A 72,089-nucleotide genomic window follows, 5' to 3' on the forward strand; every position below is an offset into this window, starting at 1 on the left:
ATAATTAATTTATTAATTACAATTTAATCAGATTTTACAAAGAATCTCATAATCTATTTTTTTTTTAAAAAAAAAACCAAAACTTTCTAGTAGATCCCAACACATTCTGCTATATATAAGTTCAAACACTCAAAAAACTTATAAATTCTTTTTTTTTTTTTTTAAAGAATCAAACGCAATTCAATTCCTTTTTCGTCTGCTTTTACCGAATTCAGTTAGTTGAAAACCATTTTCAGCAATACTCATGTACTGGCCAAATTATACAAGGTGGATAAGATACGGCCTTGCTAAGAAATACATGGCAACAAATGGAATTTGTAAATGAATTATCAAATATACAGGTAAACAAGATGTACAGTTCTTGGAAAAAAGAAAAGGGAAAAAAAACCAACAGAAAAACTTACGGCAAAATAGGAACATATTTAATCACCAATCGTTTGGAATTAGGAAGCATTAATTACAATTGACTATGCTACATGTACACCAAAATCAGCCACCAAAGTCAGCTACCAGTATAAAATACATATTAAAATATAAATACACATTAAAAATAAATTAAACCACATATGCATTTATACACAAATACTAATTTTAGTAGCTGATTTTGGTGTACAAATAGCATTTTTAAATTACAATTTACCTTCAAACTTTTATGCCATGGCACTTTAGTTTCTCGTTTACCAAGATAAAGATCAAAGTGAATATTACTTTGCAATATCTTGTAATGCATAACAACGCCTAGTCTTTTATCTTCTGGACTCCAGCCCATCGAGCAAAATCCACCCACCTACTTACACGTGTGTAAAAAGGCAATGAGAAGGGAAGGGAATGCATTTATGGCAGCATAATAACAATAACAATAGTAAATCAATTGACGTAAATGAATAATCTTACAGAAGAGAACCCCAGTAAGTGTTGGCAGTTCTAACAGCAAAGTAAGCTGCACTTAGCATAAGCTTGTTTTGCCTTAGCAGCGGTTCTAGAATCCGTTGCTCAATAATTCCTGCAAGTATTTGGTACCTGATCACAAACACAAACACAAATCCTTATTAGACCTTAATTTTATATATCATATAGTTAATATTCAGAGAATACATCACTGTTTACTTCATTTTCGCAAGAGAAGACTTTTCAACCATCCATATTTCCTTTTTTACTTTAATATGATGTTAAAACAATATATGCATACATTAGTAACGTTCTTTAAATCTCAATATATAAGGAATAGATCACTATGCATAAGCTCTTTAAATCATCTTTTGTAATGTAGTCTGATATATATCTATCATAAAGGTAAAAAAAAGAAGCCGGTTGTACAAGCATTCTACGTTAACAGAGTTTGGAGAAGGGCCGCACCCAAAGGATGTAATATACGCAGTCTAATACGATAGTTACATCAGTGATTATTTCCATGGCTTAAACCCAAGATCTTGAGGTCACATGGAGACATCTCAACCGTTGCTCTAGGACTTTCCCTCATCAAAGGTAATGGCAGGAAATCTTTTACCCAGTAATTGATTAGATCATAGTCACACTGATATAATAGGAGAATGGATCCTCTCAATTGTTAAAAAAAATTGAGGGAGTAAAATGTGATATCTAACCCTTCATTATTCTTTCTCTCATATTTTTTTTTAATCTCATTTATAAAATTAATAGAGAAATATCACACTTTACTCCCTCAATTGTTAAAAAAATTTAAGAGGATCCATTCTCATAATCGCTCTTTTAAAATGCTGCATAGTTACTATAGTTACTTGTTTTTATTTTTTGAGTGGTTAGTTGTTTCTAGACAGCTAATATTTCTACAGTAACTCCGTTATATTGATATAACTGAAGATACTACTATAAAAAGGATTCACTATAACAAGTGAGAAATCCCAATGTCAGCACTCAGCATTAGAAATAGGTTCATTTTATCATATAGTCTGTTTAACTTCTTGTTCCAGTGTTTTGTTGATAAATCCCTTGCTTTCCCCATAATTAAGATATATCTACTATATATAGAGATTCACCAAGGTATATGAGGTTAGATGGAAAGGGTTGTCCTTTTCATTACAGGTTTAACCTGAATCACTGACAAAGTCACAAGACTAAATAATCCTCGTTCAACAAGAGAGAGCAGGAATTATGTCATTTCCTGGAACTGCTTTCCTAGAGAAGGGAGTTCCAAAAGAGAGAATTAGACATTTTGTAGGGACAGCTGGCAGCATGTGATTGGGAGGTAGAAATTCAGGAAATGCATATGCAGGTTGGTTGAGGTGAGTTGGGTATCGACTGTGATTTCAGGAGACGAATCAGAAGTGCATTCTGATTTGTTTCTATATGTTCTCTCAGATTTCTGTTTTGGCTTGCATAAACTATTATGTTATTCTGCTACTTAAATCAGAAAACAGCCAGTTATAAATTATGATATAGAAATCATAAAATGCCATCAATGGTGTTTTGTGTAAGGCAGCATATTCTATTTGTGTAGCACTGCTGATATGGGATTTCAGACGGCGTGACAAGAAACTTGTATGAAACGTTTTCTCATTATATTCGGATATTTATTTAATTCATACACGACAATAATGCATTCATCCATTCACTATTTCATGTAGTTTCTTGATTATGATATCCAAATCCATCAAAGACATATTGAAAGCAAAAACGAAATTAACAGAAAACAGGGCTAAAGGACATTTATAATACATGGTTCGGCTAGAATGAATACCTGATGTTGCTAACCACCACCATGTAAACTCCGTATGCGACACTGGTTGATATTACAGGTAAGTTCTCAATCTCAGCAGGCAATTTTTTTTTAACAACCTTCTGTGCATTGATCAATGCATTTGTAATGCTTATACCAATCTGAAAAGGCACATCCACCAGTTATATCACCAGGGTATAGCTACTATTATTCCATTTCATTAATTAACTAACTTCTGGTAATTGGCATGTTCAATAGAAGATAAAACACATTTCTATAGGATATCTGTTTGGCTCGGTCCCTCTTACAAATAACATGGACCAAGGAAGAGGCAACCTCAAAGGCAATGTGTTCAGAATAAATTTTGATATCTCATGTACGTTCTCCATTAAATATGATACATATCTGAAATATTTCCTATATATTCTTTTCGGTTCTTCTTTTTCCATGTTGCCTAGGTGGTCTATATACTATATCATGTGATTCAAGCACTCCATAAATTCTTTTGTTAATGAATGGAAGTGAAGTAGGAAGCAAGTCAATTTGGAAATAAAATGGCTTTGCCTGATTAGCAAGCAAGGCAATGAAAATGGTGCAGGAAATACAAAATCAAGGTCACGGGTTCAAGCCTTTGAATCAGCCACTCATGCAAATTATTAGGTTAGGCTGCCTATATTACACCCTTTGGGTGCATCCCTTCCCCGAATCTTGCGTTAATGCAGAATGCTTATGCACCTACTGCCCTTTTATTATCTTTTTTCTTAGTTCGGTATTTTGAAGAGTGATCTAATTGAATTAGAGCAATTTCTGCTGATGTACCCCAAAAACAGAACAAGCTAAAATGGAACTTTTGTGAAGAATGTAAGGTGCTAATTTACCAGTGATGCACCAGTCCCGACAACAAATAGTTTTGCCCCATTCCGCTGCATAAGAGATGGAAATGATCATCACTTTCAAAAAAATAACTATTTTGCTAGCTTTAAATGATCCAACACATACCACTATAGCGCCTATTCGTTGTATAAGTGTATATGATGTTCCAGCCAAAGCCACCTGTTGAGAAACTGAAATATAATCAACATTTAATTGTACCACAACTACTATAGTTATCATGGTTGTATCACAGCTAAAACAAAAACATGCAAAAAAAAAAAAGTACAATGAAAAGCATTTTCAGGATGCTTACCTGAAAAGCATTCTCAGGACAGCCATAGAAGAATTTAGCAATAGGTCCAGCACTAACTGCTGGAGGGCGTTTGAGAGGAACTGCAGGAGCAGGAAACCATACAAGCACGAAACCTGTTACAATGCCTGTTACCTAAGATTAATTTAAAAAGTGAATTAGACAATGTTGAATTCTCACTAAGCTGAGCTAACTAATTCTTCAGACTGCAAGAAATTTAGCATTAATTCATCAAAATTTTATATGACCAGTACAAAAGGGAACATGTGAATGCAAGCAACTTCTAGCAATGAAGGGGATAAACAATATACATTGATTTTGAATGTAGCAGGCTTCCATATATATTCTCAACGAAACTGGAACTTCAAACAAGTTATTCTTTTCAATAATATATCGGTCCATATATGTTTAAGCATGTATAAATTTAAGTTCAATACTGATTTCATTTTAGAGGCAAGAAGGAGAAGAAGCGATCAGATGGCATGTTAAACTGTTGTTGAGGTATATGACTCATTTCAATGGTTAAACTACCAGGCATTAAGTACTTGAACTAAGATATCATATCATACAACTTATAATTTACCAAACTTCTATATCTAACCCTGTTCTTTGTCTTAGACTTCACCAGTTAGCCCAAATTCACCTGGATAGTGTAAGACTATGTAGCACAGCATCATTTGCAGCACCAGAACAGATGTTAATGTATTGTAAAATATAAACACAAGTTTGTGCGAATTACATAGTCTTTGTCCTTCTGAATTATTGTCAAAAGTCAGATTAAAGATGGAATATATATATATATATATATATATATATATATATATATATATATATATATATAGACCATAGCATTTCAAACCCAAAGTTAGGTGAGTGGCTGTAAATTTCTAAAATTCCTTTGTTAGGTAAATAGGTAATAACCATGAGTGAAAAGATAAAGCTAAAGAAAGAAGACTATATTTTTCACAAGCATACCACATTGGCAACAACAAAATCCAGCTCCTTAGTAAATTTTTCTTTACGCCGCTCCAGTTCTGCAGCAGCCTGAAAACGCACACAAGATATCAGAGATAGATGCATCTGATTCAGAAAAACCCCAAATGGAAAGACATGAACGATAAAATTTTATGAAAAAAATAATATGAACAAGATATAAGCACTCCCAATTAGCTTTCAAATACATTAATTCTATTGAAATTATGCAATAATCAACATGGTGACAACTGACAGTTAGTCTTTACTAAATCAACACAAGAACAAATTAGTCCCTAATAAAAGATTAATATACAAGCAAATTAATCCGTAAGAAATATTTTGTTAACACTAGTTAAGCAGCTTATTAACAACACCACGTTCATTATTCGAGCACCACTGACTAGTAAAAAATATCTTTTTGAGGTTAATTTGCCAACTATCTAACTTTTAAGGGATCAAATTGGTGGTTCCTCAAGAGGGGAAATACTAATAGCGAAGGTGTTATGGAAAAAAAAAAAAAGTTCAGAGTTTGTTTGAAATGTTAGGAATTAGAATTTACTTAAGAATTGAATTTTTTTTGTATTTTAAAACAACTAAAAATAAATTTTTTAAATTTTTTTATTTATAAATCAAATCAAAAGGCTTACACTTTTTTAAAATTTAAATTTTATTTTATTAAAATATTATAATCATGTCAAATAATAAAATTTAATTTTAAATAAAAATAAATTCTTTTTTTAATAAAATAAAATTCTTTTATGATGTTAAATAATTTTTAAACAAGCTCTAAACTAAATGAAGGAAGAGGACTAATGCCAAGCAAAGTACTAGAGGGATACTATAAATTTTTAATTCTATCACATATTGACATATTCCTAAAATTATTTATCCCTGAGCTCCGTTGCTGTTGAAGAAAATTACAGTGAACCACCATTCTCTATCCCACAAAAGTGACCATTTCTCTAAAAAAAAAAAAAAATACGAATGTGGCCCCAAACACCAATAATACTTGACAAAATATCCCGAAAATGCTTTTACTTACACTTTAAGTTTGAGGTGAATAATATTAAGTGTTTTAAAATTTTTTACTAATACTTACTGAGTTCTAAACACTAAAAAGAACTAAATTTTAAATACTAAATTTAAATTCTAATAGCATAAAACTAACATATTAGTTTAAAATGTTAACTAATATTAATCAAATATTGATTCCCTAATATTTTTCTTTCAATTATTTCGTCAAAAATTAAATTGTTAGCATTACACTCTTTTGGTGGATAGATTGGCATTTTACAAAAGAAAATTAAAAAAATATATATTCTATGCATATTAAAAAGTAATTATTAAATTAATTATTATATAATTGTATATTTATATATGTATATAGTTTTAAATTAAATAATCGAATTTTATAATAAAATAATCAAATTTAAAATAAAAAATTATTCAAAATATCAAATATATATTTCTATAATTTATAATTGGTGGCTCATTTTGTTTTTGAGATTGTTTGGTGTGAACAGGCTTCGGTTCATAACGTTATCTTATTTTAGCAATCATCATCACATTCATAAAATAAGAATGCAAAAGATAAAAAACCTTTGTAAAGATGACAACAACACACTCCATGACAAGCTTGGCTAAGAACAAATCATCCGCTAGCAACCTCTCCTTAAATCCTCCGAACTTCAGCAACCACCGCATCCCGGCCGACTTCTCAAACTCGAAGTACCTCTGCAGTATCAATCCCGGCACCCGCCCCGCCGCCACAGCTGCTGCCAAATCCGCCGGCAGACTCTCCGGCGACCTTCCGGCCTCCGCCAGCACTAGCATGGCCTCTTCCCTGTTCATGTCCCGTTCTTCCTCATCTTCACCACTACCGCCGCTGCCGCCCCCTCCGCCGCCGTTCCCGGGGGGTCCGCCGCCATTTCCAGTTGAGAAAACGACGGTAGCTGGAGAATGGAGAAAATTGGTGTGCGTGAGGATGGGTTCACATGAGCGATTGAGCTTGGACTTGAAGAGGATGAAGGTCCTATGGTAGGTTATGATGGTGAAGCTCTGTAGAGAAGAGTGGCCGCAATGGTAGAAGTTGGCTTGGGTGTGAGGGCGAAGAGAGAAAGTGCGCGCGGAGATATGGGAGAAGGAAGCCATGGCCATTTTAGAGAGAGGAGTTGATGGCAGTCAAAAATGGAGGGATTATGGAGGGAGAGACACAATTTGATAAGCTACTTGTTCATTTGGTCTATTGTCGCGCGACCCATTCGGACAACACGAACTAAATTATTGGTAACAAATAACAATGGATAAAATTATGAGAGAAAAGGGGAAATAAGTTTTTAACTTTTTTATTCATAAATATTTAAGTTTTGTAAATTTAAAAATATATTTAAATTTTTAATTTTTTTAAAATTTAGATCTATCGATTTTTTATATTTATTTGAGTCTGTTAGATCTAATGGAAAAATTAAACATAACTGCCATTATACTGATTTGGTTGATACGAATGTATATGTGGGAAAATTTTTAAAATTGGACAAATTAGACATAAAGATCGATGTATCCAAATTTTGAAGAAGTAAAAATCTTAAATGTATTTTTAAATTTTAAAAGATATAAATGTTTGCTTACCAAAAAATTAAGGATCAATTTTTCATTTTTTCAAATTATTATTCTATTGGTATTTTTGTCTCTAATAAAAGTAATAATATTATAAAATTATAATTTTTTTAAAAATAAACAGTATGTAATTATTTAATTTTTGTTATGAAATAAAAAAAATTTAATAATATTAATATTTTAGTAATAATATTAAAGAGTTTATCAAATTAGAAAAAAGAAAAGAAAGATATATAATGTTTATATAATTTTGTAATAATAAATATTTTTGAAACTTGATTATTAGTATATTAAATTATAAATTTTAATAATGATAAAAAATTAACTCTTTTTACTTATATCTTAATCATTATCTTGTAAACACTAATTTATATAATATTTTTAAAAACTATAAATATTAACCACACAATAAAAATTAGATTCGAGGACTTAATTAAAATTCTATTGACAAAAAAAAAGTTCATCTAAAAACACAAAGTATATTTAAACTCAATGACAAATAAATTATTCAAAAAAATTAACAAGCACACCAGTATATTGAAATGTAATGATTATGTATATCATAAATCTCAATGTTGTTAGATCCGTCTCTAAATATAAAATTCGGTGTCTTTTGTGTCTTTACGCGACTTGTATTCTACCCACCTGTAATACTATGAGTTGTCAAAAATTACACATCCTTACGTAGTACCTTAAAGAACAATCAAACAAGTAAAAAAAAAATACAAAAATACTTCTCGACCAAAGGAAATTTCTACTCCTGATGATATGCCTAAGAAAAAAGTAAACTCCCGCATTTGATCCATCCAAAGTTCTGTTGCTTGTAATTTGTAGTTCGACATATTTGTTGGTGCAAAAAGAATATCACAATTAAATCTCAAACTAGATTACCACACCATTCTAGATTCTCCAAAAGTGACAATTATCTCATGTGAACTCCGCAATCAGACACGTCCAAAAAATAGAATACTGCAATAATTTGCATAACATATCCTTGGATGTACTGTATAAGCCGCTCATCCATCTGATGGTTCTCTTCCAAATCTTGACATACTCCAATAATCTGTATAACATATCCTCACTTGTTCTGACCCTATCTGTTAGTGCGTCTTAGTATGACTCCCAACAACTGTTGACATATGTCTACCATGGTCCGTCCTTGATAAAAAAAAAACTCCCAACTAATCATGGAGCCACTAACAAGATTTTCATTTATCGAAAGTCCCAACTGATTAGCCACAACCTATAAGATAATAGTAATCTCTCCACAAGGCATGTGAAACGTGTGTGACTCTAGTCGCCATCTTTCAACTGAAGCAGACACCAACGTTCAATCAGGATCCCACTCAACCATATATGCCACATGTTCAAAATCTGCTCATATGAGGTATGATCTGACAAGTTTGTTGGGTCATGTTAGTATATTCCATCGAGTCTGCAGGACCTAACAATAAAAAATATTAATTTTATATGCATGATTTAGATTTTATACTAGTTATCCAAACTTTCTAATAGTATGGTCAACCATGTCTAATCTTTTTTTTTTTTCAAAGACAGTCAATTACTTTTATTCACCAATAAAAGGAAAAGAAGACATTGTCCAAAGTGTAGGACATAATCGTAAAAGCAAAAGAACGGGGTTCTCTCAAAGACTTCACATGCAGGTGAGTAAATCAACGTTAAATTACAAAATTGAAGAGGGAAAGTAAAGGGAAAAAACTTATCTATTCTTAAGGGCGCAGTGGACGGGCAATAATTTCTTGGTGAGCTCTATTGACGCTAGCAGTGATCTCCTTCAGAGGGGTAGCACCAGCACCTTGCTCAAACACTCTTCGGTTCCGGTTTTTCCATATATGTCACAGTAAAATTGCCGCAAGAAGAACCTTACTACTTCCATTTGGTTGCCGATCCAAGAGGCTCGTCGTTGAGCTCCACCAGTCAAAGAAGGTGGTTAAGCTAGAAAAAGGTACCCAACTTCCATTTCTGTCCTCCTCCACGTTAATTTTGCATTTTGACATAGGAATAGGCAATGAATTACTGTTTCGCTCTCTTCTTTACATAGTGGGCATGTTGGTGGCGTATTGGAGAACCTTTGATGGATGAGTTGCATGACTGAGATTTTTCCGTGGAGACATTTCCAAAGAAAAATTATAATCTTCTAGGGTGTGAGCAATTTCCATAGTTGTGACCAAACTCCTCTTTGTTGCATATATGCTGCGCATAAATCAATTGATTCATGATAGAACAGGTAAGAAATTCAGTACCCAGATGCAATGTCATAGTATTTGGAGTTATTTAGTAGCCATTGAACCTTGTCTGGTCCTTCTCCTAGGGTTATTGTTAAAATTTGCTGTGTTAACTCATGGGCAAACACCTCTGAGACAAGCCATTGGTTCCATTGTTTATTTTCAGAGAAAAGGTCTTTGAATAACATCATTCGATTTGATGCTTGGCTGGAATTGTTGTTGCAGAAAACTCTATATGGGAAGGTTGAAGGAAGCCAAGGGTCTCTGAAGATCCGAATGGACTCGCCGTCCCCCACTTTTCAGACTGTGCCTTTTTCTGCCACACTTCGCCCCTGGAGAAGACTCTGCCACCCCCAGGAAGGTAATATTCCTTTAATTGCACTTAGCGAATCCCCATACCTATAATATCTGCCCTTTAAAATTTTAGCTAGGAGAGAATTAGATTGGGTCATGAGTCTCCAGCATTGCTTGCCAAGCAAAGCTAGATTATGTGCTCGCAGGTTTTTCACACCCAGTCCTCCCTCGTTTTTCGGCCTTATCATCTTATCCCAACTAATCCAGACCATGCATCTTTCCTCTCCGTGCTATCCCCACCAAAATTGGGTCAAAATATTATGAATATCCTTCCGTAAAGTATCTGGAAGCCTGAAACAAGATAAGGTATAGATAGGTACTGCTTCCTCTACTACCCGGATCAAAATCTGACGACCTCCATTTGACAGTAAACTCTTTTTCCAACCTTGCACCTTCTTGAATACCTGGTCTTTAATGGAATTGAAAGTGGCTTTTTTTTTATCTATTGATTATTGAAGGAAGCCTCAAATACTTGTCTTGTGCTCCAATATTAGTAATGTTCATCCTTACTGCCAGAATTTTCCAAGTAGCGTCGGGAGTATTCTTACTAAAGAAAATTGCTGACTTAGATAGGTTAATCTTTTGTCCGCTAAAACTTTCGTATGACTCCAAAAGCTCTAGGATTCTATCACAAATTTTCTCATAGGCCTACAAAATAAAATAGAGTCGTCAGCAAATAACAAGTGATTAACTGTAGGGCACCTTCGTGTTACCTGAATACCGTGAACTAAACCGTTTTGCTCTGCCTTGTGTAGTAGGAAGGATAAACCTTTCGCACAAAAGAGAAAAAGATATGGTGATAGATGGTCTCTTTGTCAGATCTCTCTATTTGGTTTAAAAAAACGAAAAGGTTGGCCTTCCACAACAATAGAATAAGAAATTACAGTAACTAACTCGCAGATCCAGCTAATCCATCTCGTGCCAAATCCCAGTTTTTCCATTATGTACCAAAGAAACTTTCATTAGACCCTATCATATGCTTTACTCATATCAAGCTTAATAGTCATTTCATGCTCCAAACCCCGTTTCTTAGTTTTAAGATAGTGCATGCACTCATGGAAAATCAATATATTATCAGAGATCAACCGTCCCTTCAGAAAAATGCTCTGATTAGAACCTATTAACTTATTCATACAGCTGTGTAATCTATGCACCAAAACTTTAGAGATAATTTTGTACATTGTCATGGATAAGCTAATAGGTCTAACCTAGGGGACATGTTGCTAGCATTAGGAACTTTCGGAATTAGGCAATATTTGTGTGATTAAAGCTTTTTAATATTCTCCCGCCTCCAAAGAAGCTTTTAATTGCTCGTGTTACATCCTCCTTTACAATATTTCAATAGAACTAAAAGAATTTTGTTGTCATTCCGTCATCTCCTAAGGTGCTTTGAGGATGAACACTGAAGGCAGCCCTCTTAGTTTCCCCGTCTGACACTGGTTTTTGTAGCCTACGATCATGAAAGCTGTAACCTTAGGCTCAAAATCAGCAAGAAAAGGCTCTGGATCCGCCTGATTGATAGACAAAAAAATGCCTGTAAAGTATTCATCAGCCACTCTTGCTATGTTAGCTTGAGATGATACTACTTCCCCATTTTCCCCCACTAGTCGCTAGATTTTATTCCCCATTCCTCCCTAGGCTTCCCTAACAATATTCCTTATCTCCTCCATACCACACCATCTCTCTTGGAACTTAAATCTTTTTTTTTTATTTTTCCATCCAAGGATTAGTGTCCAACAGTAAAGGGGCATGATCTGAACCGTTTTCGGCAAGCCTGAGGACGATTGGATGACAATAAGATTGCAATAGTTTTTCGTTTACTAGTACTCTATCCAAACGTTCCTGGATCAATTCATTCCCTGCCCTCCTATTGCTCCAAGTGTATTGTCTTCTTATCATACCTAGATCCACCAAATCATTATCCCTAATAAAGAGATTGAAGGTTGTCATAGATGATAAGGACGTGTCACCACCCCCAGTTTTTTCCTCTGGTGTAGTGATTGAATTCAAATCACCCAAGATAGCTACTCTTCCTTGATTCTACCCCACCATCACTGAGATCTCTTGAAATTGGGATATCCTTACGTGTTCACTATAGCTGAGATGAACTCCAATTATACTCTATTCCTCATTGTTTGCCACATCCTTCACTATAGCTTGTATATGGAAACTGGAGCTGCTGGTAACTTTAATATCACACCCTTCTTTCCACACCATGGCACGAAGAATATAAAGCCAAAAATAAAGCCAAATGTTTGTTATTGCACGAAGATGCTTCGTCGGAAGGTATTAACGAGTTTCAAAGCCCACCACATGTTAGAACAAGAGAACATTTCAAAAATAGATAGGGATCGAATATTGAAAAATAGATTGCAAATGCTTCAAAAAAAAATAAAAAGAAAGCTCTAAGTGAGATAAAATTCATGTGCTTTAATTAGATAAAATACTCTTTGTGGATGTTAATAGTTATGCTAATATATGATTTACTTTTTGCAGTTGAACCTTTTAGATGGTGGATCAATCCAGCTTTATCATAGATAATTATGAATTATTAGTTTGGTGTTTAGTTGATTTAAATTCGGTGTTTGCTTGTAAGCATTTCGGTTCAATTCATTCATCTATTCAAATTACCAGGATTTCAATACAGTAAAGACAGGTCCATAGAATTATTTCAAAAGCTTTGTAATTAATACTTACAAAGATTCAAAGAATGTGTTTGTTTTAAATATACAGTACACAGACAATTCAATACTTAACCAGTATAAAAAGTCTTAACAATTTACAACATTCATCCTATTCACTTTCTATATCTGCTAACGAAAATTTACAAAAAAAATTGTAAGCATTCTCGGTGTTTAATTGAATAATTTTTGGTGTTCCATTTTAAGCATTTTCGGTGTAATTCTAATAATGTTTTCTACAATTGTTTGAACCAGGAATGATTCAAATTAACAGGATTTCAAAATAGTACAAACAGTTCCATAGAAGTTTAATATGGCAAAGAAATTTACCAAAAGCCTGGATTGAATATTTACAAGGATTCAAAGTATGTATTTATTTTAACTATATAGTACACAGACAATTCAGTACTCAACCATTGTAGAAATATTCAAACTATCTATTATCAATATCTTGATAAAAATTTACAAAAAGAACTTGACAAGGCCGCAGAAGGCTTCGAGAGTCTTATAGCTTCAGATTCAGCAATTACTTTATCTCTCAATTGATTTATTTCGTCAAAAAGAACAATTAAAGCATATTCCCGCCTAAAACCATAAACTTCTTCCTACAATTGAAACAAATTTATTAGTCCGTGTTAATTTAGAGGTAGACAAACTAACTACGTTTATTGTTACTTACCTATTTCCAATTTTCCATACATATTTCCCCTTTTTGGATCAATTATCTCCAATTATTTCATCACATATATTCCACAATCCCAACTGATAAACAAAAATTAAACAACCCAGTAAAACAAGTTCAATACGACATTAACATAAATAACACTATAATAGGAAAGAATAACAGGAAGATCAATACCTTGTTCGCTGACCACTAATGGTAATATATGGCGCTTCAATTCCCTTTGGATTGTCCACCAAAGGTTTACCTCTAGAATAAACCACCATTTCTAATATCTTCAAGCTCTGAAAACCACAGAAAGCGAATTATAGGAAGTAGTACAGTCAGTTTTGGATTAAAAAAAGTGATTAAAATAAGTGCACATTATTTGACAAAGAATTACACTGAAATCAATTAATGATAACAATGCACAAGCTAAGTTCAAAACAAATACACAAACAAGAGAATTGATAAAAGAAAATAGTGAACAACTTACAATAAATTTATTTATTTTTGTTCTATCTTTGGGAGATTTTTTGTAAATGGGATCAAGCACATGAAATCTTTTCTTTTTCACATTTGCAATCCACAACCACCAATGTCCACTATGACAAATTGGGACAAATATCTGAAGTTTGGGCAAATATGATAATTTTTTAGTCTAAATAAAACTGAATGAAAAAATTATTTAAAAAGTTTTAGAAATAAAAACTTACAAATGAATGTGATGCTAGCTTTTTTTATTTAGAAAAGGGAGATATTCCTTATATACGTTGACATTGTAGGCCTTTTTAGTTGCTGGATCAATGTACTTGTCCCTAAACTTCATCAACATGCTATTTTCACCAAAATAATCACTTTTAGCATACTATATATTTACAAAATGCACCGACATTGAGGTTAAAGCTTAATGGTAGTAGAGATTACCACAATATATATGAGTTTTTCAAATTTTTTACATTTTTTCTTGTTGAGAATTTGGCACACTACGGTGATCATCAATAAAAAAACAAATGACCCAAATTTATTACATATATGGCACGATAACTCATAAGAAAAATCACTAATGGTATAGAAGAAGAAATTACCACATTTTTTATACCTTCTTATGGTCTTAAGGTTGCAAAGTGAAATCTATTTCCCACCAATTCAGCTTCATAGTTGTACTTGAATATAACTTCCCATTCATTGCTGGTGTCATCCTTATAAGTCTTGATAGTTGTTGGCCATTGATAGCATTTTTTCCTCATCTCTTCTGTAATTTTCTTTTTCTTGATTGGAGTCTTAAACTTTTCAAGGAAGCTCAGACTTGGCTGCACGTACAACTGGTTATGGACTTATCTCTTTAGCATATTTCAACATTGTTGCAACCCCAACATCCATAACATCAACAAACTCTTCCAACTCTTCAACGAACAGTAAGTTCTCTTGGCTTCCAATTTCTTAAAGTGTAGCTTCGTTGCTTGATTGACTAATGCCAAGGTCAAAGAATGGTGCACCAAAGTTATCATCCAACGTAGCATTAGCAACCATCAATAAGTTAGCTTTTAGATTTTGAGATGGTGGAGGATTGCAGGATGAGTGGATGACACATCAAATAGTTTAAGAATGCACCAAACTATTAGAGAAATGTATTAATTAGAACTTACGCATTAACAGAAACTTCATGCAGCGTTTTTTTTGGTAGAGCTTTCTTAGGACCTTCTTGATGTGGTTCTGGAGGATTGCAGAATGAAATATAAAATTATTTAAGAAAGCATATAAAAAGAATTATGCAACAAAAGGAATTTAACTAGAACTTACGCATTAATGGGTTCTTATGGTAGAGATTCTTACATTGGAGACTGTGCAGCAGTTTCTTGTTCGGTATGTAGAGGGCTGGAGATAAGAGTTTCTGTTGAAGGAGCAATTGCTCGTAGTAGCACTTTAATGAAGGCAAATAATAAAGAAATTAATCTGCAGTAAACATTAATTATTTTCGGTGCAAATCATTAACTCAATGATTGAAATAGGAAACTAAATTAGAAACTCACATATTCAGTGATTTAGATTGAGAATGTGTTTGTTTTTGCAGCACAAGCAATTGATCTTCGAGGTCAGTCCCAAGATTAATAGTTGCACTACTCATACTAAATAGAACCTAGTGGTGTAACGAGATAAAGCACGGAACGATGTGGTCGTATCATGTTTATACATGTGGTGTGTAATGGCCTTATCTCGTTTACAGTGTAAACAAGATACGTATACTCTTATTTCGTTTACACTGTAAATGAGATAAGAGTGGAGGAGGCATATATATATATATATATATATATATATATATATATATATATGTGTGTGTGTGTGTGTGTGTGTGTATTTCGTCCAAAGCGCCTCTTTAATCTTTGTCACATATATTTCTTCAACTCTTTTCTCATTTTTATTCTTTTCTAATCAAATTTTCGAGTTACTACGAGATTATGACGCACGCCGATGCACATGATGCAAACATCAGCTGACTGAACGTGACATGACACATCGCAGGAGCAATCGACTTTGAGGTTAGTGTTGTTTTTTGTTTTATGTATTATGTTAAAGCATACATGTGTAGCCATACTTAGGGTACTTTTATAGACGTTTATTAATTTTGTTATTTATTATTTACGTAAATATTTTTATTTAAATTAATTTAAAAAGTAAATGTTTATCGTTATTTGTTAAAATAGTTTACTTATAATTCAAATTAATTTTTAACTGTAAAAGTTTTATAGATTGATAGGTTTACACATTTCTGATTCAGCTTTTTTATTGTTCTCCAAAGGCCTTGTCTACTTCATCTTAGGAGAGTAAGTCACATACTCCCACTACCGGACACCATTGTCCCCTACCTGAGGGTGGCTGGTTTCAGTGACGCCGTGCCACTTTGCAGTGCTTGCAGCAACCTTGGCATCTTATTGTATGACTCCTCCCAATCACCGTATATCTGGACAATTGCCTTTTGCTTTGCTATCCAGAACTTTCTGTACAAGGGTTTGAAGTGATAGCTTTGCCTAACTGAATCTTGTAGGACAGAAATGCTGATGGATGGCGAAGATTATATCAATAGAAAGATGACAAGGCAGATGAGACTGTTGTCCAACTGTCGGTGGTCCTAAGACATGGTGGGTGCTAAACACATATGCGCTCCTCCAACCTTACATACCTACCTAAAGAAATAGAACAACCGTGGTTGAGATGTACAATAAGCATAACAATGATAAATGAGAATATAAAACACAGTTAAACTTGAACGTTACCAATATCTGAGATTCTATTGGAGAGCAACACGGAGGCGCTAAGAACAGCCTACTTCAGATTGCCGGTAATGCACATGGTACTTTAATTAATCCGACTCCACAACTCGGTACTCAACACTTCTGCAAATGCTGTAATTCTTCACACCCTGTATTACTGCATCTCTGCTTTTGAATCTATGGCCAATCCAAAATTTCACACCATCATCTAAGTTGTAATCGTCTTCACCTGTGTTGGAAAATAGATGTTTTTCTTACATCGCGTCCAGATCCAATGTATGATAGTGACTGGGTACAAATTGACAAGGCCAGAATTGGGTGTAGGACAGGAAAAAGATACCAACGTGATACCTCGACCGGAGTCTCTGGTACAAACTCCTCATTATCATCTTCAAAAGAATCGCCCTTGTTGCTATCCGCAACATACTCCTCGTCAGAGTCCTCACCGTCAACGTCTATGTCTTCCATTGGACAAGCAATAGTGCTCAAAGTCCGATTGGCTAGATTCACCGCCACTAACATCACCAACCTCTACAGAAAGCTCCATCACTTGTTCCGCCATGATTCTCCCATGGATGTCAAACATCAGGCACATATGCTCGTCGCCATGGAGTCAACACTGACGAAACTGAAAAACTCTATTTTTCATTGGTGCTAGCAACCTATACCCCACCCTTCCAATCTCTTTTCTCCAGCTACCACTGACGCTATTCAATATCAAACTCTTCAGCTTTGACAAAAGAATTTAGTTGCCATATACGCAATATAATGGGATTTTCACACTCAAATATCACCCCAGTATCACTATTTCTCATATGGCAATTGAGATACACACTTACAACCAGATAACCACTACTACTAGATATTTTGACTTATTTTTCGAAAGAAAAATGGTATAGAAGAAGAAGTGAAATGTTTGTGGAGAATACAAAAGGTTGCACATCCTTTTATAGCTGTTGAAAATTTGTCGTAATGTATCTCATTTACAGTGTAAATAAAATCAGAGTACATGTATCTCATTTACACTGTAAACAAAATATACATGTATCTCATTCTATATCCTATCTCGTTTACAGTGTAAATGAGATATATGCACTCTTATTTCGTTTACACTGTAAACGAGATAAGAGATAATGTGCATTTTGGTAAAAATATTAGAAATGACATATTTTAGTAAATAAAATATTTATTTTAATTATTTAAAAAAATCTTATGGCCAAGTGGTTTTTAAACTCCATTGTCTTCTTCTTAAACTTCGTCGTCCTATTCTTCTCTTATTTGATTTCTTTTCTTCCTTCTTTTTTCTTCTCATCTTCCTTTATTATCATTGTCGTTTGTCGTTATCATGTTTAACAAAACTACTAGCATAGAAATTTTGATGCACAACACAAATTTTTAAAGAGCCACATGTCCAAAACATTGACACTCAACTAACAAAACACACGGCACAAAACATTTAGTGCACAACTAACATAAATTTTTGAAGTACACATGCCTAGAATATTGATACCCAATAAATAAAATACGCACAACATATTAATTTTGGTGCACATCATAGAAATATTGGTACCTAGCATTGAAATTTTTGAAGGATCACATACCCAGAACATTGACACCCCAACCAACAAAAATTGCACATCATAGAAACTTTAAAGGACCACATGCCTAGAATATTGACTCACCCAACCAACAAAATATATTTGCAGAAAAAATCTATTTGTTATGTGTAAAAATTTGTGTTATATCGATAAATTTACGTGTTATGTGCAAAAATTTTTAGCTATATTAATAAGTTTATGTACTATGTACAAAAGTTTATGTACTATATTAATAAGTTTCTCTACTCTCTAACAAAAACTTATGTACCGAAGAAGTGCGGAGAAAAAGAAACCCCACGTACATTAGTTTTTGCTAGACTTGTGCCTACTTGATTGGACTTGAATACCAAAAAGACTTGTACGGTAACATTACCTTAATTTTAAATAATAAGAACTCTTTTAAAATTAAAGTTGTTCAAATAAATTAAAAATATTATAACTAAAGTAATTTTACTCTTAAAATATGAATTCGTTAAATTACTAATAAATATTTTTTTTTTCAATTTTACCATTTTTTCTCTCATTTTTTTTCTTCCAATTTATCTTCTTCTCCTTTTTGGTTGTTGATATTTAACTTCGTGAGACAGGTTAACCCTCTATCAATGATCTAATTGATCTCTTTTCAAAACATACTTATGTGACACGTTAATCACTAATATATTCTCTATTTAATTTTTATAAGTAAAAATAATTTAAAAATTACTAATATTTCTTAGTTTTACATAGTAAATTTAGCTAATGTATTTAAAAAAGTAATAAAAAAATAAAAAAACTAAAGGACTTTACAATCAACCTTAAAAAACAAGACTCCTAACAAAAAAGAATTTGTCAATCCTAGTTGTTTCTTAATAGATAAATCAACAATTTAACATGCCATGTAAGTTAAGAATGTACATGGTCTAGCCTGTCCGAAGACCCGACATGGACCCGAACATTTTATGGGCTAATTTGATGTGATTTCACCGGGTCTAGGATCGAGTAAGGATCTCAAAAATAGACCCGATCATTATTTAGGACCGAGTTTGGGTCAAAGCGAACCCGGCTTTATCCTGACCCATGTTACCTAAGGGAACTAAAAAAAGTATGTATGTTTTAAATTAATTTTAATATTATGTTATATTAATTATAAGCTTATTGTTTTATTCTTAATCATACTTGTTGAATTATAAATTAGTTCAAAGAAGTATCAAATTAGAATTTATGGACAAATTCAAATTCAAATATAAATATCAACTTCTCGATAACAAGTTTCTTCTTTATAAATAAGTGCATCATAAATAAGTTTTTTTTATAAATTATTGTTAAAGCTTTAAAGGCTCCAGTTTTCACTCGATTTAAATCCGGTATAATTGTGGCCCAAAAATATTTAGGTTTTATCGAGTTTAGGATCAGATAAGAGTCTAAAAAATAGACCCGATATATATTTAGGAATGGATCTAAGTTAGGACAAATTCGATTTCACCCAACCCATATACACCTCTAATGTAAGTTTATTCTATTAATACAAAACAAAAATATTAACAAAAAAACTAATCAATATTATAAAAATAAAAATAAAAAAATAAAAATAAAATATTATGGACTTCGTTATTGAAGATAACAGCTTTTTTCGGCTGATTAATTTGGTTATGGAACCTTTAAGCGTGTTATGCTATGTTATGGGGAAGGGCGGTACTACACCACAATGTGGGGCAGTTTTTTTCTGCTCTTGTAAGATACAATTCGGATGGTCCGAATTGTTTGTGTGGTATAGTGTTAGTTGCAAATCGGACGGTCCGATTTGCAAGGAGAAAAAATTTAAATTTTTGAGGCAGCAAATCGGACCGTCCGTGTTCTATTTTTTTTTTAAATTATACAAAAATCAAATCGAAGGGTCCGATTTGATTAGTATAAAATATTTTTGAATTGAAATATAATGTGAACGGTCCGATTTGTTCAATGCTTTTCAGACCATTCGATTTGTTGTTAGCTGACACTACAACCTAATAATGCTCACACACGCTCCATAACCCCGTCTTACCCCAATCCCACCTCCATAACAAAAATAAAAAGCGACTTTTTTCTCTTATTATTATCTTATCATTCTCTTCCATTTGTCGCCATCCACATACCACCGCAAGTCCGCAACCACAAAACATTACTGCCCACCAAAACCACTGCGTCGTACCACACCATGACGACAAACTACAACAATAGATTGAAATACACAATTTATTTCTTCTTCCATAATTCATTTCAAACTCTTAAATCCCCAAAGGCCCACCTAAATCAAATGTTGGTTCTAAACGGTTCAAGTCATAGAAAGAGAAGACCAAGACCGAAAAAAGAAAATAAGAGAAAAATAAAAAAAATAAAACATATAGATTAGAGAGGAAGATTTGAAACAAATAGAGAGGATAAAAATAAAAAGGATTAAATATGATTTTTGTTCTTAAAGTATAAGTTAAAAAAAATTTCATCCTTAATTTTTTTCATACAAAATCGTCTTTAAATTTTACTTAAATTTTAAGTTTTATTATCAAATTATCTTTAATTAAAAAATTATAAAATTAAAAAATAAAAGAAAGAGAGGAGAGAAAGAGAAAAAGAACGAGGAAGATCAAGAGGAATTGCGAAAGGGAAGAAAAAGGGGGAAGGGAAGGGAAGAACGCGAGAAGAACGGCAGGGCGTAAAGAGAAGGTCCTTGAGTGCCTCACCAAGCTCTCCGACTGTGATACTCACTCCATCGCCGCTGCCGAGCTTGAGTCCATCTCCTTCAGCCTCGACCGAACCACCATGTCATCGTTCCTCTCCTCCGTCTTCGCCACCGACTCCTCCGACAAAACCCTCGTCCGCAGGCAATGTGTGCAGCTCCTCGGGTTTCTAGCCAAGACACACGATAACGCTCTCTCCCCTACCTTTCCACACCTCTTGCATTTTTTACTTGAAAAGTTGGTCAAAGGCTGGAAGCACAAAGCAAAATGTCAGAAGTTGCTTCGACCGCTTGCTCAACAAATAGTATACAAACATATATCCTATTCAAAATATTCAGAACTTAACACAGTCAGAGTAATTCCCTTGTAATAGGGTTAGGCATTTCCCTTTATTTGGTTTGATGCATGTGATTTTTTTTTGAGGAATTTATCTCTTAGCTATGTTGAGAAGAGATTGGAAATGCTTAGTATTATATCTTAAATCTCTTAGCTTTATCTCAGCAAAATTCCATTTACCTACCCCTCCCCCATCCGAAACTCCCTCACACAATAAATACCAATGGATCAATCTATGTCACCATTAGTCTATAACATGTACGAGTCCAATTAACCGAAATAGTAGATTCGGCTTAGTTATAGGAGAAAATAGTATAAATAGGAGTACAAGAGGTAAGTTATGTGAATTGCGAAGTGGATTTTTTTGTCTTCTCCCTAGTTATTCCTCTCAAAATTTTCCCTTGGATTGTATAATTCCAAACCTGAAGTTTAGTGTTAGTGGCGGTTTCTGGATACTGAAGAATGCTCATTGTTGTTGGAAGGTTCTGGAATCTTTAATTATTTTGGTTTCGTCTTTGTTTTCTTTATGATTCTTTGACAAAAAGAGAAAGAAAGAGGGGAAAGGGAGAGGAGAAGCAGAGCAGGATCAAGAGGGAGAGGATGAATTTAGGTGAGTGAGATGGTGATAGGGTGAGGTGAAGGTGTAATTGTCCGAAGGACGATCGACTTTATATGCAAAAAAAGTTGGGGATGTAAAAATTTGTAGCTTTAGAGACTAAAATCGTACTTAACCCAAATGAAAATTATAATGAGAGCGAGGCGAACATCCGCTTTTTAATTTGCATATGGATGCATGCTAGGTGTTGGACTCTGATATGGAGGAGGGGTGTGCTTCACAAATTTGTGGTGTCAGTGGAGATGCAACTCGGACCCTGCGAGTTTCATTCACCACACGGACCGTCCAAGTTGCATTTCACCAAACGCACGGTCCGATTTGATGCAGCCTTGCGTCGCGCAGCAGCCTCTCTCCGAACGGTGCCCTGAAACCAAACAAAGACCCAAGCAACCCACTCCCACCATCTGAATATTATCACTTTCAGATTTCACTTTCAACTTCACTTCCACCTTCTTCTTCCTTTCTCCGCTTCTGAAAATTGCATGTTGGAAGAAAAAAAATCATGCCAAAAAAATATAAAATTAAAGATGTTGATCGATTTGAGTTTCATATTATTCATTATCTCAGTCATCCTAATTATGTAAGTTTTATTTTTGAATTTTTTAAATTTTTTATGTTTATAATTATTATTTTTAGAAATTTAATTATTATGATTGTTGTTAGAAATGCAATTTAGAAATATAAATAGAATGATTATTAGTATTTTTCAATATTTGTTAGATTTTTTTGAAATTTTTTTTACTAACTTTTAATTATAAATATTATTATTAGAAAGTTAATTATTATTATGCTTGTTAATTTTTGAATTTAAAAATGTAACAGAATGATAGGGATTTTTTATACTGTAATATTTTTTTAATTTTTAATTTTTTTATTATAATTATATTTGAAAAGAACGTTACTTTTTTTTAAATCCTTTTAAAATTGTTAACTATAACTGTTATGGATGAAGTTAAATGTTATTGTTGTGAGAAGTTGTTAGTATTGAATGATTAGTAGGTAGGATTATTTTTATTAAAGTACGTTAGGTTTTATTATGAGAATATTTAAATTTTTTTAATTGTAATCATCATTATTAGCAAGTTAATTGTTGTTACTGTTGTTAGAGAATGAAGGATGGCATATACTGATTAGTAATATTTTTTGATAGTTAAGGAAAAATGTTTAAATGATAGTAAATCAGTAATTAATATTAGATACTATTCTAGATGTTGTAAGTTGAGAATTTTGATTAGGAATATATGAATTAGTAATTATTTTTATTAGTAGTTAGTTATGAATAATTTTAAAGATTAATAATTAATTTTAAAAGTTAGAATAATTACTTTTATAAGGATTCAGTAAAATGATTTATGATAGTAAGTTAGTAATTGTTAATGAGTTGACTAATTTGTTATGGTTTTTGTAGAAATTACGAATGTTGACATGTAACCACCCATTTCTTCTGGATCGGTACAACGATAGGGTGGAGGAGCATTTACGACTTACCGGTTTTTATCATGTATCTCAGATTGGGGTAGTGCAGTGTCAGAAAGCATTGATGAATGCTCTAATCGAATGTTGGCTCCGAGACACACATACGTTTCACCTTCCCATTGGTGAATGTGCCGTGATTCTTGAAGATGTGGCTCTAATGCTTGGTCTTCCGACGGATGGTCTTCGAGTCACAGGGATGACAATGAGTAGTTTTGAAGCCTTGGAAGTGGAGTGTTTGCTTCAATTTGGAATTGCACCGCATAAGTCAGACTGTAGAGGTAGCTGCATAAAACTGACCTGGCTGTGGGATCTAAAAGAAAATTTAGAGTTGACTGATGAAATCAGTATACAGAGGTATGTGAGGTGCCACATTATGTTGCTGATCGGGACAATCTTGTTTGGGGATAAGTCTGGGGCAGGTGTACACTAGAAATTTCTACCCTTGCTTCGTGATTTTGTCAGTATTAGACAGTATAGTTGGGGAGCAGCATGCCTAGCACACCTCTACAGGGTGTTATGCAGGGCATCTCGTTTTAAATGTAAGGAAATAGATGGTCCACTAACACTTCTACTCGGTTGGGCTTGGATCCGACTGTCATATCTATCGCCGCTTTCTAGGGAACCCCGCAGTTTTCCGCTAGCAAACAAATAATATTATGTTACAATGTACCCGTATCTTGATATTTAAGATTCAGTTGAGTTAATTGAATATATCATATTAGGTGGCGTAACTGGGAGCGTGGTGACCGACGATATAAATATCTGAATCTAGCTCACTTTAGGAAGGCATTTGATGAACTTCAGGAAGGGCAGGTGTGTTTTAATTAAAGAAGTATTAGTTTCGGGTTTAGGGTCTGGGACATAATTATGAAGCATTGTTATTGTTATTGGTATTATGGGTTGTAATCATGACTTTCCTTTATTTTTCCCAGTTTGTTCGGGTTGCTTATGCTGTGGATCGCGTGGATCCGAATATAATTCCTGCTGAAATCTACATGCAGTCAGTTGTCTGGAGCACTACAGTTCCGTTGGTGTCATTTGAATGTATCGAGTGGTATGCTACCGATAGGTTTAGGCGACAGTTCGGTTTCGTTCAGGAGTACCTAGTCAGGAGCGGAATCTGGACAAGGCGCATGGAGAAGTCCTGACTAGTCCTAAGAATTTTAACTGGGCCATAGCACCGAGTCATTCAATTTGGGTGATGCATTGGACAAACAGGTATAACTACATTCTATCTGAGCTTCCCATGCCTTCACAGCATCCATTGGATAGTTACATGTACTGGTACCGATCAAAATTTGGGGACCACTTGAACTTGTCGAATCTTGTGGGTCAAGAGAATGATGAAGGTAATCAGGATATGGATGAGGGTAATTAGGATACCGATGAGGGTAGTCAGGATATGGATGATGACAATGAAGAACAGGAGCCACATTCGCCGCATATATCACCTCCAAATCCGCTTCCACAAGAACAACCTCAGTCCTCAAGCTAGTATGTATGATTCACCCCATCATTTCCAATACATCAACAATATTGGGGTACGTCACAGTTTGAAACAGGAGAAGGAGGTTCTTTTAGCCAGTTGCTTGGGTTCATGGCTGCAGATGCAGGACAATCACAATATGGCCATCAGCCTGAGTTCATGGCAGGTAGGTATTCGTTGGATGCGAGGTATCCGGGCCATACCTCATCGGTTGCTTCTGGAGGGTTCGTATCTGTTGACTCTAGTAAGAGTGACGGTGGACGCGGAGTTCTTAATAGTCAAAATCCTAACCGCGTTTCTATAGGACTCATTGAGGAAAATGCTAACACACTCGAGCAAGAGACCGATGTGTATCTAGTAGATGACCCAAATGACGAGGACAATGATGAGAAGGATGATATAGAGGAGTTCGATGAGGATGAAGAATCTCATAATGATGGTATTATGTTGTGTATTTTGCTTTACACGTTCGATTAGTTATTTATTTTGTGTTCATAAATGGTATCTCTGTTTGGTTTTTCCTGAATGATATGTGGTATCTATGTTGGTTTGATTACCTAATGTGCTACATTTAATCGTATTTTTTAAATTGTATACAGGTTAGGCACGCACTCCGGATGACAAATTCAAAGGTTACAATCTGAGGATTGATCCACCACGCCGTATCGCTAATCACTACACTCCATCTGTCTTCAAAAAGGCGGCTAAGAAATGCAAGAACTTTGTGAAGGATGTAAAGTGGACAATCAGAAAGTAGTTGTGGTGTAATGTATTTATTTAGGTATTACTGATGTGGACTATGTTTAGAGTACTTTGTATCTATTGGACATTATGTATTAATGACTTGGACTATGGTAAGATTACTTTGTATGTTTAGAGTATTTATGCATTAATGAACTTATTCAGGTATTAACGATATAGACTATGTATTAATGCTTCATAAAATCTTAATATATTGCTACAGATATCATATCAATATACCTCATTTGGACAATTGAGATCATATTATATAATGCTACAGATATCTTATAATACTAGAGATTCATACTTTATAATGCTACATATATCAGGTCATGTTAACTTAAATGGACAACTCATGCCATACTATATAATGCTACATATATAATATCATCTTAGACTGTGAACCTATTGAGCAGCTCTGTCAGCATTTGCACCAGCTGACTGACGGCATCTGCTACGACTGTGTCCCTCAGCCCCACATAGCCTACATCGCCTAGGATGACGTAATATTCGCGTGTCCATCTCATTCAAGAAGCGCGTTATCCTGGGGCGACCTTTCGTGACGCGTCTCAGGTACGGATTCGGTACGAACCGAGGTCCATTGTAGGCAGGCCATGTAGTAGGATTACCTAGTGGCCTAAACCTTGCTCGGTACACCCGCCAAACTTAGTCCATCTTATAGACATCATGCACATATAGTTACCAATCCAGTCGCTAGTTGGCACAACATGCGAACACATGTCTGTAGGGGATCCGGTCCACCTGGAACTCACCACAGTCACATCGAAGGCCACGTAGATCGACTGCAAACTCCAGTCCACTTGGCATCTCACGCACCTCAAAGACCTCATTCTGCTGTTCAAAGCAACTAACCTGAATGTTTCCTGATGCAAGTTGGTTTGCATGCAACTTCGAGGTCACGACATCAGAAAACACATGGCCAGTATTAATCTGCGCTTCTGCCTCCGCTCTTTTTCTGGTGAACAACTCGTTTAGCCTGTAGAATGTTGCCTTCACAAGAGCAGTAATGGGAAGATTGCGTGCACCCTTCAATACTGAATTGATGCATTCCACTAGATTCGTCGTCATGTGACCCCATCGGTATCCACCATCAAATGCCAATGCGTACTGTTCGCGAGAAATTCGGTTTAACCAGTTTGTATACGCCTCGCCCCATTCCCGTAATCGCTGGTAACGCGCCTCGTACTCCCGCACCATCCTCAAATATCCTGGAGGATAACAACATAAAAAAAAAGAAAAATAATAGAGGTCAAAACAAATGACGACGGTAACTCTGTTAATAACTTACTTAAATTTACTAAATGATTACCAATGTTGACGACCAATTTTTGGAGGTACGGTGCCTTGAACTTTCACAGAAAATTTGACTCTATATGCCTGATGCAAAACATATGAAAAGTTCTAGGAGGTGACCAAGCTCCGTTACTGCGTTCCACAGCTGCATTGATGGATTTGTGTCGGTCGGATATTAGACCCACACCATCCCGAGTGACAACATGTTGACAGAGGTTACTAAGGAAAAAGTGCCATGCATCAGAAGTCTCTCCCTCCACAATAGCAAACGCAATTGGGACTATATTGTTGTTGCCATCCTGTGAAACTGCCACTAGTAGACAACCCTTATACTTTCCGTACAAGTGAGTCCCATCCACCTGGACAACTGGCTTACAATGTCTGAATGCCCTAATACAGGGGTAATAACTCCAAAATACTCGATGCAGTACTCGAATATCACCCACCAAGTCATCGCCTTGATATGCAGGCATAGTCTCAAAATGGACAACAGCTGATGGCTCCTTATGACACATGGCCTCAAACCATATAGGCAACGCTTCAAACGATGCTTCCCAACATCCAAATATTTTTTCTACTGCCCTTTGCTTAGCCAACCATGCTTTTCGATAACTAACGGTGTAGTTGAACTTCGATTGCACTTCTGCTATAACCGATTTCACCTTTAAGGAGGGGTCAGCCTCAACCAATGGCTTTATTGCTTCTGCAATTATGATAGAATCCAGCTTTGAATGATCCTGTGAAATGGTGGCTCTGGTACAAGTGTGACTACCATTATACCTCCTTATAATCCAACAGTACTTCCTGCTGATCATGCTAACCTTGATAAGCGAATCACACCCTGACCCATACTGTGTACACTTGGCATAAAATGTCAACGGCTCAGACTCATACACCAGGTAGTCTACGCTTCGTTGTATGGTATACTCTTTTATCGCCTTAATAACAGCTTCCTTAAAACTGAACTCCATACCAATGGAAAATTCACCATCTGTGATAATAGGAATTTCTGCTGGGACAACCACCATAGGAAAAATTAAATTAATACACAGATATTTCAAAACCGATAATAAGGGTAAATCAACATTCACTGCATCTAGTATGATATAAATCTAAACCAGACATCATGTTATTATGTCACTCTAAACAAAATAAGAACATCAGCATCAGATATAAAAACTGGACCGGACCGGCTGGTTCGACCGTCAAACCCAATGAACCGGATCCTAACCGGTCCGGTTCATTGGGTTTGAACCGTACAAGGCATCGATCCAGTGCGAATAATAATTACAAACTCACGTAATTTTTAATAATCATATTGTAGAGAATTTTATTATTATTTTCTAATAAGTACTTGTAGTATATATATAACAGTACAAAAAATAAAATATTTATTGTTCCTGTTCCATATTGGTTTAAAATAACTTAATTTTTTTAAAATGTTAGCAAACACAGACATTTTCAAGTTTCTTATTTAACATTCTTGCTATTTTTTATTTTTTATTTACATAGGACCGGATCAACCGGTTCAACCACTTACCCAGCGGTTGAACCAGTGACCCAGTCACCTGAACCGTTCGAGCATCGGTTCGATCCTGAGAACTATGACATCTATTTGAGTAAATAATGGTAAATAAATACTAATTTATTCATAACTAAATCAATAACTAACTAAAAAAAAACTAATACGACGAATTACGTACCTGCAGTCATATATTTCGAAAACTCCAGAACATGCATGGCTTCCAAGTCCAAAACTCGCATGAATGATGGCTCCTCAAACGGCACTTCATTTGCGAGTGCATTTGCCACCTCTGTCACATCTGGAGCCATAGTTCCGTCACCTTGATCTTCATCTCCATCTGGAGTAACAAATTCGTAGTTACTTTCGAACTCTTCTTCACTGTCACTATTATAATCTTCTCGTAGAATATTCCGGTCAGCCTCAGATTGTTCAAACTCAACATACAACTCGATGAACGAGATCTGAGCCCGGTTTTCAATATACATTGAAAATATCTCTTGCATGCTTGCTTCGTCCGTCACATATTTGGTTTGAAACTGGACGAATCCACCAAACACCGGTATGGGATATCTGTATAGGAATAACAACACCAATCTTTTTACAGATCACACTTTTGAGCTCTTCAAATGAGATGATAAAAGGAATAACAACATCTAGTGGATTTTCACAAATAAATTTTACTCCTTCAGACGTTTGTAACAAAATCTGACCAAAATAATACACTTTTAGTAACACTCTGTCACTCATTTCTCTTAATCACCAAAAAAAGGCATAACTTTAGCTACTAGATTTTCAGGTTCAAAACAAGCAATGAAGAAACGAGAAAGAAGAAACAGAAGAAGCAGCCGTTCAAGAAGTGGAAGAAGACGCGAGTAAGCTACCACCAGTTCACTTCACACTTTTATATAGGACTCTTTAACGAACTCGCACCTTTCGACTAGGTTAACCTGATTCAAAAAAATATTAAAAAATGAAATCAGACTATGCGATTTCATCTAGCAGTTTAGCCAAGCTCACGCAAAACGGAGGGTCCGAGTTCAATTCAACTTCTCAGCATGGAACTCGGACCATGCGATTTGTCGTCCCATTTCATATTAAAAAACCAAGCTAAAGCAACAAGGAGGGTCCGATTTCAACCTTCCGAAATTTAAATTCTCTTACCATACAAATTGGACCGTGCAATTTGTTATGCAGAAGTTTATCACCAAAGAACTCGCACGGTCCGAGTTCTTCTACCTTACACTGCGAAAAACCTGTCCCACATATATGTCTAGCCCCCATGAATCCATATCGAAGAATAGCACACATATGCCTTCCATTTCCATAAAATTGAGTCGCAAACATCTGTGTCTGAGACATGAGAGGATACGGGGATAGTGACACTGGGAATTGTGGAGAATAGGGATGGGACACTAGGATCTGTGGAAGGCTTGGAGACTAGGTGTGTGTTTGGATTGTGGTTTGTCAAACTGAAATTTGAATAAAATTGATTTTATAGAATTGATTTTGGATAGAAGTAAGTTTGTGCCAACATAATTTATGTTTGGCAACTCTATATCAAAATTGATTTTGATAAAATAAATATTGTTTTGATAATATTAGTTAAAATCACTTTTAGATAGATAATTACTAAAAAGGACAAGACATTAAATTATGATGTTATTTTTTTATACATGTTTAATTTTTTTATAATTTTTTTATATATTTTTATATAGTATATTTTTAGTACTCTTAATACTTTTTTTTAGTACTCTATAATTATTATTATTATTATTATTATTATTATTATTATTATTATTATTATTATTATTATTATTATTATTTATGGTTAAGTTTTTTGTTTAATTTATTTTACCTAATGGGATTAATAAATTATATTATAAAAAGATAATAATAAATATAATGTACAAAAATTATAATTATAAAAATATATTAATGTGAAACAAAAAATTAATAAAAAATCTAAATAATAAATAATAGAAAAAAACTCATATAAAGATAAATAATAAGAATTCTATAAATAATACAATAATATGTATAAAGGATAAACTTGGTAAAAGAAAAATAAATATTAAATGTCAATTTAAAGCTGGTTAGTGCAATGCAGAAGCTAAAAATTTTGCGTTTATAGGAAGAAAATTTTAAAAAATTGTAACGTACTTTTCCTCCTCGAAAGTATTTGCCAAACACACCCTAAATTGTGGATATGAAATGGTGGGTGGCTTTGGTATTTGCAGCAATGACAGTGTTGACAGTAACTATAAATGAGGAGAATGAAATAAAAGTAAAATTAAAATATAAAAAATAGAGTTAATAATTAAATAAATTTATACTTCAAAAAATACTTTAAATTAATTTTTTTAATTTAATAATTTCAAAACTTCAAACAAAAGTATTATAATAGTCACCAATTATGTTGTAGCATTAGAATTTATTTCGATTTTTTTTTTGGGCTTCAAATATTGAGACAATCATGATAAGCTTTTATAATCTTTTAACAACTTGATTAATGATAATAAAATTATTTACATATCTAACATTGTTTTCGTTAAACTAAGTTTATAGAATTAATTATTTCAAGTAACTTCTTCAATTTGTATATAAGTTATTGAGGAGTTTAGTTTAATTGCCAACAAAAGCCTATTGTTTTTAATCAATTTAATCAATTTTTTAAAAACCAATAGGTTAAATTTTAGTTAAATTTAGAATTAAATAATTTAAATAAATTAAATTATAATTAATGGTAATTTAAATTTAACAAATATAAATTATTTATTAAATTTTTATTAGTTCACCTAATTGTTTCAAATCCAAAATTTGAGACTAAATACCAGATAACTTTCCAATTAATAGTAGTATTTAATAATAGCATATATAAAAAAAGATAATTAACCACATTAGTTATTTTTGAACTAGAGTTAGTAGTTTCTAGAGTCTTAATATTTATGTACAAATAAAACTCTTCAATTTATTGTATAGAACACACATTAATAGTTAACATTCATTTCTTCTTTTCTTTGCTATTGTTCTCTACTTTGTATAGACTTTATTTTCACATGGTATCAGATAGCGTCCAAGATTCATGGAGGCAGAAATTATCAACAATAATCCATCACCTGCTACTGCTATTACTCAAGCATCACCATCTGCGTCAATTCTAAAGCCCTTTTCTGTTCCTTTACCAGAAAAACTCAACAATGTTAATTTTCTCACCTAGCGCTATTAAGCTATTCTTACAATTTCAGGTCAAGAACTTCAAGATCACCTGGACCAACAGAAGATTCCAATAAGATACACATCAGCTGTTGATGAAAAGGCACAAAATGAAACAAAGACATATAAATAATGGAGACTTGATGACTACAATGTCTCTTCCTGGCTTTACTCATCACTGGATCCCTCTTTCAAACATCGAGTTCTTGGTTGTCTTTTTGCTCATGATATTTGGAGCCGACTTCACACCCACTTTGCATCACAAACAAAAGCTCATATTAAGCAACTTCAACTGCAATTAAAATCGATCAAGAAGACTAGTCCAGCATCTGATTATCTTCTTCAAATAAAAAAAGTGGTGGATGTACTTGCTATTATTGGAGCTCCTCTAACTAATGTAGAATACACCAATGTTATTTTAGATGGATTAAATGAAGATTATCAGTCATTCTTGACATATGTCACTGCAAAAGATCCATCCTATTCCATTCCAGACCTTGAAGCTCTCTTGATGGCTCAAGAATACATTGTGGAGAGGTTCAAGAAATCAGAACCCTCAATGGTACAGGTCAATTTCACTCAATCTCAACCTTCTACTTAAACTAATTTTGATTCTGGCTATGCAAGAAACACACCGCCTACACCTAATAGAGGCACTTATGGTCGAAGAGGGTGTGGAGGAAGAACAAATCGTGGAGGTAGAGATTTTTGGAACTCAAATCGGCCATAATGTCAAATTTGTGGTAAGCTGGGGGTATATTGCTAGTTACTGTTATTTTAGATTTGACCAACAATTTCAACATGCACAGCAAAATTCACCCAACTCTTCTATGCACAATGCACTCCCTCCACCTCCCTCATTCCATAATCCCAAAGCAATGCTTGCTACACCTGCTACGATTGCTGATCCATCTTGGTATGCTGATTCTGGCGCTTCCCATCACCGTACTCCTAATCAGTCAAACCTACAACAAGTACAAGAATATTGATGCGTGAGCATCTTTCCTATCTTTTCCTAGTGAATTTGCATCTAAATTGTTGAATTTAATAAAGAATTAATTATATTTTAGCCACTATGGATGCTATTTTGAGTTTTGTGCAATACTATTTATTTTAGGTAGCATTCGGCTGGATTTGATGGAGTTTCTGTAGCACAAGAATCAAAGGAGATGGCAGCAAGGAGCGACGCGTACGCGTGCCTGACGCGTGCGCGTGATTTGGAAGTATCCATGGTGACGCGTGCGCGTAACTGACGCGTACGCGTGACTCGCGGAAAAAGACCATTGACGCGTGCGCGTGACCGACGCGTACGCGTGACATGCGCAACGTGCAAAAAACGCAGAAAGAAGCTAGGGGCGATTTCTGGGCTATTTTGACCCAGTTTCCAGCTCAGAAAACACATATTAGAAGCTGCAGAATGGACAAATCAAGTGGTCCCCACCCATCAGCTGAAGACTTGTTAATTAATTCGAATTTAAATTCAAATTTGATTTTTAAATAGGAAAAGATATTATTTTAATTTTAATTTTATAAATTTAATTTTTAAATTATTAGGATTAGTTATAAAAGGGGATTCAGATCCATCAGATTGAAAGGAGTACATTTTACGTGAATCCTTATTTCTCTTTACCATGAGCAACTAAACCTCCATTGTTAAGGTTAGGAGCTCTGTCTATTTGTATGGATTGATTTTATTATTTTTTCTATTTTAATTTATGTATGGATTTATATTTAAGAATTGTTTTCGTTCTTTATTTTATGAATTTGGGTGGAACGGAAGTATGACCCTCTTTCTAAATGCGTTCTTGTATAACTTGGAAAAGCTCTTTACTTGAACAACAGCTTGAAAACATATTCTCCTAAACTTCTAATTTATCTGGATTTAATAGGATACGTGACATATAATCTTTTTATGTTTGGGTAATTAGGATTTCTGTGGCATATAACTAGAATTGAATTTCCCCCTTAATTGGAATTAATTGACCAAGGAATTGGCTGTCGATGAATTTTAGAGGAGACTAGGAAGGTCTAAGGAATTAGGGTCTAGTCACATATAGTTTGCCATAAATTAAAACCTACATGATTAAAATAAAATAATAAGAAAAGTCAATCCGAAAAATAGATAACTCTGAAACCTTAACTATTTCTTCATATTTTATTCCTCACCTATTCACTTGCCTGTCTTCAAACTCTTCTTTATTTTTTAATGCTTTTGAACTTCCAAACACTATTTTTTGTTTGTCTAACTAATCCTATCAAACACTATTGTTGCTTAATCCATCAATCCTCGTGGGATCGACCCTTACTCACGTAAGGTATTACTTGGTACGACCCGGTGTACTTGCCGGTTAGTTTGTGGGTTATAAATTCCGCATCAAGTTTTTGGCGCCCAAGATGAGCCTAGACACTTCTGCAGGCAGTTCATTGCACAAGAAGAAGACACCAGAGAAAACGATTGAGCTGATTGAATTGGTTGCAAGCAACCAATATTTATACTCATCTAACAGGAATTCTGTGAACTCTGAGACCCCTCAGAAGAGAGGCGTGTTGGAAGTAGAAGCTGTTAATGCTCTTCTTGCTCAGAACAAGCTGATGTCTCAGCAAATAAATCTACTTACTCAACAGATGGGTGGCATGCAAGTCTCAGCTATCAACACCCAAAATCCACCACAGGAAGTCTCCTATGACATGGCAGGTAACTTTATGCAAAATAATAATTATGATTATGCTCAACCCTCTTCTGAACAAGTGAATTACATGGCGAGTAGTCCTAGAAATCCCAACAATGATCCATATTCTAAGACATACAATCAGGGGTGGAGGAATCACCCAAATTTTGGGTGGAGAGATCAACCTCAGAGACCTCAGAACTTCAACAATAGTTCTCAGGGCGGTTTTCAACAGAACAACTATAATAACCGCCAATTTCAGTCTCAGCAACAACAACCACCTCAGCAGGCAAATTCTAAATCCCAAGAAGATTCTAATTGGGAGATGATGATGAGTTTCATACAAGAAACCAGAGCCTCCATTAGAAACTTGGAGGTGCAAATGGGTCAAATGAACAAGCAATTACCTGAAAGGTCTTCAAATACATTTCCTGGTGATACAGTGGTGAACCCAAGAGAAGATTGCAAGGCTATTCAATTGAGAAGTGGTAAGGTAGCTGGTTCTGAGACCAAGGTCAATGAAGATCTAGTTGAAAAGGAAACTCTAGAGGAGAAGAAGGAAGAAGTAGAGCACGCCCCTCCTAAGCGTGCAGACAACCCATTTCCTGACTCTCTTGACACTTATCCCACCTTATCAGGCCCCTGAATACAAGCCAAAAATGCCATATCCTCAGAGGCTTCAGAAGGCATCCAAAGAAAAGTAATTCTCTAAATTTTTAGATGTCTTCAAGAAGCTGCAGATCAACATTCCTTTTGCAGAGGCTCTGGAGCAAATGTCTCTCTACGCTAAATTTATGAAAGAGTTATTGACCCACAAGAGAAATTGGAAGGAGCAAGAAATCGTGGTGTTAACCAAGGAATGCAGTGCTATTATTCAACACACCCTTCCTGAGAAGATGCCAGACCCAGGAAGCTTTGTCATTCCTTGCACCATTGGAGAAGTCGGCATTCAGAGAGCTTTATGTGATCTTAGAGCTAGCATCAACCTCATGCCACTTTCAGTGATGAAAAAGCTTCAAATTGAGGAGGTAAAACCTACTCGTATTTCTCTTCAACTTGCTGATCTTTCTATTAAATTACCTGTGGGTGTGGTTGAAGATTTACTTGTTAAAGTAGGACCATTTATTTTTCCTGTTGATTTTGTTATATTAGACATGGAAGAGGAGGTAAAACCCTCTATTATACTTGGTAGACCATTTTTAGCTACAGGTAGAGCTCTGATTGATGTGCAAAAGGGTGAATTAATCCTGAGGGTCAATGAAGAACAGGTGGTCCTAAATGTTTTTGAAGCTCTCAAGCACCCTAATGATTCTGAGGGGTGTATGAAAATAGATGTTATTGAACCACTTGTTCAAGAAGTACTGGAAGCTAAGGTACTTGATGATGTTCTGGACCCTATTTCTGACTACGAATTAGTTGAAGTTGATGATTCACCACCCCAAAAGGAGCTGATGAACACGCCAATCAAGGAGGAGGAAGCCCCCAAGCTTGAGCTCAAACCCTTACCCCCTTCTCTGAAATATGTATTCTTGGGTGAAAATGATTCATATCCAGTAATTATTAGCTCTTTCCTGAAGCCTGAAGAGGAAGAGGCGCTTGTTTCAGTGCTCAAGAGCTATAAAACAGCTCTTGGGTAGACCATTAGTGACTTGAAAGGGATTAGTCCAACCAAGTGTATGCACAAGATCCTCCTTGAAGATGATGCCAAACCAGTTGTGCAACCACAAAGGAGACTCAATCCAACTATGAAAGAGGTGGTCCAAAAAGAGGTAGTTCCCAAGAAAGGAGGGATGACAGTGATCAAGAATGAAAAGAATAAGCTTATTCCTACAAGAACAGTCACAGGATGGAGAATGTGCATAGACTACAGGTGGCTCAACACTGCTACAAGGAAAGATCATTTCCCCCTGCCTTTCATTGATCAGATGCTTGAGAGGTTAGCTGGTCATGCTTTTTATTATTTTCTAGATGGATATTCTGGATATAATCAAATTACAGTGGACCCTCAAGATCAAGAGAAGACAGCATTCACATGTCCCTTTGGAGGATTTGCCTACAGGAGAATGCCATTTAGACTTTGCAATGCTCCAGCAACTTTTCAGAGGTGTATGCTTTCAATTTTTCTGATATGGTTGAAAAGTTTATTGAGATATTTATGGATGACTTTTCTATTTTTGGTAATTCTTTTGAATCCTGTCTTAAACATTTATCTCTTGTCTTGAAACGGTGTCAAGAATCAAACCTTGTTTTAAATTAGGAAAAATGCCATTTTATGGTTACAGAAGGCATTGTTCTTGGACACCGGATTTCAAGTAAGGGGATTGAGGTAGATAGAGCAAAGGTGGAGGTAATTGAAAAATTACCACCACCGACTAATGTTAAGGCAATTAGGAGTTTCTTGGGTCATGCAGGATTTTATAGAAGATTTATAAAGGATTTTTCTAAAATTGCTAAACCATTGAGCAACCTGTTGGTTGTTGATGTTCCTTTTATCTTTGATTCTGATTGTCTACATGCTTTTGAAACTCTGAAAGCAAACCTTACCTCTGCTCCCATTATAGCTCCCCCTGACTGGGATTTACCATTTGAATTAATGTATGATGCTAGTGATTTTGCTATAGGAGCTGTTTTAGGACAGCGGCATGGTAAGCTTGTACATGTCATTTATTATGCCAGTCGTGTATTAAATGATGCTAAAAAAAATTACACAACTACAGAAAAAGAATTATTAATTGTTGTGTATGCTGTTGATAAGTTTAGGTCCTATTTACTTGGTTCTAAGGTTATTATTTATACTGACCATGCTTCTTTGAAGTACCTTCTAACCAAGCAGGATTCTAAATCAAGATTAATCAGATGGGTATTGCTCCTTCAAGAGTTTGATATTGAGATAAAAGACAGGAAAGGGTCAGAAAATCAAGTAGCTGACCATCTCTCCAGAATTGAGCCTGAAGTAGGAGTACAACCACCCACAGCTGTGACTAAGACGTTTCCAGATGAACAACTGTTCCTCATTCAACAGGCTCCATGGTTTGCAGATATTGCAAATTATAAAGCCATGAATTTTATTCCAAGGGAGTACAGCAGGCAACAAGTAAAGAAGCTATTAACTGATGCAAAGTACTACATTTGGGAGGAACCATACCTTTTTAAAAGGTGTTCAGATGGTATAATAAGGAGATGTGTCCCAGATAAAGAAACACAGCATATTCTTTGGCACTTTCATGGTTCTGAGTATGGAGGCCACTTTGGTAGAGAAAGGACAGCTACAAAGGTCCTTCAAAGCGGGTTCTACTGGCCTACCCTCTTCAGAGATTCAAGAGAATTTGTGAAGCACTGTGACATATGTGCAAAAGCCACAAATCTCACTGCCAATCACGAAATTCCACAGCAGGGGATTCTTGAGGTTCAGTTGTTTGATGTGTGGGGTATTGATTTCATGGGACCTTTTTCACCCTCACATTCAAACAACTATATTCTAGTGGCAGTTGATTATGTGTCCAAGTGGGTGGAAGCTGTGGCTCTACCCACTAATGATGCCAAGGTGGTAATGAGCTTTCTTTAGAGGTATATCTTTAGCCGGTTTGGCGTCCCAAGGACACTCATTAGTGATGGAGGAAGTCACTTTTGTAACAGACAGCTGGATTCTCTTCTGCACAGATATGGAGTCCGTCATAAGGTGGCAACCCCTATCACCCTCAGACGAGTGGACAGGTTGAAGTTTCCAACAGGGAACTTAAGAGAATTCTAGAGAAGACCATCAGCATTTCAAGAAAGGACTGATCTAGGAAGCTTGATGATGCTCTCTAGGCATACCGGACAGTGTACAAGACTCCAATTGGCATGTCCCCTTATCAGTTAGTCTATGGCAAAGCCTGTTACTTACCAGTTGAGTTAGAGCACAAGGCTTACTGGGCAATCAGAAATCTGAATCTTGATTCAGAAGCTGCAGGAATTAAGCGGATGCTTCAGTTGAATGAGCTTGATGAATTCAGATACTCAGCCTATGAGAATGCCAAGCTCTATAAGGAGAGAACCAAGCTACTGCATGACAAGAAGATTGCCATCAGAGTCTTTGAGCCAGGACAAAGAGTGCTTCTGTATAATTCAAGACTCAGATTCTTTCCCAGGAAGCTGAAATCCCGGTGGTCAGGACCGTTTGTGGTTACCAGAGCTCTCCATATGGTCATGTGGAAGTACAGGAAGAGAATTCTGACAGGAAGTTTACAGTGAATGGCCAGAGGTTGAAGCACTATCTTGGAGGCGAGATTGATCGCCAGAGGTCCACTCATCTGCTGAACTAGCAGAACTGATCGTCAAGCTAGTGACGTTAAAGAAGCGCTTGTTGGGAGGCAACCTGATAATTTCGTATCCTTAGCTATTTTTCGTAGTAGTAGTTTTCTTCCTTATTTGATTTTTTTTACTAAGTTTTTACTATTTTTTTCAAATCATGCAGCTATCTTAGAACAGGAGCCGGACGGTATCTAAAAAAAAAAGAGAGAAAGAGAGAGCACACGACGCGCAATCGTCGCTGACGCGTACGCGTCAGTCAGGTGTGCGTGAAAAATAACTTTGAACAGAGAGTTGCGCGGGAATGATGCGAAAATGATGCCTCTAGCACAAACAAACCCACGCGTACGCGTACTCCACGCGTGCGCGTCAATCATGATTTTGGCACTCCACGCGTCCGTGTCATCGAAGCGTACGCGTGACTTCGCAAATCGGTGTAAAAGGTGTTTTGGCAGAGAGTTGTGATGGCTTGGGGCTGGAAGTGTTCTAAAAGCACAAAATTGCCCACGCGTATGCGTCCCTGACGCGTGCGCGTCATTTGACCAAACAACCATCCACGCGTGCGCGTGCATGACGCGAACGCGTCGTATGCCAAATTTGGTTCCCTAGCCACGCGAACAAAGAGTTGCGCGTGCGCACGGCTGGCTTCGCGCGAATCGCGCAAAAACCAGGGCACGCGGATGCGTGCCTGACGCTGACGCGTCATTAAGGAAGTTTCGCGACCCACGCGTACGCGTGCCGTATGCGTACGCGTCGCCTGCGCCGCACACCTCCACCAGTTCGCCGCCAGTTTTTTTTAATTTCTTTTATTCTCTCTCCCAAATCCTAATTCTCTCTTGTTCTTTTATCCTTTTATTCTTATTTCAGTATAATATTTGTTTCTTTTTATTTTCAGTTCTTCTTTGCTTGAGGACAAGCAAACCTTTAAGTTTGGTGTTGACGCTTCGCTTATAGGGTTTTCTGTCTATTCTGATGGCACCAAAGGGAGGCGAATCATCTTCACAAAGGAGCACAACCTGAAGAATAAAACGACCGCTCGGATAATTAAGGTGGTTGAGTTCCTTTCATTTTTTTCTTCCCGTTTTTATTATGTTATGTTTCGGTTTTCTGCTATTTTGCTTTGTTTGCTGTATGATCCTTTATTAGTAGATTCATAGATTATAGTTTAATTTTTCTGTTAAGTAATTTAATCCTAAAAGATGTCTCATATATTGCCCACTAAGCTTGAAATCAAAAAGAAAGAAGAACAGATGTAGTGCATGAGAATTTGAGTTTAATTTTTAGAGTAGTCTCACTTACTTAGATGTGGTGTTATTTTCTATGATTCTGGATGAATACTTGAACAGTGCATATTTTTGATAGTGAAGTTTATGAATGTTAAAATTGTTGGCTCTTGAAAGAATGATGAAAAAGAGAAATGTTATTGATAATCTGAAAAATCATAAAATTGATTCTTGAAGCAAGAAAAAGCAGTGAAAAACACAAAGCTTGTGGAAAAAAATAAAATAAAATAAAATAAAGAAAAAGAAAAAAAAAAGCAAGCAGAAAAAGCCAATAACCCTTTAAACTAAAAGGCAAAGGGTAAAAAGGATCCAAGACTTTGAGCATTAATGGATAGGAGGGCCCAAAGGAATAAAATCCTGGCCTAAGCGGCTAAATCAAGCTATCCCTAACCATGTGCTTGTGGCGTGAAGGTGTCAAGTGAAAAGCTTGAGACTGAGCGGTTAAAGTCGTGATCCAAAGCAAAAAGAGTGTGCTTAAGAACTCTAGGTACCTCTAACTGGGGACTCTAGCAAAGCTGAGTCACAATCTGAAAAGGTTCACCCAGTTATGTGTCTGTGGCATTTATGTATCCGGTGGTAATACTGGAAAATAAAATGCTTAGGGTCACAGCCAAGACTCATAAAGTAGCTGTGTTCAAGAATCAACATACTGAACTAGGATAATCAATAACACTATCTGAATTCTGAGTTCCTATGGATGCCAATCATTCTGAACTTCAAAGAATAAAGTGAGATGCTAAAACTATTCAGGATTGCAGTTGTAAACCCCACTATAAGAAGAGACATGAGCTTAGTCGAACTCTCATTCTCATGCAAATTCACATCCTAAGCTTATATTAGTTTTGGTTGCTTGAGGACAAGCAACAGTTTAAGTTTGGTGTTGTCGATGCGTGAGCATCTTTCCTATCTTTTCCTAGTAAATTTGCATCTAAATTGTTGAATTTAATAAAGAATTAATTATATTTTAGCCACTATGGATGCTATTTTGAGTTTTGGGCAATACTGTATATTTTAGGTAGCATTCGGCTGGATTTGATGGAGTTTCTGCAGCACAAGAATCAAAGGAGATGGCAGCGAGGAGCAACGCGTACGCGTGCCTGACGCGTGCGCGTGATTTGGAAGTATCCATGGCGACGCGTGCGCTTGACTGACGCGTACGCGTAATTTGAAGATTTGCTCAGCCACGCGTGCGCGTGACTGACGCGTACGCGTGACTCGCGGAAAAAGACCATTGACGCGTGCGCGTGACCGATGCGTACGCGTGACATGCGCAACGTGCAAAAAACGCAGAAAGACATTGGGGGCGATTTCTGGGCTGTTTTGACCCAGTTTTCAGCCCAGAAAACACATATTAGAAGCTGCAGAATGGACAAATCAAGTGGTCCCCACCCATCAGCTGAAGACTTGTTAATTAATTCGAATTTAAATTCAAATTTGATTTTTAAATAGGAAAAGATATTATTTTAATTTTAATTTTAGAAATTTGATTTTTAAATTATTAGGATTAGTTATAAAAGGGGATTCAGATCCATTAGATTAAAAGGAGTACATTTTACCTGAATTCTTATTTTCTCTTTGCCATGAGCAACTAAACCTCTATTGTTAAGGTTAGGAGCTCTGTCTATTTGTATGGATTGCTTTTATTATTTTTTCTATTTTAATTTATGTATGGATTTATATTTAAGAATTATTTTCGTTCTTTATTTTATGAATTTGGGTGGAATGGAAGTATGACCCTCTTTCTAAATGCGTTCTTGTATAACTTGGAAAAGCTCTTTACTTGAACAACAGCTTGAAAATATATTCTCCTAAACTTCTAATTTATCTGGATTTAATAGGATACGTGACATATAATCCTTTTATGTTTGGGTAATTAGGATTTCTGTGGCATATAACTAGAATTGAACTTTACCCCTTAATTGGAATTAATTGACCAAGGAATTGGCTGTTGATGAATTTTAGAGAAGGCTAGGAAGGTCTAAGGAATTAGGGTCTAGTCACATATAGTTTGCCATAAATTAAAATCTACATGATTAAAATAAAATAATAAGAAAAGTCAATCCGAAAAATAGATAACTCTGAAACCTTAACTATTTCTTCATATTTTATTCCTCACCTATTCACCTGCCTGTCTTCAAACTCTTCTTTATTTTTTAATGCTTTTGAACTTCCAAACACTATTTTCTGTTTGTCTAACTAATCCTATCAAACACTATTGTTGCTTAATCCATCAATCCTCGTGGGATTGACCCTTACTCACGTAAGATATTACTTGGTACGACCCGGTGCACTTGGCGGTTAGTTTGTGGGTTATAAATTCCGCATCAAGTATCATGGACAATATCAAATTTATATTGGTAATAGTTCAGGTATTAAAATTCAGCATATTGGTAATTCATATTTGCATCATAAACCAATAAAAAAAGATATTATTTGTATGGTTTACTACATGTTCTCTCAATTGCACATAACCTTGTTAGTGTATCCAAATTTGCTAGAGATAATAATGTGTATTTTTTATTTTGGCCTGATGTTTATTTTGTGAAATCTCAGGATACCAAGGAAGTACTTCTCCAAGGCACAACAATTAATGGAATGTATCATTTTGAAAAAGTGTCTCTTCCTAAATCAGACTTTAGACAATTTAATACACAAATTTTTGTTGCTCAAACTTTAACATTGGATGTTTACCACAAAAGATTTGGTCATCTAGTTTTATCAATTGTGAAGTCTATTGTAACTAATTATTCATTACCTCTGAATAATAAAAATGCTTCTGATTCTAGTGTATGTGAACATTGCTGCTTAGCAAAATCTCATAAGTTACCTTACTCTCCATCTAATACTACTTATGATTGTCTTTTATCATTGATTGTTTCTGATATTTGAGGGCCATCCCCAATCACTGCTCATACAGGTATTAGATATTATGCTTCATTCATTGATGTGTATTCAAGACACACTATAATATATTTTTTAAGAAACAAGTCACAAATCTTTAGTGTATTTAAATTGTACAAAATCCAGATGAAAAAATAGTTAGATTACTCTATTAAAGCACTTCAAACTGATAATGCTAGAGAATATCTATCTTACACATTTATTGAATTTTTACAACAAAAAAAAATTATTCATAGACTCATCACTTGTCCCCATACCCCTCAACAGAATGGATTAGCAGAAAGAAAAAATAGGCATATAGTCGAAACTGCTTTAGTTTTATTATTTACTGCTACACTTCCTTTAACTCTATGGAATGAGGCTTTTGCAACCTCGGTATATTTGATAAATCGCATGCCTTCATATGTTACAGGTTATAAATAACCTTTTGAACTATTTTATCATCATAAACCTGATTATACTTTCTTAAAAATCTTTGGATGTTTATGTTTTCCTCACACTAGACCATACATTGCTTATAAATTGGAATACAGATCTGAATCCTGTTTATTTTTAGGTTATGCTTTGAATAAAAAAGGATATAGGTGTCTCACTAAAAGTGAAAAAATAATTATCTCTAGAGATGTAATTTTTCATGAATATCAATCTTCATCTCACTCTTTTTTTTTTCTACTACTATTAATGAAACTTACACTAGCAATGCTATTGCTTTAGATTTTTTTACCTCAGATTGCATCCATTCATCCTTCTTCTGTTGATCCTTTATTTTTAATGCCCAAACTCAATTCTGGTGATACACATCATAGTGAGGAACATGAACAAATACATCCAATGCAGACAATTTCACAGGCTAATGGGACAGCAACTTCTACCCAAGATTTCATACCGATTACTTATACTCATATTGATTTGCCTTTTTCCTCAAACCCCCAATTTACAACCACTCTTTTAGAAAATATCCATCCAATGCAAACAAGGTCCAAGACAGGTAATAGAACTTCAAAAATTCTTCAGGTAGCAAAATTCTCAGTCTCTTCTAATTTTGATTTATTGCCTAAAAGTATTCAAAGTGCTTTCCACAATCCCTTATGGAGAGATGTTATGCTCACGGAATATAAAGCACTATTATATCACAATACATGGTCCTTAGTTGAATTACCTGACAATGAAAAAGTAGTTAGTTGTAAGTGGATATTTGCTGATAAAAAGAATGCAAAAGGTGAGATCATAAGACATAAAGCTAGGTTGGTTACAAAAGGTTTTCTTCAAACTGTTGGAATTCATTTTGATCAAAATTTTTCACCTGTTATTAAATCAGTTACAATTAGGATGATTTTAACCATTGCTTTATTAAAAGGTTGAAAAATTCAACAATATGATTTTCACAATGCATTTTTAAAATGGAACTCTTCATGAAACTATTTTTATGTCCCAGCCTCCAGGTTTCTATCACTCTAATCCTAAACTTGTATGCAAATTAAATAAAGCCATCTATAGCCTTAAACAAGCCCCAAGGGCCTGGTACTTAACAATTACTTCCACCCTTTAATCTTTTGGCTTTACAATAACAAAATCTGATCCCTCCCTTTTTATTAGATATACTACTACTTCTACTATTTATTTTCTTATTTATGTTGATGATATGCTTGTCACTGGAGATAATGAAACTGAAATAAAAACTGTTCTTAGCAAACTTCATTCTACCTTTTTATTGAAGGATTTAGGTGAGCTCAACTTTTTCTTAGGTATAGAAGTTATAACACATTCCACTTCCTTAATTTCTTTGAACCAAACTAAATATATACATAACATTTTAACACGTGCTGGCATGAATGAATCCAAACCAAGCATGACTCCAATAGTAAGCTCTCTTAGATTGATTGCCAATGCTAGAACTCCTTTTGAAAATCCAATTTTATATCGCTCCATAGTGGGCGGGTTGCAGTATACAACAATTACACGACCTGATATCAGTTTTTCAGTGAATAAACTGAGTCAATTTATGTCCAACCCCTGCAAAGAACATTGGGTTGCAGTTAAACAAGTCCTGAGATACTTGGCAAGTACTGTTAAGCTCAAATTGTAATTTTTTAGATGCACTGATTTACGATTTTTGCTTTTTCAGACTCAGATTGGACGAGTGATCTTGATGATAGAAAATCTACAACTGAATTTTGTGTGTACTATAGTTCAAATTTGGTATCTTGGAAGAGTAGCAAATAACCCACGGTCAGTCGAAACTCAACTGAGGCTGAATATAGAGCCCTGACAGCAGTGTTCATGGAACTCATTTGGATTCAAAATCTTCTGGCTGAATTGCATCAGCTTTGCCCAGCTTTTCCCACCGTATTTTGTGACAATATTTCAGCTGTGCTGCTTGCTTATAATCCAATCCTACATAATCAGACTAAACACTTTGAGTTGGATCTCTATTTTGTTTGGGATAAGGTGATCAAAAGCTCTACAATATTAGTTACTTTTGAACTAGAGTTAATAACTTCTAGAGTCTTAATATTTATGTATAAATAAGACTCTTCAATTTTCTGTATAGAATACACATTAATAGTTAACATTTATTTTTTTTTTCTCTTTGGTATTGTTCTCTGCTTTATATAGACTTTATTTTCACATTTAACATGAAAACTTTCGTTACACCGCCCATTTTTATTTTTTTAAAAAAATTCCTATAAAATTGCCTTAATTTTTTTGTTGGAGGACGAAATTGCCAAAGTAAAAACAATTTAATTTTATAATAACCTATGAAGCACGGGCATTTCGCTGAGTTATTGTGTCCGCCTGTTGGACACATTTCGGATACGACACTCACCGACACTCGTCCGACACGCGTGTCTGCTGTGTCCAACCGTGTCTTAATAAAAAATAAAAAAATTTTCTTCGGACACATCTGGACACACCTAAATACGATGACGTGTCAGTCACAAAAAAAAAATACCATGACGTATCTGCGTGTCCAGTCTTATTCTTAACATATATTCTTAAAATAAATTTATATATAGCATATATTATTATTTATTAAAATAAAAAATATTTTAAATACTTGATATAATTAAAATAAGACATTAAAAATAATTAAAAATTTTAATTTATATTTTAATATCAATAAAATATCAAAATATCATTACAATTTATCTAAAAAAATATTTTATATTTTATATATATGCGTATTCTCGTATCATTTAAGATTTTAAAATTCGCGTGTCGGTGTGTTATGTGTCATATCGTGTCCCATGTCAATGTCCGTGCATCGTACATAATATCATAATCGGTTATTGACTTTTTTTTCAAGCATTAAAAAGAAAATTGTGCAAGCTTTCTTTTAAGATGTTGCAGAGACTAAAACCCTAACGTCAGTCCTGAGTTCCGACTCAAAAACCCTTGCAAGTGGAATCAGAGGCAGAACGAGATGACACAGAAATCTAATCTTTTCAAAGGGCAAAAGAAGAATAAATCAGTCCCTCCCAATCGCCATGGAAAAGCGCCGTCTGTTCGCAAAGGTACTTTCTTCTATCTCTCTATTATTCACGCACACAGTGATTCAATGGAAGGCCTATCTTAATTAATAGGTTACCGTTTCGTTCGGTATTATAGGGAAGAGATTCGTTAAGCCATCAAAGTTAACAAAGGAGATGGATGCCGATCGTGTAAGTTCCTTTCTCTTTTTTTTTTTCTTTAAATTATTTTTTGAATGTTAATTATGTATTTGCATTGATTTATTTCTTTTTTAATCGTTGTTCAGTTTAAAAAGAAAAAGAAAAAGAAAAAATAGTTTAGCTGGAACTCCAGATGTTGCTAACGATTGCCCTACTCGACGAGGTTTCTAGGAGAGTAATAAAAAAAATCGATTTATTTAATGCTTTGAAACTTGAAGTTTTTTTCTTTTAGTTTTTCCGCACAACTTCCAGTTTTATTCCTAATTCAAGAGTGTAGAACCCTAATTTTTTGGATAAAAACATATATTCTAATTTCGATTAACTAAGCTAGTAAACATATTAACAGTCATAAATGATAATTTAGAAATGGCAGAAGGTCACTGCTAGCAATCCCATTAACTCTGTTGGAATATTGGATTCTTTATGGTTGCTAAGGGAAGGTTGGTTTTGGGAGGAAGGAAGAGTGCTAGATCTTTGTAGCAATGTATCTGTATGCAGCTGTTTGAGTATCTGGTTATGATGTAGTAATCATATCTTCACAGGTTTTCAGACAAGCAAAGATTTTTGGGATGGGGTTTAGGCATTTGGCCTCCGGGATTTCCATATTTTTCTTCAAATTCTTTCCCCTGGCCTTTTCACGCATTGTTCTTGCATAATGCTGTTGTTTGTCAATTTTCTCAGCATGTCGTTCTTGCAGCTTCCTCTTTTATGAACCTTGAATGATAGAGATGTTAATGAAGTAGAGTCCCTCTTTTGCCATTTAAACTTACTTCTCCAAGGACCTTAACAGTAGAACTTGGATTCACTCTCGACTTTTTTGCTTGCAACTATTTTCGATTCTTGACTTCTCCTCCCAACGTAGAAAGAGTTATCTTTGATACGTTCATTTAGAAATTTAAATGTCCCTCTAAGGTCAAAAGCTTTGGCGTACTTTGTCCCCAAACCTGTAATTAATGTGTGGTTGAGATTTTGAGTTGGGAGTTCATGTGTTTTTCTTGGCGTTGCATTACAGTGAGATTTTTTGGGGTTAGGCTTTCTGTTATCTAGGTTTTACTTATGGTCACAGTTTAAATTTTACTCACTAAGTTCAGATGTTTTGACTCACGTAATGAAGCAAACATTTTGTTGCAGTTTAGTTTTGTAGTGCATTTGGTTTTGAAATGAAATTCCAGGGTTTTTAATTATTTGTTTCAAGTAATAATGATCTTATTTGGGATATGATTACTTTTTTGCGAATTGGGATCCCTTTTAGACAAAGTGCCATCTTACATATGTTGAGAGGGAAAAGCTATGATTCACTCACTTTTAACTCTAGCTTGTTCTTATTCATGTACAGAGGATCTGTTTCTCTTCAGGAATTTCTGTTATAGACCCTATGTAGGTTTAAGGGAAAGAAATAGAAAGTAGCTTTTTTTCAGAAAAGGGGGGGGGGGGGTCTTGTGACTAACTTTTCCAGCTTGGCAGAGTAGTGGTGGATGGCCATTTTATCAGAGGAGAGAGAAACGAGATTGTCTATAGAGGAGGCGAGTTAGAGGGATTCATTTTGCCAATTAGGCTTGTTAGGGTAGTGGTGTATGGCCATTTTATTCTGCGTATTTCTTACTGCCTTCCCTAATACATTTTCAGAGGCAAGAATAATATCTCAATGATATCATTCAGCTCCACTGCTTCTATTCCATCTTCTATTCTATACTCTATTATCTGTTTTATCTTTTAGTTGAGCTACAATGATAATAGGATCTTACAGTTTCGTATCTCAGTGCACATTTGCATTAGGGATTTTTGTTGTTCTCCTCAGTACCCATTTCTGTACTTTGAAGCTTAAACAAATTAGGCCACTCAACAAATTCAGCTCCACTGCTTCTATTCCATCTTCTATTCTATACACTATTATCTGTTTTATCTTTTAGTTGAGCTACAATGATAACAGGATCTTACAGTTTCATATCTCAGTGCACATTTGCATTAGGAATTTTTGTTGTCCTCCTCAGTACCCATTTCTGTATTTTGAATCTTAAACAAATTAGGCCACTCAACAACTTAAATTGCAAAGTGAGATTGGACATGGCATCTGGTGCATCCACTATATTATAGAATGTTAACCTTTATTGGAACATAAGTGTTGCTCAGTGTCTAGTGGCTTTTATGCAAATTTTTCCAGAAAAATTATATCGAAAGTTCGTGTAGATTTGCAGATATGTAATAGATTTTATAGTCCGACAAATGTAACGTCCATTTTGTATGGGGTTGTAGGATGTCTTCTTATCAGGTAGCGATTTCTGTGCTCAACAACATTCATATTTATAGGCTCACTTCCTCTATTTTTGTATCCTTTGGGATAATATATTTGCAATGATAGAACCTTTTTTTACCCCTGGTTTTCTTATCTCATGTCAAGCAATTTGGTCAAATTGTTGATTCTTGTTTTGTTTCAACCTTGGTAAAATTAGGAGGTGAGCAAGTTCATTAATCACTGCAATGAGATTAAAGCCGCTACTTTTGCTCAGAAGGATGGTGGCCAGCTAAGCATAGTTAAACTGCCACCGGAATCTGCAAGTGGTGCGAATAAATAGTTGATACGAAGGATGGTTTTGGTATTTGATTCTACATTGCATGTAACACAGCGAGTTTGTTGTGAATTGTGATGTCAGAGCAATTTGAATGCCTTTCTATCCATGTGTTTTTATTTTGTGGAGTATGTATTGTTGATAGTAACTGACTAAGTTTTCGTAACTCAATGGAAATTGTAGTCATTCAATGCTCATTTTCTAGTAATTTACTCCATATTTTTTGGCCTCCCTATTATGATTTATTTATCAATTTTTTCCCAAGTGCTGTCAAGTACAATTTCTCACCGAATAAGATTTTCTCTTGCAAATTGTTTGATTCAAGAGAAAATAAGCAAGAAAAACACGAGTGGAAATAAAATGGGTGGTAAAAACTAAAAAGACATTTTCTCCTGTCTGATTCACTACAGAAAATGATAAGACAAAAATTTAGTTGCGGGACCCATAAAAAAATTTTCTTGCCTCCATTAGAAAGAAAATATGAAGAAAGCAAGTTTAAAAGTTTTGTTTTCAACCGATTTGAGTTGATCGAGTAGTCAGATTACTAATTCACTTAAATAAGTGTTGGATATTCGAATCTCGCTTTGTATACAACGACAGACTTTTAAATGGAGTTTAGATTCGCGACAAATTAATGTTGAATTGAAAGATATCGTTGACAAAAAAAAGGGTTTATGTTTTCCAAATTTACTCTCAATTTTAACTCGTTTGATATATTTATATTTTCTTTTTATATTGTTTTAGTTTTTTACATCTAAATAATACAGAAAAAAATTATGTTTCTTCTTATTTTTTCTTCTTTTTATTTTCTTTTATTTTTATTTTTTTTTAATTTTCTATTACCATCCAAACAATGACCTAGGAAATAGATTATTTTAATTTTTTCTCCCTATATTCTTTTTAAGTGAGATCTAGACAAAATATAAAAAAAAAAATCTTATATGAAGAGAGATCATATTTAAAAATGTAATTTTGTGTTTTTAACTAGTAATACACAAATTAAATCTAGTTTTTGCAAAGGTATAAAAATCATGATAAAATATTTCCTTTTAATATTAAATAGATGCAAAAGCCAATGGCTAACCTGAGTAGGACCATCAAATGGTATTTTGAAAAATTTTAACTATAAAAGTAGGACCATCAAATGGACGCGTTTATATAAGTTTTGTGGGTTATACGGATTGGTTCATTTATCTTTTGTTTGTTTAAGGGCCTCAATTTTTAAATTCGAATCGTTTATAACTAGCTTTTTTTTTTTTTTTTTGGACTTGTAACTAGCTTAACTAGTTATATAGGTTGATTTGTTTATCTTTTGTTATTTTTTTTAAAAAAAAGTTTAGACAAAGTTCAATTTTGGGCTCAGAAAAATATTTGGACCAAAAAGGCTGTTTTTTGGCTTGAAACCTTATACAAACAAAACTTTTAGTATATGAATGGAATCTTTGGGTCGATTGGTCGAATAAGGAAACAAATTAAAAAAATTAATATAAAAAAGTAAATGGATTGCATGTTTAAGTCGTTAATTTTTCATGTTAATCGGGCCAAAGCCATGTGTCCCGTTCTTTTAAAAATTAATTTTAAAGATAAAATTGTCTGTTTAAGTCAAGTAAATAGGCTAGTTAGATGAATTTGATCCATTTTGATAGTCATACATAAAAATAAACACTAAAGATGAAGAGAAGTTCAATGATAAAAATAATGTGACAGAAATATAGCTTGAACGTATATTATGAATTGATGCCAAATATTTCAATATGTTAAGCTGAAAACATTGAAGTACTACAAACGGATGAGGAAATAAGGGCAGTAGTGTGGTCGTGTGAATCAACAAGGGCGCCAAGTCCAGATGGCTACAATTTGGGGTTTATAAAGAAGATGTGGGACACTATAGGAAAGGAATTCACAGAAATGGTAAAAAAAAATTTTGTTGAAAGAAAAATGCCAAGAGAAGTTAACACGACGTGGGTGGCGTTGGCGATAAAAGATCAAGGACTTACTACCTATCAGCATGGTAGGGAGCATTTATAAAGTGGTATCAAAAGTACTGGTTGTAAGGTTGAGATCTTTTATGGATGGATTAACCGGGGAGACGCAAACGACATTTTTCGGAGTAGACAAATTTTACATAGAACCCTAATCACGTGTGAGACAGTCGCATGACTTAAAAAGACAAGGAAGGAGGGAGTGATATTAAAACTAGATTTCAAAAGTTTCAGTGAGGTGGTGCTTCATTGATCATGTGCTTCAAAGAATGGGTTTTGAGAGGACATGGAGAGGATGGATACAAAGCATGTTAGAGACAGTATGTAAGGGGTATGATTTAGGAATAGAGAAGAATTAATCAATCAGAGGGAATTTAGAGAGAATTAAGAGGGAGAGAGATAATTTCATGAAAAGAATTTCAGAAAAGGGACTATATTCATTACTCAATTCATGCTTTCAATTACCTTTCTACTATATCTATTTATAGTAATTCAAATACTAATAAAACTATCCTAATTGGGCTTTGGTCTATCTTGGCCTATATTTTACTCGTTACACAGTAACAATGTTCGTTTTAATTAATGGCTCTCCTACTAAGTTGTTTATGATGAAAAGAGGACTCAGACTAGGTGATCTAATCTCACCTTTTCTATTTGTGCTGGTGGCAGAAGCTCTTAATAGGATGATTGATTGAGTAGTGACAGAGCATGTGGTTGAAGGGTTGAAAGTGAAAAAGAGAAAAATAACACTAACACGCATTCAATTTGTGGATGACACAATTCTGTTTTATCCGGCTAATCCAACAGTTCTGAGATGTTATAGGCACATCTTACAGTGCTTTGATATGATGTTGGATTAGAGATTAATTTTGAGGTAGTGAATTGTGACGATCAGGTAGTACTTAGATTGAGAGGTGCAATGAAGTGTAGTGTGGATGCTTTGCCATTAACACACCTGAGGAGAAAGTCTAGGGGTCAGCAACTTTTGTGTTTTGTGGCCAGCACTTAACTATCAAAGGAAAAATGAGTGATCTCCTACCATTAGATGTAATCTCACACCATTAAAAACACTATTGATGGCCAATTGATGGTTAGAAAACATAAAAATTGCAGCCCCCTAGCATTTCTCCATACCTGAGTGTGTCTTTAGGAAAAAACCAAAAGAGGATAAACACGTGAAAATCATTGCTTGACAAAATAAAAAAGAGGTTGAAATCATGGAAGGCTAGATTACTAACAAAGGCCAGGAGGATTGTAATAATTAAATAGGTGATAAACAACCTTCTAATGTACTACTTGGGTTTGTTTAAAATGCTGGTTCAGATGAAAAAGAAGATAATGTCTAGCAAATCAAAATTTTTTGGGGGTGTAATAAAGAAAAGAGGGTGAGTCTAGCTATTAAATGGAGCACTATACAAAAACCTAAGAAACATGGGAATTTGGGGGTTGGCAATGTGGTGCTGAAAAATGCAGCGATGCTGATTAAGTGGTGATGGAGGTTGTCCGATGAAGAGGAGGGACTATGGAAGAAGGTTGCTAACTCATGCTATAATGTTGATACCAGTACTTTTGTGGGAGATCATAAGTGCAATAGGTTTAACGGATCTTAAAAGGATATATTGGGATTAGATCAAAATAATATTCTAGGAGAAATAAGTAGAGACAGATGGGAAATGTGTAACACCTTAACTAATAAACCCATTATATTTAGGTCATAATCAGATATTAGTTAGAACATTATGGTGATCTTTAACCTGTAACTCTTAATTTAATATATCAATGATATTAACGATACGTAAGTAGGAGCTTGTGAGCCATTTTTTGTATACACATATATATTATACTAGAGTAAAATAGACTTGGCACTAGTAAGGATTTTAAATAATAATTTCGAATCTAATTAATACAAATTATTTAGTACATAACAGTACATATACAAGATTCTAAATAATTTTTTAAACAGATCATAAATGCACAAAATTTCTGTCTTTCAAACTACAAATACACATGGTAGGTAATGAAAGGAGACCATTAAGATTAGACTAGTCACTCCAAAAAAGTAGGAACCCGTCAAATCGACTTGGTTATCACAGAAGTCCGCTGAGATCTGAAAAAGAGAAATAAATAACAACAGGTGAGAACCCAAAAATTTTCATTAGGATAACGAATCCAAATTACCAAGCTAAGAACTTTAGAGCAAACATCTTACATATCAATATTTAACCAACACCATCGTAATGCATTCCTCGTTAATTGATCATGCCAACCTTCAAAATTACCAAATCACCAATTTTAAGCATCATCTCATCTTACCTTATCTATTTAAGGGAAATAAACATAAGCAACACATCCAACAACAATCACAATAAAGTACAAATAGTTCAAGTAGTATAAGTAGCAAATAAATTAATAAGTAAGCAAACCAAACACACCCAAACAAATCAAATGAATGCATATGATGCATACCTGTTTTATTGGATGTGAACTCATGTGTCGGTTACATTATCAGACCTGACATATCTAGTAGCTAACCTGTATATACTTTCTGTCATACATCCTCAAAAGAAATATCATGCACTTATCACAAGCCGATCTTAGAGGAAGAGTGTCATGTCACTTTCTCTTGGAGGCAGCGTTATCTGGAAGAGTGTCTGGCTACCTTTACGATCAGAGAGACTGTGATTCAACAAGAAAGAAAATTCTCAACCCAACTCGTTCACACCATAATTTCAAAATTGAATCGAAAAGACTCTTCAACATTCTACCCAATTTTTCGATGCAACAAGAGAAAAATTCCTCAATCTCACTTGCCCACCACAACACTGAGCAAGCGAGACAAAATCACCATCCTTGCTAGGTGCAAGTGTCTTCTCGGTAATGCAAGCGGGACAAAAACCATGTCCTTGCTAATCAATTGTCATATCTTAATCATAATAATAATCATAATTCGTTACTGGAACAATCATTCACTATAGGCAGGACAAAACCGCCATCCCCACACTAATCATATCTCATTTAACAACCATTATATTCAGAGACTTAACTTGACAAGGCCTTAACTCGTTCATAAGACAAGGATTATATATAATGAATAAAATTCTCCCAAGCCTCACTCAATCCAAGTCCTTTTCCCTTATCCAATCTCATAATAGTATTATTCATCAGCGATAAATCCAGAAAATTGTTAGTCAGAGAAAAATATAAATAATATAATAATAATTTTTATAATTGTACTATGATATTATAAAATATGACTACTCTTCAAATTAAACCAATAAATTAAAATAATATAATGATAATTCAAAATAATAACAAATAATTTAGAATTTCATTCTTTTGGGATTCATATTTTGAAAAATTGAATAATTTTTTAATTGTCAATACAATCAAATGTCTCTTTTTCTATATATGTCACTAAATAATTATTTAAAAAATTCATCTTCAATACAGTTATGAAGCCGACTCTTTATGATGTTCATAGAAAAAATAGTTCTTTCAACTGATGTAGTTGCTACAAGAAAAACTAAAGTTAACTTCAAAAGAAAAAATACTAATGGATAAATAATATTTTTTTGAGTCTCAACCAATTACTGAGAAAGAGCACCAATTCCATTTAAGTCCGAGAATTGATGATCAGAATGCACATCTAATATGAAGTTCTCAAGTTGACTATCAAGTGCCAAAAGTTGAGTGGAAGAAAATTCTAATAGATAGAATTGAGCTAGCTAGATCAACTTCTCCTTATCAAATACAAAAAATAAGTGTCTTGAATTCAGACAAGTTATGCAAAGAAGCAATTAAGTGTTTACCTCTGTAAAACAATTATTGAGTTCTTGAAGTTATCTATCAACTACTTGATAGAATATCTCAACATGAAAATGATGCAAATTTGAGATCTTTTGAGCTTTGCGTCTTGATCTTCCTTGTGACACAAATATATCATCCATTTTTTAAATAGTAATATTATGTTTGTCACAAAACAGTAAGACTTCGTCAAGTAAAAAAGACCAACCATCATCTCTTATATTTTGCAACCATTGCTTAGACACTTTAACCAATGACATGGCATTTACAATGTCTTGATCATTCTTTTGTAATGCATGAGATAACTCATTAATAACTCTCAGGATATTTTTCATCAAGTGCAAGTTGAAAATGAATTTAAAAGATTGAATGACACGCTTCAGCTCTTTGTTCTGAATTATTTCTATCTTCCTCAACATATTCAAGAACATTGACCATGAAAGAAAATAAAGAAATTAATCTAAGTATAGTTTCATAGTGTGAACCTCATCTAGTATCTCCAATTCTTTTTAAAGCTATTTCTTGATTTAAACTACGTTCACTAGAAATTTCTCTACTTTTTAATACTTCAATTGTCTTAGTCATCTAACTATCACGAAATATATCTCTTCGTTTACACAAAAATCAAACAACATTGCACATTTGCACAAATTGGTTAACAAATTAAGAAGCAAAGCAATTTCTATAGCACCCTTACTATCAGAATGTCATGCTTCTGGCACACACTATATAAACATACGAGACTTCTCATACAAGTAACTTACAAATATTATAAACATACGCATCTTTATAACTCCTATCCCTCTTTACAGAAATATAATAACAAAGGTGAGGAAAAAACTATAACTAATATATAAATTTACAACACAACCGGAGGCGCAAAAGAAAATACATAAAAATTCTCGTCCATCCTGAAAAGAGAAATCTGCAAGGGGGTGTGAATCTAACCACATGATCTCACCAGAGAAGTTCAGAATTGTTATAAGAGGATACGTATAAAGAAGAGTATGAATTTCAACCACAGTGATTATCGTTCGTCTTATGAATCTATTCAAACATCAACATATAAATAATCTGAAAATCCAACTTCATATCTTTCTTTATAAAAAGTTCCAATCTCAATAAATCGCATAACATTTCAATATATGCCGAATGATCAATCAATCCAAACTTACCAACCATAGCCTCCGACTCAACATATAATCAATTCAATACTCGGTCTCAAAATAAAATCGATCACAAGTACAAACAATACAAGAAAAACACAATTAGAGAGCAGCTACAGCAAGTACCACAATTAACAGTTAAACAGAATTCATCAGATAGACAAACCAAAATACTTAAGCACACCCAAACAATAGCAAAAAATTGTGGTATGATGCATGTTTGTCCTACTGGCCATGAGCTCATGTGTCGGTTAAACTGCCAAAATCCGACACATTCGGTAGCTAACCCGGACATTGGTCTCTCTGTTGCACATCCCCAAAAGAAAAAATATTCCGGTCTTAGAGGAAGAATGCCCTATCACCTTCTCACTGGAGGTATTATTCTGTCTCAGAGGGAGAGTACCTTGTCACTGTCTCAGAGAGAGTTCAAAAGGAACGTGGGCGGAACGACCCACCACATCCCCAAGAGGAATATTTCAAGCTTATCACAAGCTGGTTTCAGAGGGAGAGTGCCATGTCACCGTCTCAAAGGGAGAGTGCTTGTCACCTTCTCTTGGAATGTCAATCATCCAAGCGGGATAAGACCACCGTCCTTGCCAAACACAAATCAAATTCCAATAACGTTCCCAATCATAGTCAAAACCACAATCCTTTAAAAATCTTAACCCGGAGCAAGTGGGACTAAGCCATAAACCTTGCATCTTACCCAAGTATTTCAAAAATCGAGTCTTTATTTCATTTCCATCATAATCATACTCAGACATTGGTGCGGAATTCGAATGTCCACAACTGAACCGACAAGTGCACCGGGTCGTACCAAGTAATACCTCAGGTGAGTGAGGGTCAATCCCACGAGAATTAATGGATCAAGCAACAATAGTTAAATGATTATTCTAGTCAGACAATCAAAATTTAGGGTTTCAATAGCAAATAACATAAAAATAGAAAATTAAATAAGAATAAACTAAAATTGGTTAAGAAAGAAATATGATAAAGATAGTTAAGGTGTCAGAGATATTTAAATTTCCGGATTAACAATTCTTGTCTTCTACCTTAATCATGCAAAGATTCAATTCATAGCAAACTTTAAGTGATTAGACTCTAATTCTTTGGTAATTTAATCCTCCTCTAACTCAATCAACCGCCAATTTCTTGGTCACTTAATCTAATTAGAAGGGTTAAGTTCAAATCCTAGTTTATAAACCACACAAAATCCAAAAAGCCCAAAAAAATAAGTCGATTATATGTCACATATCGCGTTAAATCCTGATAATTAGAGAATTATGAGGAATTGATTTCAAGCTATAATTCCAGTGATATAACCTTTTCAAGATTCAAAAGGAATTCAAATAGAAAAAGAGTTATCTTTCAATATACTCTAATCCCTAAAATGAAGAACGAAATCAATCCTTGAATATAAATCAATGCATTAATCAAAAAGTAGAAGAACAAATAATATTAATCCATCAAGATAAATAGAGCTTCTAACCTTAACAATGGAGGTTTAGTAGCTCATAGTGCAAAAAAATCCTAGCAGAGAAAAAGTGTGAAAGTGCTGAAGAGGAGAAGAGGATATGCGAAGGGTTGAATTTTTTTCTTTTTATATCTAATCCTAATTAATGTAAAATATATTTTCTAAAACAAATAATATCTTTTCTTATTGTAAAATAAAATAAATTTTAATCAAAATACATAGAAGATCTTCGTTGCTGGTGGCAGAGACGTGGGGACCACTGACTTTTCCAAAGCTGACATCAAACTTGGGCTGGGCCAACATTGGTGCCACTCCACCCATGTCTAATAATCACTAGTTCTTCATCCTGGCGCCAAGCCGCCAAACTTGGGATTTCCCAAGTTTAGCGCCACCAAGGCACCAGAGGCGGATCTAAGGGGGGGCTAAGGTGGCCATGGTCCCCCCTTTTTTTTTTAAAAAAAGTAGTATTATTAGTTTATTATTATTATATAATTAATATATATATATATATATATATATTAATTATAGATTAAATATATTTTATTATATTACACACTAAAAAAATTACATGTTAGTAATTTAATATGTATAAATTATAATGTGTATTATAATATATTAGTAGCAAATAAAAAATAAGTTTAAAAAATAATAAAAGTTTATGAATATATAAATAATAGAAAAGTTATTAAAATATATAGGTTTGAATTAATGTAAAAAATCAACAACTATAAAAAAAAATTATTTTGACTTTTTCTATGACAACAATAATAATTGAATAGACTTTTTAAACAATAAAAATTATTAAAACAAGATAAAAAAATGAATTTTTAGCAGATTATTATATGATTGTATATGTTGAAAAAGAGAATTCTTCAAAATCTATTCCAGATAATAAATTGATAATTTTAGTTATATGAAATATCGCTGAACAAATTTAAAAATACAAAAACTTAAAGTATGTAGTTGAATGTTGATTTTTATATAATATAATTATTAATTTTAACCTATATACTATAAATTATATTTTGTTAACTTTTTGTTATATTATATTTTAATTTATTTTATATTTAATTTGATTCCCCTCTTATAAAATTTCTAGATCCGTCACTGCAAGGCACCATGAATTGGGAGTTTGTAATGATCATGGTATCAAACTTGGAAATCCCAAGTTTGACGCCACCAAGGCAGCACGCATTGGGAGTTTTTCTTGATCTTGGTGTCAAACTTTGACAATTCCAAGTTTGATGCCACCTTGATGGTGTTTGGTGGCGTGATTCCCGAAGAAAAATATTAACTATTATATATAGTTGGAAAGCTCTGAAAGTTGGCTTTCTAATGCCGCTAGAACCGCGTTAATCGGACCTTTGTAGCTCAAGTTATGCTCGTTGGAGTGTAAGGAGGTCAGGGTTGACAACATCATCCACTTTCTTCCTTTTCTTCTACACGAACTCTGTCAAATCCGTCCGAATGCTACCTGAAATAAACCAAATTGCACACGACTCAAAGTAGCATCTATAGTGGCTTAAAAGTACTTAAATCTTGATTAAACTTAACAAATTCGAATGCAAATTCACTAGGAAAAGATAGGAAAGATGCTCACACATCACAACACCAAACTTGAATTGTTACTTGTCCTCAAGCAACCAAAACTAATATCAACATAAGATATGAAGTTGCATGAGAGTTGAGTGCTTAGTTAAGCTCCTGTCTATCTCAAAGTGGGGTTAGCAACACTGAAACTCTGAATAATTTTGGCATCTCACTATCCTTTGAATCTTAAGAATGTCAATGCCATTCGGAATTAAAATCCAAATAATATTATGAAATCTCTTGCCTTTTTACTTTGGATTAATCCTTGAATATAGCATTTTTCTGTGTGCAGATATTAAGGACAGCTTGACATGGATATACAACTCCAATGAAAAGTACTCGACAAGGTCCTTCAATAGTGTGGTGGGGCAGAAAGAGTTTGAGATGCCAACAATGTGTTGGGAATAAGACACCATTCCCCCTTGAGAAAACACCTTTGACAGAGAAATAAAATAGTCACAATCACAACACAAGAATTTTAACGTGGAAACTCCAATTACCGGAGAAAAAACCACGGCCGTTGTCAAATGACAACCAGAGAATATTACTATGTGAAAATTGTTACAACACATAGACTTCTTTCTCTCTAACATCGGCACCCCAGTACACCCACACACTCTCAAAGCAAATATCTAACTACACCTCACAACACTCTCTAATCAAAGAGTACAGAGGAAAAGAAAAATCAGATACAAGCTTAAAGTGTTTCTGACTGGTGCAAAAACAAATGGAGAACTTAGCCTCATATTTATAGCCTAGGCCACCCACTCCATTTGCTATCCTAAGCAATGTGGGACTAATTCAACCAAATCCTAACAATCTCCACCTTGATTGAAATAGTCTCACATCTTCAGCTTCCATTGTCAACACCGACAATTCTTTGCTTCCATTGTCTATACCGACAATCATAGTTCAGAGAACTATCATACTCCACCATGAAAGTATACTCACTTGGAATTAGACCACTCCAAGCATTTTGCCTTGGTACAGATCGAAACCTTGCTGAAAATTCATGGTGCAACTTCCAAATTGGCTTTTCCTGGAAGTTCTTCAGCCATCGACCTAACTCCGCCACACACCTTGCATCTCAACGCCAACCAATGCTCGTGTGCAATTGTGGATCCGATTGCCACAACTTATCCTTATCCATGGCAGTGCGGCAATACCATGAGGATACTTCTTGTCTTCTAGAGAACATCATCTTCTCTCATAGAGAGAGCAACCAGAGATCTTCTCCTTCAACGCCTTGTGCAAACCTGATTGTATCAACACATCCTTGACTTGTATTTGCCACAAGCCAAAATTGATTCTTCTATCAAATTTCTCTATTTCAAGCTTCACAGCACTTGAATATTCTGACATTGTTGCAACTGTATACTGGAATAATATAACTCAACCGTGCACTAGGAAGGGTCCCCAGGAAAGAGAGGTGGGTCACAATGGACACACTTAAATACCAGGTCTTTCCTTAGCCAGAACCTTTCCAAACTGCACTCTTCCAGCAACAACAACAGCAACCAAAGATCAACCTCAAGCCACAAGACAAAATTCTTTTCTGATGTGGAAGGTCAGACTAGGCTGCAACCACAGAGCATACTAAGAATAAATCTCACCGAACCGAAGCTCTGATACCACTTGTTGGGAATAAGACACCATTCCCCCTTGAGAAAACACCTTTGACAAAGAAATAAAATAGTCACAATCACAACACAAGAATTTTAACGTGGAAACTCCAATTACCGGAGAAAAAACCACAGCCGTTGTCAAATGACAACCAGAGAATATTACTATGTGAAAATTGTTACAACACATAGACTTCTTTCTCTCTAACACCGGCACCCCAGTACACCCACACTCTCTCAAAGCAAATATCTAACTACACCTCACAACACTCTCTAATCAAAGAGTACAGAGGAAAAGAAAAATCAGATACAAGCTTAAAGTATTTCTGACTGGTGCAAAAACAAATGGAGAACTTAGTCTCATATTTATAGCCTAGGCCACCCACTCCATTTGCTATCCTAAGTAATGTGGGACTAATTCAACCAAATCCTAACACAATGAAACATATTTTTGATGATGCTTGGCGTGGAATGGTGCCTCCAAGAGTGAAAATACTTGCATGATTTGTCTTAACAGGGGGACTAAACACAAAAGATGTACTAATGAGAAGAAACATCATACAACTTGGTAAAAATAAAAATGTGTTCTGTGATATTGAAGTTGAGACTGTAAATCATTTATTTGTGCATTGTAATTTTGTTGCTAAGTTGTGGTGGTTGTCATTATGTTGGAAGAATGTTTTGTGGGTAGAATATAAAGACATTACCTCATTGTTTGAAAGTTGAATGAATCAAAAGATACATAAATTTAAAAAGAGGAGATGAATAATTCTTTTCGTTGCGATTATATGGGTTGTATGGAAGTTTTGTAACTTAAGAGTGTTTGAAAATAGGGTGACAAGTTGAAATAACGGGTGAGAGCAAGTTAACAACAATGTTAAACTATGATGTGTTAGGAAAGAAAACAAAATAAAAATAACTAAGTGTAAAAAGGAGGAAGAAGGATCACTTTGAATTTGGTGGCAATGTGTAAGATTTATACCAAAAATAAATAGCTTTGCGGTTGGTAGGTACTTGACAAATAATTGTGGTGAAGTGAGGTGTTTTATTGGGAACATTATGAAAGAAAATGGAGTAGGAGAAGCATTCAAGGGTTACAAGAGGTAATCCAATTATTGCTTAAAGATGTTAGTGCTAATGAGAAAAAAATTACAATGGTAGTGAGCAGAAAAAATATTGTTGATTGGATTAAAGAAAAAGTGAGAACAAATTGGAAATCAAGATTCTTGAGAAATAAAATAAAAAATTTAATCCAATTATTTCAGAATGTGCAGGTAGTATACAAGGATAACAATAATTGGATCAAATGATGATAAACAACAATATGTTGTGGATAAATTGGAGTCAATAATGTTTATGTGGTGTTAAGGTGGCTTGTGTACTGGTATGCGACCATGTGTGAAGAATTAGTGAAAAAAATATGATATATTAGAAATGCATGCTGGGACTTGATTAAGAATCTTTTGCTAATTGGATATTTCATGATACGATTGTATGTTTTACTTTCATACTTTGTTATTTTTGTAGAAATAACCTTGGGGGGCTGCCGATTCTTGATGGCAATGCTGAAAGGGATTAGTAGTGTTCATTAGTTGTTTCTTTTTTTTTTATTATTTCGAGTCGAGTTTGTACTTAACCATCTAAAAAAAATGGACATTGGCAAAAGCTGTAGTGGATTTTCGAATAAAGCATACTTGTAAGATATTATTACTTGTATTAGGTGTAACGATTCACATTTAATCTCAAGTTTAAATTGATAACATTTTTGTAAGGGGCCTCTTTTGGTGGTCTTTGACCGGAACCGAGAGATTCTTTTAAGAATGAGTTTGGGTTCAAATTTTGTTTACTCATTAAACACCAATGAATTTGCGCCACTAAATAGAAATAATAATAGCACGCAAGATTTTGGTTTAGTGGTCATCTATCATCTTCTATATTTTGCAATAAGTGTACTCGGGTTTAAAACTTGACTGATACTAAATGGTAGATAGAATTCTTAATGTTGTGTGTGTGAATATGATGTGAGTGAGTTTGTAATGTTTAAGATTGGAAATTGTATCCATCCGACAAAAAAAAAATATAAAAAGAATCTTAGGAGCCAACATTACATAGCTAATATTGTAGCCAATATTTTATAGAGGGACAAATTTTGTTGGTAACAAAAAATTCATCTGTAATAAAAATTAAATTTATCTGTAAATTTGTTTGTAATAAGTAATTTTCTAGTTATGACTTATGAGCATATGTTAATGGTCAATAACACATGTAGAAAATAAAAAAAAATTAGAGAAAATGACAAATAGGTCCTTGACCTTTTGTCCCATGGACATTTTCGTTCCTGACCATTGAAAAATACTTTTAAGTCCCTGACCTTCACAAAACTTGGACGGATTAGTCCCTGACGGAGGCATTTGGACGGATCAGTCCCTGATAGAGGCATTTAGACGGAGGGACTGATCCGTCCAAGTTTTGTGAAGGTCAAGGACTTAAAAGTATTTTTCAATGGTCAGGGACGAAAATGTCCGCCGGACAAAAGGTCAAAGACCTATTTGTCCTTTTCTCAAAAAATTATTATAGATATTCAATGGAGGTAGATGACATTTTTATTTACAAAAGGTATCATTTTTTTATTTATAACGTGTATTTAATTAGACGAGTGTGGTAAAGTTCGCCGAAAAGTAGGTGAACTTCACGCTAGGGGTGAGCACGGATAGCAGGTACCCGATTACCTGTCCGAACTGTAACAGCCCAGACCACCCGCTAGCACGATATTGTCCGCTTTGGCACACAAGGCCTCACGGTTTTGCCTTTGACGATAGGGATGCTAGCCGAAGCCCCCCACACTCACTCGTCAAAACGCGTCATGCTAGGGAGAGGTATCCACACCCTTATAAGGCATGCTTCGTTCCCCTCTCCAACCGATGTGGGCCTTACAATCCACCCCCCTAAGGGAGTCCAGCGCCCTCGCTGGCACATCGATCCGGGTTCTGGCTCTGATACCATCTGTAACAGCCTAGACCACCCGCTAGCACGATATTGTCCGCTTTGGCACACAAGGCCTCACGGTTTTGCCTTTTACGATAGGGATGCTAGCCGAAGCCCCCCACATTCACTCGTCAAAACGCGTCATGCTAGGGAGAGGTATCCACACCCTTATAAGGCATGCTTCGTTCCCCTCTCCAACCGATGTCTGTAACAGCCCAGACCACCCGCTAGCACGATATTGTCCGCTTTGGCACACAAGACCTCACGGTTTTGCCTTTGACGATAGGGATGATAGCCTAAGCCCCCCACACTCACTCGTCAAAACGCGTCATGCTAGGGAGAGGTATCCACACCCTTATAAGGCATGCTTCGTTCCCCTCTCCAACCGATGTGGGCCTTACACGAACTCGAACCGAACCAATTAAATTGGTTCTGGAACCAACGGGTAATTGGGTTCAACCCGAACCAAACCAATGGCCTTTGTTAGTGATTGGTTCGGGTATCGGTTCTGAGGGTGCAGAATCCGAACTAACCCGTGAACCCGATCATATATTATATATATATATATATATGACTTTTAGTGGTTTTTAGTGAGATTATTCACTATTAATATATTTGAATTTTAATGAGTTTAGTTTTTAATATATTTGGTGTTTAACATGTTTAGATTATTTATATTAATGTTACATGTTTATTGTACTTGTTGAATTTTTAAGATAAAAATTTGGTTTTCTTATAAATTTCAAAGTCATCGGATACCCAATTATCCGAACCGAACCAATCCGTTCTTAATCGATTTGGTTTGGTTCGGGTACATACACAAAAAATGCAAATCCGAACCAAACTGAAACAATTATATTTTGATCGATTCAATTCTAATTTCACCTTGAACCCGAACCAAACCGACCCGTACTCACCCCTACTTCACACATTATGTGAAGTTCGTCGGAGGTTAGGCAAACTTCTCCTAAAAAAAAAAAAAAGATTTTAAAAATTAAAGATAGAATTTTTTTTCGAAATTAAAATTTCTTTTATTTTAGTTTAGAAAAAAATATGTCATGTTTGCCATGAGAGTGCAATTAACTTCATCCTCATCTTAATTTTGATCAGTAATTTCATAGTTTTCTTCAAATTTCATGTGTTTGAATAAGGTTCTTCAACCTTAAAAGAAAAATGTTCGAACTCAACTTATCTTGATGATAGATATTTGTGATGAGTTTGATAATAGACTAAAAATATTTCTTACATACTCGTCTAGAAAACTTGAAAAAAAAAAAGTCTATCAGGCCAACAATTTTATTAAAATTTGGTGAGCATTTAACTAACAAAAAAAATAAACAATTTTATAGCATTAGATATAATCTAATACTATAAAAATATTAATAATGACTAATTAATAACTATAAATTATAAAATTTATTGCTCCTAACACTCTTCATAAAAAATAATAAAATTGTCCAAATGAATTTATATCTTTAAAATAAAAAATTTTAAAATTCTTCGACATCTTTAGTATTTTCATTTTACTCGCCATATTTTAGAAATTCACTAAACAGTAAACACTATTTCCTTGCAAATCACAAATTCGTTTTCCATATAATTTTTTCATTCTAAGTTTCATATCATCATATATCAACCGTGCCAATTACCTAAAAAATAAAATTCGTGTGAGACTGAGAAGTGAGAAGGACGCACGTCCTTAATGACCTAAAGACTAAAGTCTCTTTATCCTATCCACCTAACAAAACCACACAACGAGCCCCATTCCCACGTGCTGTGTTTTTCACTTTTTTCTGACACGTGAACAAGTTGCTGTCTGCCCTGTGGCGTGTCCCGCAGCCACAGGCGCGTCCCTCCACTCTCTACTGCATCGCGTTGGTTCCACAAAACCCCTCGTGGGTCCTACGTGGCATTATTACTGCACTTTATGCCGAGGCACGGTGTAAATAAACAAAAATTTGATAATCCAAGTCCAAAATGAAAACAACAATGAAAGCCAGTAACGTCATCTACCAAATTCCACAACACCAACATCATCAACAATAATATTCCAAAGCACCAACACCGTCACGCATCACCACCATAGGAACTAGCCTCAAGTTTCCTCAAATGGGTGCTGCTGAACCAGTAATGAAATTTCCATTTTCTTTTTTAAACAGGTTGCTATTTATATCTGCAAAGTTCGTTCGTTCTAATTTTTTTGGGTATGTGGTAGGTGGTTGAGAGAAGGAATGAAACTGGGAATGAAGTTGAAGTGAGAGAAAGGGATGCAAAGATAATTGAGGATTTGGAGAAAGGTGAAGTGGGTTTTGAAGAGAGAGTGATTCACCATGAAAATGAAGGTAATAATCAGCAGCGTGATAATAACAACCATGAAGAAGAATTTCAGCTCCGAATGTTCCACAGGTTGAACCCAACAAACCCTTTAAGGATAGTGATTAACAGTAACACCAGAGTTGCAGCTCCTTCTCCTCCTTCTCATCAATCTCAACGCTCTCACCCTCCTCCTCCTCCTCCTTCTCGTTCTATTCCAACTCCATCTCCCATTCCTATCCCACAACAACAACATCAAGTACGTAACTTGCATTTTTGGAACATGTTTTACCTTTTTAAGCTTTAATTAGTTGATTCTGTTTATTTGTTGTTTCCTTTTTTCAGCAGCATCAACCGGTGACTTTGAATTCCAAAAAATATACCAACAGAATATCCTTGTTTCTCTTTGTTCTGCATATGTTCTTGGCAATTGTTCTTGTCTGTTTTCTTGTGTTCAAGGGGGTCCAAGGTCTCATCCAAGCATCAGATTCTTCCATGAAAAGAAAAGAAAAAAATGTTTTAAAGTATTTGCTTCCTCAAGTGGAAGCTGCATCTTTCATGAGCATCATTCTTGCATTTGTTTGGCAAGAAGCAATCAGGAAATGGCCCACTTTTATGGTCCATTTCATATTATGGTGCACTTTTGTTATGTCGCTCGCCGCAGGGATTCTATTAATTTGTTTCCAGATGCCTCCTTCTGATGCTGTTGGTGTGTGTTTCATTGCATTCGCAATCGGAAACGGCTTGTATGCTTGTTGGGTTAGTCATAGGATCAAGTTTTGCTGCAAAGTCTTGAGTCTTTCACTTCAGCCTGCGGCTAAATTTCGCGACTTGAACAAGACTACATATCAGATGCTCGTGGCCGGGTTCTTGTGGATATCCTTGTGGATTCTGGCAGTGATTGGGTCATTGAATTTCTATTTCCCACCTTTGATTATCATTGCCTTGGTGTTGAGCTTGGCTTGGACCACAGAGGTTATGAGGAATGTGGTTAACATCACAGTTAGCAGGGTTATTGCATTGTATTACTTGAGGGGAATGCAGTCTAGTACCCAATTCTGCTTCCTCAGAGCAATGACTCGGAATCTTGGAAGTGCTTGTTTGGGGTCTCTGTTTGTTCCTGCAATTGAAGCACTGAGAATTGTTGCCAGGGCTCTGAATTTGCTTGAGGGGGAAGATGAGTTCATGTTCTGTTGTGCTCATTGTTGCCTCAATGTCATGGAATCGATTTTTAGAAATGGCAATGGCTGGGCATATGTACAGGTAATTTTGCAAAATAAATTAGTAATGGTGAAAACTACATGCACTTGTGAAGTTGATAGTTGAAAATAGTTAGATGATAATTTAGTCAAACGTGTCAAAAATCATATAACAGTTTTCAATTATCAACTTCTCATGAAGACAACTGCATGAAAGTCTTCGTCATTAGTAATAGCTAGTAGCTACTCATAATCTGCATATTACTATGTTACATAATGAATCTATGTCATTTGGTGTTTATGAATTGTTAGTCTTTGATTAGGAATAAAGTACCGAAATTATGCACAAATACTATGTCTCTGCCAATATTATCTATGGAAGAACCAAAATATTCAGAAGCCTTAAGGAAAATTATCCACGAAAGTTCATGTCGCCAACAAAATTACTCGACTTTTGGGTAGGTTGTCAAAAGAATCAATGCTTTTGGGTATGCTGGAAGAGTTTTTGTTCTTCCATGATAATTGTCATAGAAAATAATCCTTTATTGGTAAGTTTGGAACTAAATTACTCCTTTGACTAGTGTTAAAATTGAAGCCTGATATTCAGGATTTGGCTGGTTCCAGATAAGAATGGAATCTGTATTTCTTAAATGTTAAAATTGAATTTTCATTCTACCTAAGCAGCCAACATTTATCTGGTTTCAGAGTGAGGACAGGAATTTGCATTAAATATTTTTTTCATTGAAATAAAAGTTTTTACTTTTATTTGTAAATTGAATAGTTATTTCACAAAAAATTATTGATCTTTTGGTACTCTTTAGATTCTTGTTTGTATGTGGTCCCTACTGGGTTTCAAATAGTGTTGTAATAATTTTCCCTTGTTCTGAAGGTATTACCTAGCAATCACTATCTCATTCTCATAGTTGGTGCTGTGAAAGTGATCCTCTTCCCTCAATTTAATCAACTTAATAAATTATTAAGCTTGAATGCATGATAAAAATTCATGATTTAGGAAGTTATTTAGTCAAATTCTAGTATGAGAACGTTTTGGTGGCTATCATGGCTTATATATAAGTGTTATTAAGATTAAAGTCACATTTTTTTTATATTTTGGTAACTCTTTTTTCTTTAGTAATATTTTTAAAGCGTTGTTAAATAATAAAAAAACGTAATTTTAATTTTAGCAACATTTCTTAAGATACTGTAGCCACCATAGCATAAGCATCTTAGAATGCGCCTATTATTTATCCTTTGTTCTTAATTAAATGCCACCTACACTTTTTTGGTGCATCAAAAAGTGAATATATCTAGATATAAATATCTCCAAATAACCAAAAAGCCAAGGTGACAATTAATAAAGAACGGAAAGCATACTTAAATTACTTTTGGATCTTATCTGGATTTTAATAATTCATGTTAACAGATAGCAGCATATGGAAAAGGTTTTGTAATGGCATCTCAAGATACTTGGGCCCTTTTTGAGAAGGAAGATATGGTGCCGATTGTTGACTCAGATATAACAAGCTCAATTTGTTTTCTTACTGGAGTTTGCAGCGGTTCTATATGTGTCATTGTGGCGGCTGCTTGGACCTATCATGTGCACCGAAGTTTCACAGCCACTTTGTCACTCCTCACATTCTTCATTGGATACCTTTTGGTTGGTACCCTTTGTTTGACCTACCTTTTCTTTTCATTACTATTTGTTTGGTTCAAAATGATTAAATTAAGGAATCTAATTGAACTGCTAAGTAATAAATTAAGTTTTTGATAATTAATAGTAGAAAAAAAAATGAGTAAAATATATATTTTGTCCCTAAGATTTGGTAAAAAGTTTTAAAATATTCTTAAATTTATATTGTTTTAATTTTGTTCCAAAAATTTTCGATTTACATCAAATATACTCATGACAGCTAAATTTTCAAAAAATTTAAGACCAGTCCAATAATTTTTATTTTCTCTATGGTGTAAAGCTTTTCTTCCTCCATCACATATGGTAAAGTTTCAAGGTCGAACGTGTGAAAAGAAAATTTTATTTTCAGTATATTATTATTAAGAGAAAAGTGACAAATAAATCTCTGGAAATTTATATTTCGGATATATTAATTCCTAAAAAAAATTTCCAATAAAGTCTTTTAAGATAACAGAGGTAGACACACTATCTTTAAATTAGTCTCTATGATTAGGATAGAAGGTTTTAATTTGAAGTAACTTGTCCATGTTTGTTGTCCTGAAAGACTTTATTAATACTTTTTTTAGGGAATAATCTATCCAAAATGTAAATCTTCAAGAATTTATTTGTCATTTTATTCTATTATTAAATAAAAAATGCTACGTACATAAAAAATCAATAACCAAATCAACCACTATGAATTTATACGGCAATACATATAGTGTTTAATTTAGGGTAAAACACTTAATTAAACCAAGTACCAACCTATATTACACAAAAATCCCAAAACGAATAACTATACATGTATGTCTCCATTCATATTTCTATATAATTCGAATTGATTGAATTCGATTTATATATTCTGATACTTTCTGATACTAAATTGAATCAATATTATTCGAATTAGTAAGGTTTCAAATTTCATTCCTAAGTAAATCAAATCTATTAACATCGATTTACATGAAACCTTACTAATTCAAATCATATTGATTCAATTTATTAGTATCAGAATATATAAATATGAATGAAGATATACATATAACATTATTCGTTTTGGGACTTTTGCGTAATATATTATTTTTTTATTGTGTATTTTGTATTCTAATATATATTTTATACAAATTGATTTATTAGTTGATTTTTTTTATATTCTTACCAACCAATACATATCCTTTTGTAATAATAGATACTCCTTTTCCTCGAGTTGGAGATAGAAAAATCGGTTCTATTCCAAGAGAGTTATATTCTTTATATGCCTGTGGTATCTCACATGGTCGAATAAGATTATCTCCAATTAAAATATAATATATAGTGTACCAAAACCAATTAAATAAAAAAAGAACATCATTGTCAAATTCATAATTTATTGGCATGTGACGAACCACTAACATTATGTATGAACTTGCTGACAATGCAGACTAGGATAGCCATGGCAGTGCCTCATGCCTGTGTGAGTTGTTATTATGTGTGCTATGCCGAGAATCCAGAGAACAGGCTATTTGATAAAACAATCAAGGATCGTCAAGCCTTGTTAAAAACAGGCCGTGATGCGGCTGTGCCTACTCCAAGGATTAGGAGGAATACAAGGAGTTAACTTGCGTTGTGTTAGATATATAAACGGAAGCTTTAATTTTAACATTCTCTTCTTGCACTGTGCATATTTCAAACTTCATAGAGTAGAGAGTACAGTCTTCAAGATGTTGCATAGCTTTTGGTTGTACAAAAATGTGGGATGTGGAAGTTAGGTCAATGAATTATGATAATACCACGATGGCATGATGAGGTGGTTTCGCTGGGAATAATCAATTATAAATTGAAGGAATGTGGACCAAATGGGATTAATCAACACGAGCACTATAAAAAAAAAAAAAAAAAAAAAAAAAAAAGAAAAGAAAAAAAGCCACTCTGTCTTTTTTTAAAGATATTTTTATTAATTAAAATTTAATACATATAATTAATTAAATTATATTATTTTTGTTAAAATTAGGTTAGACAAATTAATTTGATCGAAAAAATAGTAAATTAAATTTTGAATTAGTTTAAATTAATATTATTTTTTTATAAAAAATGACTATAATACTCTTATTATAAAAAATGACTAAAATATTTCTATTATATATATATATATATATTTGAAAACTGTAAATTCTAACTTTATGACGACAAAGAAGTAAAGGGTCAGAATTTAGGATTTTTAAAATTAATATATATAATAGGAGTATTTTAGTCATTTTTTATAATAAGAATATTGTAGTAATTTTCTATAAAAAAAAATAGTATTAATTTAGATCAGTTTAAGATTTGATTCACTATTTTTTTGTCAAATTAATTTGTCTGACCTAATTTTGATAAAAATAACACGACTTAATTAATTATATATATTAAATTTTAATTACTAAAAAATATCTTAAAAAAAAGTTCTAAATGTCTTTATCAAAGTGACTAAAAAAAAAGTGACTTGCTAGTTGTAATTGAGTCAAGTGTTTTCTTTTTTAATTTTTAATTATACGGAAGAAAAAACTTTCACTCATAAAAATAATAATTAACCGGCATTTATAAATAACAAAAAGAAAAATTAGTTCTACAATTTAAAAGGAATATAAATATTTATTATGTTGAACTATAAACTAAAAAGAGACACAATATTTAATTACAAATAATTTTAATAAGTAGAAATATAAACAAATTTAAATCTTTTGTTTATAAATCTACACAGATATATTGCAATAGAAGAAATTCTTTTTTCTTCTCCATCTAAACATTTTAGTGATCTGTAAATATTTTTATGAATAAAAAGTTTTTTTTTCAAATATTTTCTTTTAGATCTAGAAAATCTATAATACCGAATTTAAAACACCCACACAAAAAAACACCACAAAAAAAATTAATCAATAGAGAGTTATTGAAATTTAAATCTCTAAATGATAGAGTGAAAATAAAACAAAAGTAAAGAGACGAAAAAAAGAAGAAAAAAAAAAGAGAAAAAAGGATAGATAAAAAAGAGAATGAAAAAGTTGTATCACTTAAAAATTAAGATCATAAGGATAAAATTATCTTTTGAATTTTGAGTTATTTATTATTATTGATCAATCTATTTAATAATAGTACGTATGTGTTTTTAATATTGTTTAATTTTAAATATTTGAAATGATAAACAGTAATATATTTTCTCATCTTAAAAATATCTTTAAAACAAAATTTAAATAAAACATTTCTAGATATT

The 72,089-nt window shown here is 34.2% G+C and overlaps 3 protein-coding genes and 1 long non-coding RNA gene across 5 annotated transcripts in view; 2 read left to right on the top strand and 2 right to left on the bottom strand.

Moving 5' to 3' along the window:
* The window catches only part of LOC148549706 (uncharacterized), a 2,386-nt gene extending 2,364 nt beyond the window's left edge, over nucleotides 1-22 (bottom strand). The window contains exon 1 of the long non-coding RNA XR_015896635.1: nucleotides 1-22. This exon is cut by the window's left edge and continues 527 nt beyond it. This is a non-coding gene — a long non-coding RNA (uncharacterized LOC148549706).
* A 378-nt stretch (nucleotides 23-400) lies between these two features.
* On the bottom strand, nucleotides 401-7,140 carry LOC107612036 (protein RETICULATA-RELATED 4, chloroplastic). Its single transcript, XM_016313874.3, has 8 exons — nucleotides 6,453-7,140; nucleotides 4,854-4,922; nucleotides 3,882-4,013; nucleotides 3,695-3,748; nucleotides 3,574-3,618; nucleotides 2,717-2,856; nucleotides 895-1,020; nucleotides 401-787 (listed from the first exon to the last, which is right to left on the bottom strand). Exons 1-8 carry the CDS (start codon nucleotides 7,008-7,010, stop codon nucleotides 739-741), a joined length of 1,173 nt encoding a protein of 390 aa, XP_016169360.2. The 5' UTR covers nucleotides 7,011-7,140; the 3' UTR covers nucleotides 401-738.
* Nucleotides 7,141-46,133: 38,993 nt separating this feature from the next.
* LOC107614024 (2,3-bisphosphoglycerate-dependent phosphoglycerate mutase) lies at nucleotides 46,134-49,279 on the top strand. Its single transcript, XM_016316233.3, has 3 exons — nucleotides 46,134-46,339; nucleotides 46,434-46,486; nucleotides 48,946-49,279. Exons 1-3 carry the CDS (start codon nucleotides 46,249-46,251, stop codon nucleotides 49,066-49,068), a joined length of 267 nt encoding a protein of 88 aa, XP_016171719.1. The 5' UTR covers nucleotides 46,134-46,248; the 3' UTR covers nucleotides 49,069-49,279.
* A 16,349-nt stretch (nucleotides 49,280-65,628) lies between these two features.
* On the top strand, nucleotides 65,629-70,688 carry LOC107613606 (protein PNS1). Of its 2 annotated transcripts, none has more exons than XM_088496880.1 (5): nucleotides 65,629-65,812; nucleotides 65,901-66,257; nucleotides 66,344-67,261; nucleotides 68,621-68,854; nucleotides 70,284-70,688. In XM_088496880.1, the coding sequence occupies exons 1-5, from the start codon at nucleotides 65,795-65,797 to the stop codon at nucleotides 70,458-70,460; spliced, it is 1,704 nt and encodes a 567-aa protein (XP_088353006.1). In that variant the 5' UTR covers nucleotides 65,629-65,794; the 3' UTR covers nucleotides 70,461-70,688. The 2 variants fall into 2 exon arrangements, with proteins under 2 accessions (XP_088353006.1, XP_088353007.1); XM_088496881.1 differs by having other exon boundaries at nucleotides 65,651-65,812; nucleotides 66,347-67,261.
* Nucleotides 70,689-72,089: the final 1,401 nt, after the last annotated feature.

Source organism: Arachis ipaensis, chromosome B8, assembly GCF_059453495.1.
Source record: "Arachis ipaensis isolate K30076 ecotype BB chromosome B8, ASM5945349v1, whole genome shotgun sequence".
NCBI lineage: Eukaryota > Viridiplantae > Streptophyta > Magnoliopsida > Fabales > Fabaceae > Arachis > Arachis ipaensis.

Bases quoted from the DNA above. Each gene is read 5' to 3' on its own strand.
- LOC107612036 (XM_016313874.3), bottom strand. From the start codon at position 7,010: ATGGCCATGGCTTCCTTCTCCCATATCTCCGCGCGCACTTTCTCTCTT. The intron at 3,619-3,694 runs GTATGTGTTGGA...TCTCTTATGCAG, and splicing joins AACGAATAGGCGCTATAGTG to CGGAATGGGGCAAAACTATT. The intron at 1,021-2,716 runs GTATTCATTCTA...GTTTGTGATCAG, and splicing joins GTGGTGGTTAGCAACATCAG to GTACCAAATACTTGCAGGAA.
- LOC107614024 (XM_016316233.3), top strand. From the start codon at position 46,249: ATGACACAGAAATCTAATCTTTTCAAAGGGCAAAAGAAGAATAAATCA. The intron at 46,340-46,433 runs GTACTTTCTTCT...TCGGTATTATAG, and splicing joins AGCGCCGTCTGTTCGCAAAG to GGAAGAGATTCGTTAAGCCA. The intron at 46,487-48,945 runs GTAAGTTCCTTT...TGGTAAAATTAG, and splicing joins AGGAGATGGATGCCGATCGT to GAGGTGAGCAAGTTCATTAA.
- LOC107613606 (XM_088496880.1), top strand. The intron at 66,258-66,343 runs GTACGTAACTTG...TCCTTTTTTCAG, and splicing joins TCCCACAACAACAACATCAA to CAGCATCAACCGGTGACTTT. The intron at 67,262-68,620 runs GTAATTTTGCAA...TCATGTTAACAG, and splicing joins ATGGCTGGGCATATGTACAG to ATAGCAGCATATGGAAAAGG.